This window comes from Rattus norvegicus, chromosome 1 (assembly GCF_036323735.1).
Source record: "Rattus norvegicus strain BN/NHsdMcwi chromosome 1, GRCr8, whole genome shotgun sequence".
NCBI lineage: Eukaryota > Metazoa > Chordata > Mammalia > Rodentia > Muridae > Rattus > Rattus norvegicus.
Window position 1 is genome coordinate 157,390,882 of NC_086019.1, and position 72,089 is coordinate 157,462,970.

Below are 72,089 nucleotides of genomic sequence, written 5' to 3' on the forward strand. Positions count from 1 at the left end.
GTATAGGGGTAAATTACTCCAAGGACTCTGACATATAGATGGTCCAGTTCAAAGTATTTCCTCTGGAGGTAGCTAGAAAAGGCCCTATAGATTGGTCTGATTTTTTCACTCTTGAGTTGCCATACATGATTCTCATTCTATTTCCTTATCCTCCACATGATTTTATGTATAGAATTTTATAAGCAGAGTTGCTGTAGTTACCAAATAAGAAACATATTCAATTTTGTACATGATTTATAATAACTTTCCAACTTCTGTGTAAAAAAGGGAATCAAAAACCAGCTCTATGCATGCAGAAGATAAAGCCATCCACAACACAATGTTGTACCCTGAGGGTGTGTTGAGCTGAGGATGATTAAATTGTCTGTTAGTGATGGATCTGAATCTTGATTTAATTTGATCACCAATATCAATAAAATGAACTGAGCAGTTGGCTTTAGTGAAAAAAAAATCAGGGTCATTCTTGAGTGAAAATTTGTAATAGCCTTTTTTTCATTCTGATTATTGAATTCTCAACTAGTTTACAATAAGACTATGCATTTCAGCATTTTTAAATAACTCATATCATTAAGACCATAATGTAACAATTATTAGGCAAGTAAAGTGCCATTTACATCCTACTTTTAATTAACGATGAAAATATTTATTCAATATGGCTTTAAAGTATATAGTACTCATCTAGTAATAGTGAATTGGAAAATGTTTCTACGCTTATTCATAATTGTTTTTCTTTGCTCAACTATTGACTTTGTAGATTTCCCCAGAGATCCTGCCTTTGTTTGCTTTGATTATGAACAGATATTTAATTCCATCACTTTTGTGAAAACTTTAATATTTATTTTTATTTACTTTTACCTTTTATTATTTTTCGTGGGGCACAGAGCCTTATAGGAGTTTGGCAATTTTTAAAATTATTCTTAGTTTTTCTTTTTCTTAAAGGTTTCTAAAATCTTCCCTCTAGACTATATAAAGGCATACTCTTATTTTCTATTTAATGATTTTATAAAACTATTTAATTGTTAAATGCATTGGGAATTTACTGTTTTATGTTATGAGTTCTGGATCTATGGTTTTTATTGTAGTAATGGTTAATCAATAACCATAACGTGATTTACTATGCAATCATCATTCCATTTCTCCAATGAATTTAAATTATTTTTGGTCTTTACAATCTGCTGGGTATTTCCATTGGAATCAAATAAGAGATGGTTCAGTTATATAAGTAATCATATGCTTTAATGTAACTTAAGGAACTTGGTTGAATTTTTAAAACTAATTAATAAGATGCTGTGTGGAGATGAGGGGAGGAGGTATGGGATATGGAACAGTCAGAGTGTGGACCTGGAACTAGATAAAATCTGGACTCTAAAAAAACTTTAAACAAAACATATAATATATATAAAATATAAAAATATTGGAGAATACATTCTCTTTTGTTGAATAATGAAATATATGTTTCAAATTTTGGGTTTGTCATGTCTAAGGTGTGCAAATCTTTGAGTTATAAATAAGGAAGAAAATGATGATTTACCATGCATATTCAAAGGTGATTATGCCTATGACAGTATGACATGACAAGTCAATCAGAAAGCTACGCCCATGTTCCCTATGAAGGACTTTGAGGAGAGAGTGTCATACACCTATCTTCACTTGAAAACAGCTACTGATACTGGCAGTTCTCACCGTATTCTAGGAGTTAAGAAGTGCATACATGAGCTGTGTGACAGAGAATGAATCAGAAAAAATGATCTCTTTTTTCTGAATGAGGTATTGTTCATATTGTGCTCTGAGTTGTGTCCCCATGTCAACCTTGTGCACGTTAGTGAGAGAAAATAGTGTTCAACCAATTTATAGATGGAGATCTGAAGATACATCACAATATTTCTAAGATACACCTAACCTAGGGGCTTTTCAACAACATATTGCTCATATGTTCTGAATTCTCACCAAGTGTAGTCTTTCCACTTTTTTTTTGGTTATATCAACAAAGCCATATTTCTTTACTTTGTTTTTAAAGCCTAAAGCATTTATTTTAACAATCTTGCCTTTTATAAACACTCAGCATGACTGACACAAGTTGACATATGGTGATGCTTTCAGGGTACACAAGAATAAGAGTTATAATAAATAAATAAAATAAAAAATAAATCTATTATTCTTTTTTTTATTAACTTGAGTATTTCTTATTTACATTTCGAGTGTTATTCCCTTTCCCGGTTTCCGGGCAAACATCCCCCTCCCCCTCCTCCTCCCCCTCCTCTTCTTTATGGGTGTTCCCCTCCCCATCCTCCCCCCATTGCCGCCCTCCCCCCAACAATCTAGTTCACTGGGGGTTCAGTCTTAGCAGGACCCAGGGCTTCCCCTTCCACTGGTGCTCTTACTAGGATATTCATTGCTTCCTATGAGGTCAGAGTCCAGGGTCAGTCCATGTATAGTCTTTAAGTAGTGGCTTAGTCCCTGGAAGCTCTGGTTGCTTGGCATTGTTATTCATAAGGGCTCTCAAGCCCCTTCAAGCTCTTCCAGTTCTTTCTCTGATTCCTTCAACGGGAGTCCTGTTCTCACTTCAGTGGTTTGCTGCTGGCATTCGCCTCTGTATTTTCTGTATTCTGGCTGTGTCTCTCAGGAGAGGTCTACATCCGGTTCCTGTCAGCCTGCCCTTCTTTGCTTCATCCATCTTGTCTAATTGGATGGCTGTATATGTATGGGCCACATGTGGGGCAGGCTCTGAATGGGTGTTCCTTCTGTGTCTGTTTTAATCTTTGCCTCTCTATTTCCTGCCAAGGGTATTCTTGTTCCCATTTTAAAGAAGGAGTGAAGCATTCACATTTTGATCAACCATCCTGAGTTTCATTTGTTCTAGGCATCTAGGGTAAATCTATGATTCTTAATCACAACCAAAACAACCAAATAAGAAAGTTATACATATCAAAACTTCTGAACAGGTGTGTACACACCATAATTTAAAGCAGCACATCAAGGGCCACTGAAAGCTCACGTTAAAGAATTTATACAGATAACAGTAAAGGAACAAATTGTTGCAGTGTCAGTTTCCCTTGACCAAAGAAAGGCATAGTCGAGTAGACTCCAATTTTGCTTGCACATGATGCACAGCTTAACAAAATACTATCAGCTTGTTTTAAATCGCAGCCATAGCAAGCCCCTGTTGGTTAATTTTCCTTTCTACAGTCCTCAATTACCATTGCCTGGAGTTGCCATAAGTCAATAGACATAAGAAACTATCTCATTCATAATGCACTTATCTGCACAATGAAAAAGGAAGCACCCTGTGGCTCAAAGCAAACATCAGTCCAGTAAATGTCCAGGAAAAGTTTATCTGAAACTGCTTTCCAAGGGACAAGAGGGCAAATTGGAACAGTGATATTGCCAATACTGATAGGTTTAGAAATAGATGTAGTAATTGCAGCAAGGAAGAATCAATGATAGGGTGAGGGAAAGGACAGGGACCTACAGGGCCCTCAGTTGCTCTTTGTCCTGCTTCTGCATCCTGCTGGTTGCTTGTCCAGAGGTGGCATTTGTCTCAGAGCCACTACATGATGAGAGAACTAGTTTAATGTACACAGCATAGCTATGGCATTATCTAAGGTTCATTTAGCTAAGAGGCAGGCCTATCATGGTACATTCTGTATCTATAGTAGAAGGCAGAAAATTGAGGGCCAGGCCAGCCAGATGGGGCATGTGGGCTGTGTGTGCTATTTGCTGATTTTGAAGGCTTCATTGTACATGTCTTCAGCCAGTTTTTATTCTCCCCAGAAGCCACCTCTGTCAAGTAGCAGTAGTAATCACCCTTTATATTCAGGGAGAGCACCTTGATCTCATACTGGAAATGCTTGCAGATCTTGAGGAGCTTGTGAAGCAGACATCATTGAAAACTCTTTCCAGTTCCCTCTTGATCTTCTCCTGGTAAGCATTAATTTCTCTAACTTCTTTTAACTTTCTCTAACTAATTTCCATTACCATTTGCCATGGATGTTTGCTTGATGCTACTGATGACCTTCCAAGAAGATTGCCTGGCACCAATTCCATCTTGTAGATTCCAGAAAGGAGATTTCTATCTTTATTAGAGGTTCATTCAGCTCTGTCACAGTCTGTGTGGAAGAGGCCATGTTGTCTTATTGGTCTTTGTGATGTTTGTTTGTTTGTTTTTTCAGCTCTGCCATTTCCAGTTGTTCCCACTGCAGCAACTGCTTCTGTCCTCCATGTTGCTCACAGTTAGGTCTTGCCTAGAGTTCCCGCACTGCCTGTTCACTTGCTTGCCTGTCAGTCTGCTTCCTGATCACTTCCCTTGCTTTCCATTTTTATAGCTTTAGATTTGGTTGGGGATGATTGATCTCAGTTGTCACAGGAGGAATGGATATTCCAGTGCATATTAGATAAATGAAATCTGTGCCTACTACCCATATCACCATGAGGACATTTGTCAGAACTTACATATCCAAAAATAATGGACATGAAAAGCCCTCTTCCAATAATGAATATCAGACAGGACTATGAGCCTGACACAAATATGGATATTAGATCTGGCTAAGGACCTCCATCAGCTACATACTGTCAGAATGTACAGGGAAGAAAAAAGTGAGTGAGGTAGTGAAATGTGATCTTCAGCTTATCTAGACACTAGGATTATAGTAGTGTCTATTAAAGTCCCATACCCATCTCTTTCCTCAATATCTAACCTCCTTGTGCCTTTTTATATGTAGGACATTAATACTTTATTATTTTATATGGGATTCTAGTTCCATACAGGTGGACAAACTGTGGTACTGATACAAGGATTTATAGGTTGCTCCTGTAGTATATCCTTATGTACTGTTTATATAAAATAGTATGAGTGGGTATAACTAGAAATGTGTCTGCTTCTTCAGAATTATTATTTGCTTTCTTAAAGACTATACCTTGCTTCCATTTAGTAGCAACAAAATGATAAAAATAAGAAGTTGAATGAAGTGATATGCTGATCCCAGACTGTAGTAAGTTCACGGGCAAAGCTGCTGCAGTTCTATCCCTGTGACTATCATCCTAAGACCATGGCTTCCAGAAGCACTGCTACCTTCTTCTGTCCATCTGTTCATATTATTGGACATCAAGGGCTTTTAAGAGAAATTCTTGTCTCTGTGTGTAACAGCTCCTTATTGATTTTCCTGCATGTTTTAATAAATAACTATGTTTCAAATAGTCACATTAAGAGCTACCACGAACCTTCCAAAAACACAGAAAAAAACAGAAACATAAGTGATTAGAAAGATATCAATGGGAGGAGGGGCCCTTCGTCCTGTGAAGGCTGAAGCCCCAGTGTAGAGGAATGCCAGTGCAGGAAGGTGGGAGGAAGTGGGTGAGTGGATGGGAGAGCACCCTTATAGAAGAAGGGGGAGGGGGATGGGATAGATGGTTTTTAGAGGGAAAACCTGAAAAGAGGATAACATTTGAAATGTAAATATAGAACATATCCAGTAAAAGAAAAAAGAAATGAAAGATATGAAAAATAAACTATTTAAAATAAAAGGAATAGCTAGACATGCCACTTCACATCTTTAATTCCAGTGCTTGACAGATAGAGATTGAAGATTGGTTCAGGTTCAAGGCTACTCTGAGCTACATAGTTGGTTTTAGCTCAGTCTGGGCTATAGAATATTACTTTGTATCAAAAAACCAACAAAATGAAACCTGAGTGTTATGGAATAATTTTTTTAATTTAGGTTAATAAACATCACTTATGATGAAATTAGATGGTAATTCTAAGGGACATCTTTTAATACATATTTTAGAACTATTTAGTACATGTTCATATTACAAGAATTCATGATTCCCCTGGTCTTTTTGTTTCCTTTCAAAATCCTGGGGCTTTAAATTTCCACTCAAGAGTCAGGAAGCAAGATGAGGCTATTAGATTTAGCGTCATATATTTTCCCAAGCAAATCCACAGTACTTGTTTAATATGTATGCAGCCCGTTTTAGACTGTAATCTCTTTTCAGTTATTTACACCACTGACAGGCTTTAGATTCTTATTTCTGACACCATGATTTAATGGCCTGACATAAGACTCAGATTTACAGCTTCACTCCTGGCCCTAGAGTCCTACTTGACTTCTCTCCAATGCAGTGATTTGGAGATTCTCAGAAGGGGATTTTCTCACAGGGTTTTAGATTCATTTTGGGTTTCTTTTCCCTTTGGAAAGATGTCCTTACCTTGTGTTTTATGGTGCATTTAATAGCCTTTGATTTTCCAAAATTGACTTTCCAAGTGTTTGTTGACTATTTAAGATGAGCATATGCAAAATATACACTCTCTGTGTGCATTTTTTTTGTAAAAACGGAAATAAAACACCTCCTTCATGTGATTCTTGTAAGGGGTAAGTTTTTTAATTGAACACAGTGAAATCAATATATCACCTACCAACATATAATGTAACATAGTGGTTCTAACATATAGTGTAACATAGTGGTTCCAACATATAATGTAACAGTGGTTCCAACATACAATGTAACATAGTGGTATCTTTTGTGAGACTGGAGATCATGCAATTCCAGTGCTCTCTTGCAAGAATTCATTCTTCTAAAATCATTATACGTAGTAGCCTACCTTTGATCTTGAATTTATAAGAATATATTCCAAAAACTAAAAATGGATGCTCGATGACCCAGGGTAGGGGAATGCTAGGGTTTTGATGGAGGAGAAGGTGGGTACGTGGGAAATCACCCTCATGGAAGGAGGGGAAGGGGATAGGGAGTTTGTGGAGGAAAAAGTGGGAAGGGGAATAATATTTGAAATGTATATAAATAAAAACATGTAGATATGATCAATGTCTGTATTAACAGTGCTGTGTGCTACAGTGTGAAGAAGACTTCAGCACAAACAATGTAAATATTACTAAAGATAGATATCCATCCACTAATCTATCTAGTTATTCATCCATCCAAACTGAACTTTAGTGCTGGCACAGAAACCACTGTTAATATAGCTCTAGATAAGATTGGGAAACTGATAGTCACAGACTGCATATTCTGATACAAGGTAAAACGAATTATGGTGGCTTATTGTTGTATATGCTATAGGTCTAAAAGAAAAAACATTTCATCTTATTTATTTTGCTGAAAAAGTTCACATAGGGCATGATAGTTGACCTGAGACAGGTTATATGGACACTTTAGGGGAGAGAAATAAAATGATACATGCTAAACCTTAAAAGTACAAAAGGACTTTATTGGTTTAGAAAATGGAGGCAAGCCAATGATTCTGAGTTTGCAAGTATACCAGAAGACTAGAACAGAGATGTGGAGAGATTCAATACTATGTAAGCCTTAGTAGGGTGAATAAAACAGTTGGGATTTACCAGGAATTCATCTCTTTGATAAAAGGTAATAGTCATCTAGGCCTGATAGTATACATCTTTGAACTCAAGAGGTAGGCAGATCTCTGAGTTTAAGGCAAGCCTGGTGGTCTACAATTGAGTTCTAGGACAGCCAGGGCTATGTTGAGAGACTTTGTTTCAAACAAACAAACAAACAAAAAAAAACAACAAAACAAAAATAAGAAAAGAGAAAAAGTGATGGCCTTTATTTTGTGTTTTTAGAAAGATTGATCTCAGTAATGTTGGTAGATAGTGGAGGGTTAGGGATAACCGGAACTTCAAACAGTTGGCGCATATACAATGCTAGGTTACAGTTCTGAAAGCTTTGCTGAGGAAGCTCTAGTACTTTATCTCCCTTAGTCACTAGGTTTTCTCCAGGAAAATCCACTCCCTCCCCCCCTCAAAAAAAAAAAAAAACAACATGGTAGGAAAAAGGACTCAATGAATCATGAAGTACTTCTCTATAGCACTGGCCCAATTAATTAATTGTTCTCTGATATTTAATTAAGTAGTTATGTTTATCTTTGTAAAGGATGTGGAACAACTAATTACAATTTTCATTGTGACCTTTCAAATTTAATTAAGCATTAAATGCCACATAGTTGCCTATATTTAGATCTGGGCAAATTATGGTATCTAGCCTATATTCTTATCTCATAGGTCTGATAAAAAGTTAACTGAGGCATAGTTCATAGCAAGGTTATTCAATTTTGCAATGATGGTACTGTTTTTTTATGGTGACTGTATCATACAGTTGCTGTTAGTAATATTTTTGAACCTTGAAATAAATCTAATATAACAGAGGGACTGGTTTTTGATCTTTAAATGCTCTACTTATTAAGAATTAGCCTAAATTTAAATCAGTATGTAAAACTGTCAGCAAATTCTCCAGCATCATGTCTACCTGTCTCCCTCCAGGCCCCCCATCATGATGATAATAAATTCACTTCTGAAACTGTAAGAAAGCCCCCCCCCCAATGATATGCTTTCTTTAATAAGAATTGCATTGGTCATGGTGTTTCATCATAACAATAGTAACCCTAAGACATTCTCCTTGGAGTCTTCAGCCCCAGTCCAGGATACAAAGATTGCAAGTCCACTTACCATTTACAAGAGCCTGAAAGCACTTAGCTATGCTGTTTTCAAATTATTGACTTTCTGAATCTATTAGATGAGAAATGACTGTCTGTATAAACCACAAAGATTGGAATTATTTGTTGCATAGTATTAAATAAATCATTCATAAATACTCCCATTATACTGAATCATAGGACCTCCAAATAGTCCCCAAAACTTTAAGCATCCCTAAATTATCAAGTATTTGCTTTTGTTATGTATCTTCCTTCCTATGTGAAATATCTAACACAGATTCTCTTTTATGACAGCTATGAACTGAAAAACCACTTTAATGTGAATTATTAATGGTAACTATTCCTATATAACATAAGGTACAGACACCTAACTTAAGAATCGTCATACTTTTGGGTTCATAGTTTGCCTAAACATCATATATTGATATTATTTCATTATTATTTTTGCACCATATATAAAATTTTTAAATCTATGAATTTAAAATATAAACATCCTTTTACCCATTCCTTCATAATATTCTAAAAAAGGTTTAAGGTAGTTACGTAATTACCTCTTTCATATTACTCCTTTCAAACCATGCTTGGTCTCCTTTCTTGGTCTCTTTCATAGTCATGCCCTTGTTTTGTTTTTTCATTAATTTTGTTGATATATATATATATGTATATATATATATATATATATATATATATATATTTCTAAATGCGTTAATACAACCTACTTGGTCAGAATAATATTGCTTGTATGCCTGTTTCCAGGGCTGACTATTTGGTATCAGATAAACCTATTGGTATACTCTTCCCTGGGGAAGACTATCTTTTCGCTTTCTCAGCATTTTTTAATAAGGCAGTTTTGCTGGGTTTAGTCTCAATTATAGGTTTCATGATGTTCAATATCTTTGTATTATTAGCTTATAAAAATCCTTCTGGGTTGTTTAATTAACTGTGAATTATTGATATATGTTACCCTTTCAGAAAATGGTGTTGAACTGGTCTTTGTAATTCCCAGCTCTTGTGCTAGTACCTATTTTACTGTTTCAAATTGAAAGTTTTCTAAACCCAATTCCATGCTAATAAATCTTGACCAGAGGATCCACTGCACTCAGCATTTGGTAGGAACCCTGCTCTCCCAATGGTCACCAAGTTCCGCAGCTGTGTCTGGCAGGGGTAGGTAGTAGACTCCAGGGCCTACTAAGCCCCAAAACTCCACCTGCCAAATACCAAACCCCTTTTGCCTGCCCCTTTCTTCTGGGACAGACTGCTAGCTAGTCTGCTCCCTGGAAGAGGCTGGATCTTCAGGCATACCAGAGGATCCGCTGGACTCAGCATTTGGTAAGAATCCCTCTCCCCTCACCAAGCCCCACAGCAGTTGTTGGGGGTTTGTGGACTTGAGGAACCATCACCTCCCAAAAACCCCACCTGCTGAATATCAATCCCCTCTGCCTGTCCCTTTCTGCTGGAGAGATTGCTAGCAAGTCTGTTCCTGGGAAGAAGCTGTATCCTCAGACATAGAGGATAGACATACAGGATCCCCTGCACTCAGAACATTTGACATCATATCCTAAAGCATACCAGAAAAACAACTGTACTCAAAACATTTGATACCACATCCTGAGGCATCCCAGGAGATCTGCTGCACCCAGGACACCACAGTTTGAAGGCATCCCAGGAGTTCCTCTGTACATAGGGCATTTGGGCAATTAACTCCACAATCTAAAGACCTCCCAGGGGCTCTGAATCATTCAAGGCAACTGACTCAAAAGACTGAAAGCCTTCCTGAAGTGTGGCTCCACACAAGGAAACAGCAAACACAGTCCATTGACACCCCCTACCACTGCCGTGAGAGAATAGCTTTGCACAGGACAACAGTGTGACTGCTCCTCTGAAGACCCAACAGTCTGAAGCCCTCCCAGGAGATCTGCTGCAGCCAGGGAAACAAATCAGCAGCTTCTCTGCCCCTCTGAAGACCCTCCAGTTGGAAGGTCCCACAGGAGGTTTGCTACAGCCAGGGCTGCAGGCCTACCAGGAGACCTGTTGTAAGCCAGGGACAAAAGAGGCAGACTCCAGACAGTCACCCAGACCAACGAACACCAGGGATAACCAGATGGCGAGTGTCAAGGATAAGACCATAAGCAACAGAAGCCAGTGTACATGGGCAACATCAAAACCCAGTTTTCCCACCACAGCAATCCTTGAATATACCAATGCACCTAAAAAGTAGGAAGTTGACCTAAAATCCTATTTTGTGAATATAATATAGTCTTTTAAGGAAGATATAAATAACTCAACATAAGAAATACAGGAAAACACAGGTAAATAGGTAGAAAGCCTTAAAGAGGAAATAAATAATTCCCTTAAAGAAATACAGGAAAACACAATCAAACAGGTGAAGGAGTTGCACAAAGTGGTCCAAGACCTAAAAGTGGAAGGAGAAACAAAAAAGAAAACACAAATGGAGGCAAACCATGAAATGGAAAACCTAGGAAAGAAGTCAGAAATTACATGTAAATATCACCAACAGGATTTAAGAGATAGAAGAGAATATTTCAGGTGTAGAAGATATGGTAGAAGAGACTGACAAAGAAGTCAAAGAAAACTCAAAACATAAAAACTTCTAACCCCAAATATTCAGGAAATTCAGGACACAATAAAGAGACCAAATCTAAGAATAATTGGAATAGAGGAGAAGGAAAGTTCCCAGCTCAAAGGATCTGAAAACGTCTTCAACAAAATCATAGAAGAAAACTTCCCTGACTTAAAGAAAGAGATGGCCATAATGGTACAAGAAGCCTACAGAACACCAAATAATGGTACCAGAAAGGAAAATCCTCTTGCCACATAATAATCAAAACACTAAAGGCAGAGAACAAAGAAACAATATTAAAGTTGCAAGGGAAAAGGGTCATAAAAGGCAGACCTATCAGAGTTATACCAGACTTCTTAACAGAGATTATGAAAGCCAGAAAAACCTGGTCAGAGGTCATGCAGACTATAAAAGAATACAATTGCCAGGCCAGACTACTATACTCAGCAAAACTCTCAATCAATCAACATAGATGGAGAAACCAAAATATTCCAGGTCAAATCCAAATTCAAACAGTATCTATTTACCAATCAAGCCCTACAGAGGATCTGGGAAGGAAAACTATAATACAAGGAAAATACCCGTACCAAAGAAAGACAAGATATTAAGCATCTCACAACAAAGTCAAAAGGAGGAAACCACAAGCACATAAAACTATCTAGAAAGGCAAATATAACAAGAAACAGCAGTCATCTGTCTTTAATATCCCTCAATATTAATGGACTCAACTCACCTATAAAAAGATATAAGCTAACAGAACAAGAAACAAACCTCATAAAAAAGACAGATACTTTCTCAGAGTAAAAGTATGGAAAAATGTGTACCAAGTAAATTGTCCCAAGAAACAAAATGGAGTTGCCATCCAAATATCCAATAAAATAGACTTTCAACCAAAAGTTGTCAAACATGATGAGGAAGAACACTTCATATTCATCAAAGAAAAAATCGACCTAGAGAAAGTCTCAATTCTGAACATTTATGCCCTAAATGCAAGGGCCCCCACATTCATAAAAGAAACTTTAGGAAAGCTCAAAACACACAGGAAATCCACACAATAATAGTGGGAGACGTCAACACCCACTCACATCAATTGACAGGTCATTGAAACAGGGCACCCACATTCATAAAAGAAACTTTAGGAAAGCTCAAAACACACATGAAATCCACACAATAATAGTGGGAGACGTCAACACCCACTCACATCAATTGACAGGTCATTGAAACAGAAACTAAACAGACGTTGTAACTAGTAGCGGTTATGAAACAAATGGAGTTAACAGACATCTACAGAACATTTCACCTGAAAACAAAAGAATATACCTTCTTTCAGGACTTCATTGTACCTTCTCCAAAATTGACCATATAATTGGTCACAAAACAGCCTTCAAAAAATACAAGAAGATTGAAATAATCTCATGTACCCTATCAGAACACCATGGTCTAAAGCTGATCTTCAACACCAAAAGCAATAGAAAACACACATATCGGGGCTGGAGATTTAGCTCAGTAGTAGAGCGCTTGCCTAGGAAGCGCAAGATCCTGGGTTCAGTCCCCAGCTCCGAAAAAAAGAACCAAAAAAAAAAAAAAGAAAGAAACACATATCTGTGGAAACTGAACAATTCTGTACTTGATAATAATTTGGTCAAGGATGAAATAAAAATAAATTAAAGACTTCCTGGAATTTAATGAATCATACCCAAACCCAGTGAAAGAAGCACTAAGAGGAAAATTCATAGCACTAAGTGCACTGGTAAATAAACTGGAGAGATCTTACACTAGCAACTAACAGCATATATGAGAGCTCTAGAACAAAAAGAAGCAAACTCACTTAAGAGAAATAGAAGGCAAGAAATAGTTCAACTCAGGGCTGAAATCAACCAAGTAGAAGCAAATAAAATAATACAAAGAATCAGCAAAATCAAAAACTGGTTCTTTGAGAGAATCAACAAGATAGATAAACTTCTAGTCAAACTAAGTAAAGGGCCCAGAGACAGCACATTAACAAAATTAGAAATGAAAAGGGAGAGATAACAACAGAAATGGAAGAAATTAAGAAAAATCAGAACCTACTACAAAAGACTATACTCAGTAAAACTGGAAAATTTAGATGAAATGGATAGATGTTTAGACAGATACCAGATAAATCTGATAAATCAAGAGCAGGTAAACTTTCTAAACAGTCCCATATCCCATAAGGAAGTAGAAGTCATTAAAAACCCCCAACCAAGAAAACCCCAGGGCCAGAAGGGTTTAATGCAGAATTCTAGCAGACCTTCAAAGAAGACCTGATACCAATATTCCTCAAACTATTCCATAAAGTAGAAACAGAAGGAATACTACCTAATTCATTCTATGAAGCCACAATTACTCTGATACCTAAACTACATAAGAACCCTATCATAACAGAGAACTTCAGAACAATCTCACTTATGAATATAAATACAAAAAAATTCAAAAAAATTCTTGAAAACCAAATCCAAGAATACATCATAACTGTCATTCACCATGATCAAGTAGGCTTCATCCTAGGGGTGCAAGGTTGGTTCAATATATGAAAATCCATTAAAATAATCCACCATATAAACAAACTCAAAGAAAAAAATGACACGATTATCTCCTTAGATGCAGTAAAAGCATTTGACAAAATATAACACCACTTCATGTTGAAAGTATTGGAGAGACCATTAATTCAAGCCCATACCAAACATAATAAAAGCAGTTTACTACAAACCAATAGCCAACATAAAATTAAATAGAGAGATAATTGAAGTTATCCCATTAAAATCTGGGACAAGACAAGGATACCCACTGCCCCCATATCAATTCAATATAGTAGAAGAAGTACTAACTACAACAATAAGACAACAGAAATGGATCGAGGGGATATAAATTGGCAAAGAAGAATTAAAATTGAAGATGATATAATATTATACATAAGTGACCACAAACATTCTACTAGAGAACTTCTCCATCTGATAAACCACTTCAACAACGTGGTTGGATATAAAATTAACTCAAGTAAATCAGTAGCATTCCTTTATGCAAATGAAAAACAGGCTTAGAAAGAAATTAGGGAAGCAATTCTTTTTGCAATATCCACAAATAATATAAAGTAGCTAGGGATAACTCTAACCAAACAAGTGAAAGACCTTTATGATAAAAACTTCAATTCTCTCAAGAAAGAAATCAAAGAAGATCTCAGAAAATGGCGAGATCTCCCATGCTAATGGATTGGCAGAATTAACATAGTAAAAATGGCCATCCTACTAAAGGCAATCTACAGATTCAATACGATACCCATCAAAATCCCAACACAGTTCTTCAAAGACATGGAAAAAGCAATTCTCAAATTCATCTAGAAAGGCAAAAAAATGCAGAATAGGGAAAACAACTCTTAACAACAACAACAACAAAAACAACCACAACAGCAGAACAGCTGGGGGTATCACCATCCCTGACATCAAGCTCTATCTACTACAGAACAATAGTGATAAAAACTGCATGATGTTGGTACAGAGACAGACAGGTTGAACAATGGAATAGAATTGAAGACCCACACTTATGGACACTTGATCTTTGACAAAGAAGTCAAAAGTATACAATGGAGAAAAGAAAGCATCTTCAATAAATAGTGCTGGTCTAACTGGATGTCTGTATGTAAAAAATGAAAATAGACCCATATTTGTCACCACACACAAAGCTCAAATCCAAATGGATCAAGGACCTCAACATAAAACCAGATATAGTGAATCTAATAGAAAAGAAAATGGGAAAGTGTCTTGAATTTATTACACGGGCAGAAATGTCCTAAACAGAACTACAATGAATCATGCTCTAAGACCAAGAATTGATAAATGGGACTTTATGAAACTAGAAAGCTTCTATAAGGCAAAGGACAACATAGTCAATAAGACAAATTTGTATCCTACAAGTTGGGAAAACAATCTTCACTAACCCCACATCTGATAGAGGGCTAATATCTAAAATATATAACTAACTCAAGAAGCTTATGACCAAAAAAAAAAAAAAAAACCAAACATCCTAATAAAAAATGGTGTATAGATCTAAACCAAGAATTCACAATGGAGGAATCTCGAATGGCTGAGAAGCATCTAAATAAATGTTCAAAGTCCTTACTAATCAGAGAAATGCAAATCAAAATGACCCTGAGATTCCACCTTACACTACTCAGAATGGCTAAGAACAAAACCTCAGGTGACAACACATGTTGGTTGGGATGTGGAGAAAGAAGAACACTCTTCTCTGGAAATCAATTTGGAGGTTCCTCACAAATTAGAAATAGACCTACCTAAAGATCCAGCAATACAACTCTTGGGAATGTACCCCAAAGATGTCCAATCATGCCATAGGGGTACATGTTCCATGGACTATGTTCATAGTGGTCTTATTTGTCATAGCCAGAAGCTAGAAACAACCCAGATGTCACATGACAGAAACATAGATACAGAAAATGTGGTTCATACATGTAATAGAATACTACTCAGCAATTAAGAAAGAGGACATCCTGAGTTTTGCAGGCAAATGGGTCATCTTGAGTGAGGTAACTCAGACCTAAAAGTACATGCATGGTATCTTCTCACTAATAAGTGGATATGAGTCAAAAATAAAGAACAAAATACCCAAGATACAGTCCACAGAATTCAAAAAGGTCAACAAGCTGATGGGTCCAAATGAAGACTCAGTTCTACTTGGTTGGGAGAAGAAAGCAACCACAAGGGGAGAGGGAGAGATAAAAAGAAGAGGGAAGGGTGATGGACATTGGAGGAGAGGGGAGCATGATCTGGCATTGATTGGGTGGGGGAAAAGGACCGAAACCTGGGGACCAGCAGAAAGAATGGAAACAGGTGACCATGGGAGGAAGGAGGTTTAGAAGATCCTCTAGAATATACCAGCGATCTGGGAAGTGACTCTGAGGACTCAAAGGGGAGAACTTTAGAAGAAAGGTCCTATAGTGGAGAGAAGGAATTTATTGAACCCAGCAGAAACACAGGGCATCAAGTGAAGAATGGGGTTGCTATCACACAGTCAAAGCTCTGACCCATAATTCTTCCTGTCAGAAAGAAATGCAGGGATGGAAATGAAGAAGAGCCTGAGGAAAAGAAGGTCCAGCGACAGGTCCAAAGTGGGTTCTAGCTCAAGCAAAGGCCCCAAGACCTGATCCCATTACTGAAGCTATGGGATATTCACAAAAAGAGACCTACCATGACTTCTCTCCAAAAGACCCAACAAGCAGCTGAGTCAGATGCAGATATGTACACCCAACAAACAAACAGAAGCTGTTGTCTCCTCTTGATGAATTAGGGAAAAGCTGGAGGAAGCCAAGGAGGAGGGCAACCCTGTAGGCGGACCATCAATCTCAATTGACTTGCACCCCTGAGATCTTTTAGACACTGGATCACCAATCAGGAAGCATACACTAGCTAAGCTGATTCCTCCAACACATATACAGCAGAGGACTCCGGTCTGGTTTCAGTCAGAGAAGATGTACCTAATCCTCAAAAGACTGGAGACTCCAGGAGGTCTGGTGGGGTGGGTGAGGATAGGACACCCTTGTGGAGATGAGGGGAGTGTTCGGGGTGGGGAGGAGGTATGGGATGTAGAACACTTTGGTGGTGGACCAGGTGTTGTATAAAAATCTGGAGTCTTGGGGGTTGGGGATTTAGCTCAGTGGTAGAGCGCTTGCCTAGCAAGCGCAAGGCCCTGGGTTCGGTCCCCAGCTCCGAAAAAAAGAAAAAAAAATCTGGAGTCTAAAGAAGAGTTCTTTCTTTTCTAGGAACTTCAGAAATAAATATATGCCCACTTAAATTTCAAGATTATGGAGAATATGGTAAAGGGAATATGTCAGAAATAAATACAATCAAGGACGGGCTTTACTCTAGCCGTTCTTAAATCACTGCAGCCACAAAGTGGCACAAACTTGAGAAGAGCATCACTAGCCCAACATTTTAAAGATATTGTAAACCTTTTAATATATCCTTCTTGATTTAACACAAAATTGTTTTCAAAATATTTTTTGCCAATGGTTAAATTTGGGGGCTTCATGAATACATGTACCTCTTCATCACATCATTTTATTGCTTCTGGCTGATCATTGAAACTTCCATTGAAATAAATCTCATTTCCCTTTAGTACCAAACATTACTTTTCTTCTACATCTGTGTACTTGCCACACAAGTTTTCAGTGATTAACTCCAAGATCGACTCCAAACATGGAAGCAGGTAGGGTAATTGCAGATCTTCCTCTTTTCTTCCAAGTCCAAACCCTAAGTGTAGCCTCTTCTATAAATCCATATCCAGCTGACCACTCAGATTTGTTCCTTCATTTTTTTCTTCACTCACACTGTTATCTCAACCAGTCCATCAGGCATTGTCTAGGAACTGGTTAACCAAGCCTACCAGGGAAGCAAGTAGGCCAGTGAAGCAGGTAGGCAAGTTTCAGATCTTCATTCTCCCTTCTTTCCTCCATATCTAATTTCCCATTATTAACCACAGCACTGTAGCTTAGTACCTGTTCTGTCCACTCCATTCTCTGTCCCCATTCTAACTGTACTAAGCAGACCCTTGTGGATCATCTTGCTTTCCTGCCTAATGTGGACCCTCCCACTCCTGATTCCAGCCTGATTCTTCCTTGCAACCTCCCTATACCTAAGAACACATTTTATTTGGAACCCTCTGTTGCTACATCTATCAGGGTTGCAGAAGAATATCCTAACAGGAAGAACACAGCAACCACACTATTCTAAATCCAAAGAGGGCAACAGAGAGCAAGGAACAAATCACCTGACTACATAAGACCAGACATTAGTACCAAGAATTATAATCTTCCCAAACCCAGATGCTTACATATCAGTGTGAAGGCAACTGATAACAGATAATGTGTCTCCACTAGTGCCCGACTGTACCACAGTATACTCTCAATTATGCAACATAGCTGAAGAACAAGGCAAAGATATTCAAATAGCCTCTGTGAATGTTAAAGAGAAAAGTATGAAATCCCTTAAAGAATCTACGAAAAGACAAGCTGTAGAAGTAAATGAATAAAAACATGCAAGACCAGAAAGTGGAAAAAGAAACGATAAATAAAATCAAAACCAAGAAATCTGGAAATGAAAATTTCAGCATGTCAAATAGGAAACTCAGAGGCAAGGTTTACCAACAGAATGCAAGAGATAAAAGATTTTCAGACGTTGACGATACAGTAGAAGAAATAGTTTGTATCTAAACACTCCTATAGTTCAAATCACATATTCACCTTCATAACTGATAGTGGGAAACATCAATATCTTCTCTCACCAATCACAGTTCGTCTAGACAAAAACTGAATAGGAATGCTGGAACTCAGTGACATTGTAAACCAAATGGACTCAAATGTCTACAGAACATTTCTCCCAAACACAAAAGAATATACCTTCTTCTCTATACCTCATGGGACTTTCTCCAAAATTAACCATACACATGGAGAAAAACCAAGTCTCAATGTATACAAGAAAATTGAAATAACACCCTGCATCCTATCTGACCATCATGAATTAAAGTTGAACACAACCAATAAAAGAAACAGGAGAATGTTTATAAAATCATGGAAACTGAACAACCTACTATTTAATGAAAACTGAGTAAAAGAAGAAATTAATAAACAAATTAAAGAATTTTTAGAATTGAATGAAAATGAAAATAGAATATATCCAATCTTATAGGAGGCAAGTAAAACACTTCTAAGAGGCAAGTTTAAAACACTAAAAATCTACATGAAAAAAAAAAACAAAGAAAAAAACAAAGTGTGGGGGGGGGGAGATCTCATACTAGTAACTTAATAAAAAATTTCAAAGTTCAAGAATAAGAAGAAATCACACTCAAGGGGGTAGAGGGAAAGAAATAATCAAGCTCAGGCATAAAATCAATAAAATAGGGAAAAATGAATACAAAAAAATCTATGAGTTGGTTCTTTGAGAAAATCATTAAGTGTATCTAAGCTAACTAAAATGTCTAAAGATATATCAAAATTAATTAAAACAGAGAAGAAAATTAGAACATAGCAACTGGACAGAATCATAAAGACATACTTTACTCTGACAAATTAGAAAAATATCTAATTAAATGATTACTTAAATCAAGATAAAATAATCAATTTAAACAGACCTATAAACCTCAGTAATAAACAAAAGCAGTTTCCCACAGTGGAAAAATATTTTTACTAATTACGTATCTGACAAAAGGCTAAATATACATCAAATATATAAAGAACTCCAGAAACAAAATATTCAGAAAATAACTCATTTAAGACCAGGATATGCTTCAGTAAGCAAGAAATGTACTGTTACTTTTTAAAGAGAGATTATAGTCAAAATGAAAAGATGGAAAGAAAATTCAGGGATTGGCAGCATAGCTGGGTGGTTTTGAGTACATGTTGCTCCTACAGAGGACCTGGATTTGATTTCCAGCTTACAGACAGCAGTTCATGAGCTTCCATGACTCCAGTACCAGGGGGTCAAATGCTCTCCCCTCAACTCCGGGTGTACCAGGAATACCTGCAATGTGGTGCACATAAATACATGCAAGCAAAATATTCATAAGCATCACTAACTATTTGTACCATTGACAAAATAAAGAACTGACCTCAGTTAGCATCTAAGGATAAAGCAATGCATTTGAGACAGTCCCTCACATTTCTAAGTCTGCTACTCAGAGATAAATATGCTCCCATAGGAATTATTCCTAATGACACTAATCAAAACCACTGTCACCTGGCACTTTAAATGGTATTCATCATATAAGTTCTGGATATCCAATGAAACAAAACTGTATAGTTTTCTTTTTTTTGCAATCATTTTTTCTTTTTTATTGAAATTTTTATTTACATTTCAATTATCATTGCCTTTTATGGTTTCCTGTCCATAAACATTCTATCCCATCTCCCATACCCCTTCGTGTATGAGGATGCTACCCACCCATCCACCCACCTCTTCCTACCACCTGCTCTGGTATTCCCCTACACTGGGACATCCAGCCTTGGCAAGACCAAAGGCTTCTCCTTCCGTTGGTTCCAACAAGGCCGTCCTCTGCTACACATGGAGCTGGAGTCATGGGTCTGTCCATGTATACCCTTTGGATGTCGGTTTAGCCCCTGGGAGCTCTGGTGGGTTGGTATTGTTGTTCTTATGGGGATGCAAACACCTTCAGCTCCTTCAATACTTTCTGTAACTCCTCCAATCAGGACCATGTTCTCAAGTCAATGGTTGGCTATGAGCATTTGTCTCTGTATTTGTCATGCTCTGGCAGAGCCTCTCAGGAGGCAGCCATATCTGGCCCCTGTCAACATGCACTTCTTGGCATCAGCAATATTGTCTGGGTTTGGTGGCTATATGTATATGGGCTGGATCCCCATTTGGGGTAGTCTCTGAAACTGTACATAACATCATATAAGCTATGTCTGGGCAAGGGACCACTGTCCTTTCTGGAGGATCCACACAGGGTTTTCTTCGTATTGAATATGGGTCTCATTACCTTCACTCACAGTGAGTGTGGTATATTGCGGAAATGCTTAAAGTTTTTTGAAGTGAGACAGCAACAGTGCCATGGAAGACTCTATAGCCAAAACTAACAACTTAACATTTTAACTTAGAAAAATGGGAAGTTCCTGTAAAATATCAAACATGGCAGCGGCATCCTATTTTGTTCATGTATAACAATGACTCTAGTGTAAGCAGTGCATATGCAGAAAGACCAAATAGGAAGACAGTGTGATATTGGAGATCAAAAACAAAGATTAACCTGCTGTCTGAGGAGGATCCACAGGAAGAAGTTTTAAACAATAGCAGGTTATTTACAGAGAATTCATTGCTTAGTGGATATTTTAAAGTGCCCACTAACAAAGAACAGTCTACAACCATGACCAATGTTTCTGCATGGTAGAATATTCTTTCAAGTTGGGGGTCTTCATAAGGAATTACCTTTGCTTGGATAAAAAGTGTAAGTGTAATCTAAGTTGACTTTAAAAATATAGGAAAAATTAAGTGGAGATATTTAGATGGGAATTATAGCTCAGGGAGAATGCTAGATTGAAGATGAGAATTTAGTAATTTGAACACTGACTTATTACTATGTTCAGCCTCCTAACTACATAAAAATTATTTTCTTCTGATAAGTGATATTGAATAAATGGTCTAATAGTGTCTAATACGTATTTCTTTCCTCTGTGGAAGTAAGCTTCTTCCACCTTTTTCATTTTCATACTATCATTGAAGAAGCCCATGGAAGTTATGAGATAAATTTGAGGCTGAGCCTCCAAAACCTGACACATGAACCTGTGGGATGCTGGACGTGTGAAGCCTGCAGTCTGCAAGATATTTGAGGCAGTCTTCCAAAATGTGATTTGTTTCTCATTGTCCTGGATACTCCATGATATTCTCTGCATTTTAAGATACAAAGATATTCATAATGTTCTGGCAATGACTACTTACTTGAAAGTTGGCTTTGTTTTTCATTCTTCAGTATTCATTCCTGATTTGTGTCTTAACTTGACTTGGCCTAAATTAGAGGAAGAATAAATACAATTTGTGTATTAGAGGGGAACAAAAACAGGGAGAACTTGATGAGAAAAGCTCCACAGACTACATCATATTGATTTGTCTTCTCCATTATTTCCTGATTTGAACAAAGGGAAATATGACTCCAGATGTGAAAATGGACATTATATCCACTGGGAAATCGACTTACTTCCATGCCAAGGTTTCCTGGGAAGAACATGTATTTCCTCGCTTAGAGCTGAGAAGAGTCATCAGAAGTAAAAAAAAAGAAAATATTTTTTAGAAACTGTAGAATTCTGAGCTTTTCGTGGGCTCTCAATGCAGACACTGAATAGTAGTTACTATGGATCTCGGCTGCAGATCTTCCTGTTGTGTTGGCTTTCCCTCTGTTTTCCAAGTGCAATTCACAGGAAAGGCTGAGCTACATCTGAAATAACTGATTTATCTCCAAATGAGTTCATCTTTTCATATTAAGATCTTGAGTCTCACCTCATTTTCTCCCACACAGAGCTCTGTAAGCTTAAGAGGATTGTCATTTTACATTATAGGATTTTCCTATGAAAGCAAAACCTCTGGGAGAGATTCAGATTTCTGTATGCATCTCATCTGCAGCTCAGTAGGTTCCTTCAGAATTCTCTCTGAGCTCCTGTATGAGACCCCTTTTTTTTCTGGGTATCAATCATAAGCCAACAAAAAGCTGAGAAAGCTTCAGGTCTGCTCAAGAAAATCCCCAAATCCAGCCAGCCAGCCCACAAACAATTTTCCTAGTAGAATGAATACTGCTTTTTGTATTGCAAATAAAAAGAAACAGATAAATATAGTTTATTTTTAAACTTACAACAAGACAAGTTAAACAAGAAAGTTTATGTTGAAACATGAAGACATCTGAGTGATTTCCTAGAGAATGACAGAAATAAAATAAAATAATGTGTTTCAAAATCTAAATCTAAATCTATCTATCTATCCATCCATCCATCCATCCACTCATCTATCTATCCATCTATCTAGCATCTATTTATCTGCCTATTTAATATTAGGCACTGCTTAAAGAGAATATTTATCTATTATAAATTTAAAAGAGCTTAGTTATTGATTAAATCTGCAAATCAAACCTATGTGTTGAAATGTGTAATTGGGAGCACCCTCATATAAGCAGGGGGGAGGGGTTGGGGGGTTGCAGAGGGGAAACCAGCAAGGGGGATAACACTTGAAATGTAAATAAATGAAGTAATAAAACAGAAATGTATAATTCTTAATTTGTATGAATGCAAATTTAAGTGATACATTTTAAAAGCAAATAACAATTTAGAAAAATGCTTCATTCCTGTGACTCATGAATGTGTTTCTTTTCTATTGTTTGGAATAAATTGCCACGTTTCCCTAAAATGTTTAAAAAATGTTTCAAGCCTTTGGAAGAAACAGCAGTAGCTGTACTGGAGCTTTGTACTATGATACAATCCCTGAATACCTTTGGTTCTTTTATTGACTTTCTTGGTTTGTTTAGTGTGACGCTATACCCAGTTGCCCACCATCTGATCAAATGTGTCTTATGGCTATTAAGTCACAGCACTGGTTTTTGTCAACTCAGACTGTCTGGAGCCTTGTTCCATCCAGCAGCAGCTTTGCACTTAACACCTTAATGATCGCAACTTAGAGATGAAGAGAAATGGAGACCTGAGGTGGGAATAATTAAAGACAGACACACAAATGCACTTGGTGCCAGATTTTATTACCTCAAACAAGTAAAATCAAGGCAAGCATTTTAGCATCTCTGGTTACCCAGCTGTCTCCTGAGGGTATTTAAGACAACTGGGTAGAAGACACTAATGCCAAGACTCAGCTCTCAAAGTGAATGAACAGTGCATCGCCCAAATCATATCAGATTAACTGATATGACTGCCTTGCTTAATGTAGGTCTCGTTATTATATTGGCTGGAGTTAGTATTTTATTTTCTTCTCTCTCTTCACTGAATCACAGGCATCCTTTGACTAGTTAAATAAGCCTTCCTACATAGAGATCTTTTGGGAGTAAAGCAGCATATGTGGAGACAGCTAATGCAATAGTTTATTTTGGAATTCCAAAATTCTCAAATCTGCATTTTTATGGGGCAGGTGATAGTGAAGACCGTAGCCAATACCTCAGAAGTAAATGTTCTTGCCTAAATAATAGATATCATAAATGTCCCTAGTCATGTTTGCAAGAGGGCTATGAGCAATCAATGAACAATGTGGCCACATTCAATGAGAATAATATATTTTATGAAATTTAATAACAAAATTTATTTACCTCTCACTTTTATGATTTCCAATATTCTATTATGTACAAATCAGGTAGAAACGAAGAATGATTCCTATAATGACTATCGTTGGTTTTAATATCACAGTTCACTTAGAAAACCTTTATTCAAGCTATTTTATGATGACAATCATTTGACAGTTCAAGATGTATTTTGTGCTGCAGGGTTAATTTATTCTTGTAAAACAAACATTCACTTCTAAGTCCTAGATGCATATTTAGCAGGTATTTAATAAATTATAATAAAAAGAAACATTAAATAAAATAAAAAACCTATTGGTTAATTTTAGCAATAATACAAAATCAGTAAAATATTTTTACTGTGCTAAGAAAGTAACAAAAATTCAAACAATATGCTCTAATTTACACTGATAGCTGTTAATGATAAAGTACTTGTTCTGTCAAAAAATCTAACAAATTCCTAATTATTGTTCAATTTGTTTTGTCTGCTTATGCCAAGATTCTTTAACTTAATATATCACCTATTATTGAAAAATATATATTATTCAATAAAATAAATATGTATTAATATATAATCAATATGTCTTCAATATACATGAATAACATATTATTTTATATATTATTCATAAACATATAATATATAAATATATTTATAAATAATATAAAGTATATTATTTTATATACATATATACATATGTATTCTTGTCCATAGCATTGAAAATGCATAGCTGGACAATACATGAAATATTATATATGACTGAAAAATCTCAACTATGGAGCCAATTGGCACAGACTTCAAACAATCAATTAAAGGAAATTTGTGAAGTTTACTAGTCCATGGAAAAGGATGTTTTAATATTTGTGGCATTACTTAATTTTATTTATTTAGCTAGAATGAATTAATTTGTATGTGCGTTTGAAGGTAGAACCACAAATGTGTGCTGTTCTGAACATGTAGAGACCTGAAGATAACTCATGGGAGTTGTTTCTGTTTCTTTTAAATGTAGGTCTTTAGGATAAAACTCATATCATTTGCCTTAGCAGCTGGTACTGTTATCTCTGTCACCATCACCTTAGTCATATATATTTATTTAATATATAAAAATCTCAGAAGTCTTTTTAATAGAGAATGTTTTCACAAGTAAATTAAGACTTCACTTTGCCTTTTAATTACATGCACAGACATATATATATATATACATATGTATATGTATATATATGCAAGTACATATATAAAATGCATCACTTAGGATGGCCCAGTGAGAGGTTGGCTGATAGTCACTTTGTTAACCTTTTTTTTACAACTCACTGGTGCTAGTTGCCTCTCACTAAACTAAAACATTCGCTTTTGAGTTCCTCGGTGTCACTATCATGAAGATAACCCCATTCTAGGGTTCAATACATCAGCTACTTTTAATCCTAGGACCCTATAACTTTTAGTCTTCTTTATAGCCTTTTAGACTTCATGTTCATTAAGTCCAGAAACTTAGTTGTGATTGTCAATTTGTATTCCTTTTACTCTGTTTGCTTCATATCCTTCCATGTAGATAATGAGGGATGATTTGTTTTGATTTGCATTTCCCTGATGGTTAAGGATGTTGAACTTTTGTTTCAGTATTTCTTTCCATTTGAATTTTCTAAATTAAAAATTCTCCTTTTTTATGTATCTCTGTACTCCATTTTTGAATTGTATCATTTGCTGTTCTTGTTGATGATATCTACTTTCTTGAGTCTGTTATGTATATTTAGGCATTAGTCTTCAATTAACTGTGGAGTTGGTAAGTGTTGATTTTTAATCCACATCCTTGTCACATTCTTTATCATAGTACTTAATGCATTTTATAAACTATCCATCAGAGATAGCAGAAACCATTTTGTGATTACTTGCTTCCCTTACTAGAAGTATAGGTCCAGGGACTCTATTTATTAATGTTCCCAGTCACTTGGCCAGAATATGTTTTATTATTTACTTTATTTTTTGCAGAAATTCTCCTTTAAAAAAAAGAATTTACTGGTTTTATATATGAGTACACTCTTGCTGTCTTCAGACACAGCAAAAAAGGGCATCAGATCCCCTTACAGATAATTATGAGCCACTATGTGGTTGCTGAGAATTGAACTCAAGACCTCTGGAAGAATAGTCAGAGTATCCACTATTAACCACTGAGGTATCTCTCCAGCCCGAGATTCTCCATTTGCTTTTTTATTTTTTTAATTGTTCTTTCACATATTACATACTAACTTCAGTTTTCCCACGCTCCACTTCCCCAGTCTCTCATCCTACCTTCCCTTCCCCAACATCCACTCTTCCAACTCTCCCTGGAAAATAACAGGACTCAGAGAGACATCAATCAAACACAGCATGACAAGCTACAATAAGACCAGGCGGATACCATCACATCAAGGCTAGACAATGTAACCTAGTGGGAGAAGAGTCCTACAAGTAGACAAGAGTCAGAGACAGCTCCCTGCTCTCACTGTTAGGAATCACATAAGAACACAAAGGTACTTAGGCATATCATATACACAGAGAACCTAGATAGGATCACTGCAGGCTCTGTGATCTGTGAGCCTTCATACGGATCTGTCCACTTATTCTGTAGACAGTGTTCTTGTGCTGTCCCTGACTTCTCTGTTTCACCCAATCCTACCTTCCCCTCATCTGCATGACTTCACCAGCTCCGCCTAATATTTGGCTGTACAATTCTGCATTTGCTGCAGCAGTTGCTGAATGCAGCCTCTCTGGTCTTTTTGATAACAAGTATTCCAGACTCCAGCCCCAGAATCCTCTTCAGGCAGGACAAACTCTAAGTTGATAGTTTTGTGACTTGGTTGGTATCCTAATATTTCCACTAGTTGGCTCTCCTAGTTAAGGAAAATGACTGCTTCAGACTCTGCATCTCCCATTGCTGTGGATCTTTGTCAGGCTTCCTTTCATAGATTTCTTGGAGTTTTCATTGCATTAGGATGCTACTCTTCAAGAAATGAGTTCTGATTCCAGTTGTTTCCTGCAGTATTCTTTCTACCCCATACCTGATTCCTCTTGTTCTCAACCACATCCACCCCAAGTCCACCTACAATATCTATTCCATTTCTCCTCCCCAGGGAGATTCTTTCATTTGTGGGGCAGCAGACTGTGAAATGTAGCCTTGTCCCGGTTTGAGCTAAGGCTAGAAACCCTGGAGACCCTGAAAGTATTGTAGGAGCTTTGCCTGCTCCTGAGTACCAGGCCCCTGTCACTAGCTGCAGCCCCCCATAGATATGTGGCCATCAGTCACATAAAGGCAATGCCCCAAGCCCTCCCCCCACTTGTAGAAAAGGCCATGTCCTATGGTCAGGTAGGCTCAGGACAGATCTCCATGCTAATGAGGTACATAGAAGCCCTGAGACTTTGCCAATAAGCTTTCCTTCCCAGACACTCCTCCCTGCAAAAGGTATTTAATCTCAGGCCCACCCTGAGAAGTGAGGTATGGTTTTACACATCCACTTTCTGCAGTGACAATAAATGACTTAAAACCATGGACTGTCACTTTTCATCAGGATCCTCCGTGGGGAACCATGGAGAAGGCCTTCACTAATAGCCCTCTAGTATCCCACAGAAGGCCTCTCTGTGCTCCCAACTAGGACTGCCACCAAGTTTGCTGCCACAGGTCACAGTCAAGTCAAGGATTTTCTCTATAGGACCAGCAGAGGTTACCTCTTTCTCTCCCCCATGTACGCCCTGCCCCTCGCTGGATCCAACCCAAGGACCCAGATTTTGTTCTCAGCTCTTCTGTGACTTCCAGCAGCATCCGGGTGTCCAAGAACCTGGTAACTCCATGGCCACAGACTCTTCACAGGTCTGAAGATCCGAAAGTCAGTTCCAGCTATTCTGCTTCTCAAACAGTGCTTCGTAACCCCTAGAGCCTTGTCCTGGGGCTTTACTACAGCCCACACCTGTTCCAGAGGTGGCTTAGGAAAAGGACAGTAAAGCTTCCTGCGTCTTGCCTCCCTAGGGACCTTGCCCAATATAGGAGCAGATGTAGGACCCATAACCCTAAATTCATCCTTCCTTGAGCCCTCATTATTTAGCCTCTCTGGATCTGTGGAATATAGCAGTTAATAGCCACTATTAAATGAGTACATGTTTTTCTTTTGGGGTTCAGCTTATCTCATGCAGAATCATTTTTTTTCAAGTTTCATTCATTTGTCTTCAAATTTCATGAAGCCATTGTCTTTAGCAGCTGGGTAGTAAACCATTGTGTAAATATATTGTATTTTATTTATCCATTCTTCAGTTGAGGAACATCTAGGCTGTTTCCAGTTTCGGGCTGTTATGAATAAAGTTGCTATGAACACTGTTGAATAAGTGTCCTTGGTGTAAGGTAAAATGTCTTTTGGATATATGCCCAAGAGTGATGCAGCTGGGTCTTGAGGTAGTTCAAATTCCATTTTTTTTTTGAGAAATCACCATATTGATTTCAAAGTGGCTATGCAAGTTTTCACTTTTACCAGCAATGAAGTGCTTCTCTTGCTCGATATCCTTGACAGAGTGAACTGTCACTTGTGCTTTTGATCTTTTTTTTTTTTTTCAGAGCTGGGGACTGAACCCAGGGCCTTGTGCTTGCTAGGCAAGCGCTCTACCACTGAGCTAAATCCCCAACCTCTTGTGCTTTTGATCTTAGCCCTTCTGGCAAGTTTAAAACAGAATCTCAAAATCATTTTGATTTGCATTTCCCTGATGACTAAGCATTTTGAATCTTTCTCTTAATGTTTATCAACCATTTGAGATTCCTCTATTGAGAATTATCTGTCTATATATGTACAACATTGTTTAACTGGAGTATTTATTGATGTGATATCTAAAGGGATATCTAGATTCTTGAATTCTTTATAAATTTTGGATATTAGTCCTCTATTGGATGTCGAATTGGTAAAAATATTTTCCCCATCAGTAAGCTATCATTTTGTCCTTCTGATGATGTCTTTGCCTTACAGAAGCTGTTCAGTTTTATGTGATTCCATTTACTAATCTGTTATCTTAATGAGTGCACTATTGGTGTTCTGTCCAGAAAGTTGTCTCCTGTGCCAATACATTCAAAACAATTCCCATTCTCTCATGTACCATGTTCTGTGAATCTGGTTTTATATTGAGGTCTTTGATCCAATTGGACTTGGGTTCTGTGCAGGTGATAGATATGGATCTACTTGCATTGTTCTCCATTGCAGACATCCATAATGAACACTGTTTGTTGAAGATCCTTTCTTTCTGTCCATTATATTCTTTATTAAAAACCAAGTGGTCGTACATTTGACTTTCTGCCTGGGTCTTCAACTTCATTCCATTGACCAATATGTCTGTTTTCATGCCAGTACCATGGGCTTTTTTGTTGTTGTTGTTTCTTTGTTTGTTTGTTTTATTACTTTAGTTCTGTAATGAGGGATCATGATACCTCCAGAAATTATTTTATTTTAAAGAATTGTTGTAGCTCTCCTGTTTGTTCGTTTTCCCATATAAAATTGAATATTTTTCTTTTAAACCCTCTAAAGAGTCATGCTAGAATTTGTAGTGCCTGGTGCTCTTTTGCTAATTCTGTTACCCAAAAAACCTTTCTGCAGTGTCCTGCATGCAGGCTAAAGGAAGTCTGTCCCCAGCTGGATTTGACTGGCAATAAAGAACTTCTATACAGCCAATGAATGTGCAAAGAGAGATAGGCCTCCAAGCCTCAACACAGGCAGATGTCCACTGCTTAGGTGCAGGCCACACCAGTCACAAAAACGGGTGCTGCCAAAACCACAAGAGTAAGATGCCTTCCTACAAACTCCCCCATTATGTAGACTAGCGTCCCCCAAATCATTTCACTGTTTCCACACCTATCCAACCCCACCACCTATATTTTGTATGCCTCTTAATGGAAGCTTGCACTATCAGTTGTTTCAGACCACTAGACATTTTGTGTTCCATGGACTGCCTCTTTGGGCTAAGGGAAAAAAAAATGAGACCCATTGTTTAGAATCTTGCCATTTGGGTAACGCTTCCATATTGATGTGTGGCATATGTCTCCTGCTAAGTGACAGGAGAATCACAGGCTGGCTTCTCAAGTAAAACTTACAAATTAGATTCAAAGTTGAAGTGTGGCATAATCCTTCCCCTCTCAGACTGTTATATGTTCCATGTTCATTATGCTGAGTTCTGCCGCCCTCTCTGTACATTTTGTTTTTAACACATACACATGCACATATGCATGCATGCACACACAGAGACACCACACACACACACACACACACACACACACACACACACACACACACACTTTCCTATCTTAGCTAACGGAAAAGGGAAAGTGATACAGCATTATGATACAGCATTCCAAATTTCTTTTTAAAGTGCCTCTTGAATTCAACTGATTACTGATATCATGATCATCTTTACATAGACATAGCCATATTATTATACCAAAAAATTCTAGTTAGAAGATTTAGAGCAAATAAAATTAAACCACAGCAATTTTCGAGAAAATGGAAAAGAAACCTTTGCTTGAAATCACACTTAATTATTATTTACTGAGAAATAACATTCAAAACAGGCAATAGTCTTTAGAACTCATCTTCAACATTCTTCAATATGTCACTGTTTTAAAGGAATACTTTCAAAGAGTAAGTTTAAGTATAGTACTGCTTCTTAAAAACATGTTTCATAACTTTCTTTTATATGTCTTCTCCACAGAATTCAAACCACTAAGATTTAGTTACAAGGATTATTACTACTTTTATATTCCTTCTAACATCGAAAAGGGACATATTATTATACAGAGTTGGACAGATTTCCCTAGAATGTATATACCTTCTCTTTCTCTACTTGTACCATGTATACGATGGTATTTCTTGAGAAATATCAGCACGTGCCTCTTCACTCCAGAAAAGGAACTGACAACAGACCAAAGTAAGGATAACATCAAACCCAAATTGGCAAATCAATCCGTTGTACCTGTTCTTTACAAGATTGGAGCTGGCACATAAAGACAAGCAAGTTCCACATGGTCTATAAGAGCTGAAAATCTCAAGCGTGCTATACAACTTGTAGGCAACGCAACAGATTGTTATTTACAGGCAGTTCCACTGATCACTATCTCTTCTACGCTACTTGGTTGGTTTTTGTTTGTGTTTGTTCTTTAGTATACTCTACTGGTCTTCTGTACAGTTCTACATCTCTAAGAAGTCTTTTACAAGCTCTTACTTACTGTATAAGTTTGTCAGTGCATAGGCCTAATGGTGCTACTCCATTTCATAGGGTTTCCTCAAGTTAATGAGTTGTTTGCTTTCTGAGTGGTGATAGGGTTCTCTGTCAGATGGGATGTTTCACTCAAACTTAATACAATGTGTGTCCTAAGGAGTTAAAGTTTAATATGGAAAAAAATAGCTGTAGAACATAGTTATGTCCCAGGATTGCTCCTGATGTTAGTATCTGAGCCTGGTATGGACTTTTTCTTTCCTTCTCAATTCTCATTTTTCTTCTTTAAGATTTAGTTCAAACAATTAATCCCTTATTTTTTTTAACTTATCCATAGGTATATTGCAGTGCACTGTGCTTGGTGCTCTATTATCTTCTGTGTTCTCTAGAGAAAAGTTTCATTTTGATTTCATCATTTATAGAAATGATTTTGAGCACATGGTTCTAAGTTGTATTAGACAGCAGAATAAGCAAGCCATGGTGAAAAAGCTAGTAATCAAAATTACGTTTTAGTCTTTTCTTCAATTCCTGCCTCTAGTTAGTTTCTTGCCCTGACTCCCTTACAAGATGAAACATAGCAATCAAGACCAAGTAAACCTTTTTTGCTACAAAATAACATTTGATCATGAGTATATAACTGTAGTAAAAACCTATAAGAGACAGAAATCAACAGCTAGTAAGAGTCCCTTTCCTTCATTATACAGGGAGGAGAGATGTTGAGGAGTACACCTGGCATCAACCTCTGGACTCTGTATATACTCCCATATATATATGGGCACATGCACCTATACACATATGCGCCCAAACACCTGTGAGCACAAACACATATACACGCCCCACACAGCACACACTAAAATCATATTAACATGATTATAATAAAAAGAGTTAAGAATAAAAAATTGGAGTCATTTGTGCAACACAATAAGTATCAAACTAATACGAAAACAATTTTTAATAATGAAGTGCAGAAGACCAAACTACAAAGGACAAGATTTCCAAATAATTAATTGCATAAATCTGAAAAAGAGTGGGAGTGGATCCTGCAAATATGGAGTTCAAAGGGAAGAGAAAACCAAAACAAACCAAGCAAAATGGCCTCTGAAGATTTAAGTCTCAATAAACAGTTTTATATGCAGTTTGTGCAAACACATTTTCATTTTCTATAAAAGAACAAACAGCTGAGGAGACTAAGCCAGGGAGATGCAGAGAGAAAGTAAAATAGTCTTAAATAAATACTGGCTTGAAAGGTGAGATTGCCTCCTATGCTGCAATATGGTTATCTTACGGCTCTTTAAAATGCAATGCATTTTTTCCCGACAAGCAGTAATTTTGTTGAAGATTAAAACAAATTCTCACTTTATACTAAGGAGGGATAATTTCAGACTTAGGAGATGGGTAGTGATGCTCTATTACTGATCATCAGTCGTGTGACTAGCTGACTAGGTCACCTAAGACTTTGTAGCTGTACTGAGGGAAATTTCAGTAATGAAAAACTGTTAAAGGTAAGCAAGGATGTCTGAAGAAAATTAGGAACGAAAAATTATTAGTGGAAAAGTAATGCAGTTTTCATTGTCAATGTAAAACAAGATATTTCAAGGGAAAATATAACATGACATGATACAGTTGAACAATCCTGACTTATATCCCAGTTTCACATCACAGTCAAAAAGCCCAAAGTAGCATTGTCAGTTAAAGAGTCAAATATCAATGGTGTCAAGTGAAACAGGAAATAAGTCTGTGAATTTTCTCTTCCAGAAAAGTACTTATGTATGTTACATATGTGTGTATGTATCACATAAACATTTTTAAGTATTAGATGCGATAGTCCAAGTGAATGAAGAATTTGCTTACAGAAATTATAAGGAATCATAAAGAATTATTTGCAAGTACCAATTAAACCTTATTGAATAGTCAGTATGCAAGAATTTCTACATGCTTTATTTTTTTGAGAGTTTCACAAATTAGTACAGTAGTTATTTAATTTCCAAACAATTGTTCCTCCTTCGATTCCTATCAGATGCTGGTATGTATTCTCTCTTTTCCTAAATTATTATTATTACACATATCTGCATAAATTTAATACATATATGTATATATGTATCCTACATGTATACATTCTATTTAATATTGCTTGTATGTACATGTATTTAGGTGTGACCACTTGGAATTACATAGTCTATAAAAGTTCATCTTTAGATAAAGATTTTTCCTTTCTCAGTGGCCATTTATTTTGCTGTCAACTCCTTTTGAAATTTTTCCTATTCCTCAATAGCACGTCAATCATGTAGTCATGCAGGTCATAGGAGAAAACACATGCCATTTATAAATCAAGGCAACAAGCTGTAATTGGAGAGGTCAAAGAGCCTAATGGAGAATCTATTCCTGACATTTTTCTTAACCAATATAATTTACAACTGTACAGGTCGACCCTCATCATAAAAACTTCTTTCAACCCTGAAGATTGTCACAGATATTGTAATCTAATCAAAATGCAAAGAACAAATGATCATTGGGCCAATCTCAGTTTCTACATCTACAAAAGAATCCCTGAACATAAGACTCACAGAATGCCATGGACAGGTCAGGGAGCAGAAAGACTGTAAAAACCAAAGGGCCAGGGAATATTCCTCAAGTTACTATTTTCTAGACATGAGAGAAAATCTGCATCCACAAAATCTCAACAATGCATTTCTGAACAAGATCTTCACAGTGATATCAACCTGAGATCTGATCTTCAATGTAATTCAGAAATGGAGATATTTCCCATTTCTTGACTCCATCAAAATGAGGTTTAGACAAACGAGCATACAGAAGTTAAGCATACAATGTGCTTTCTCCTGGAAAGGACATGACACAAAACAGTATATTTATGTCACACTGTTTCTGAAAATCTTCCTATAAAAATCTTATAAAATAATAGTAGTGATTAAGGTGTCATATACATGATAAAAAATATTCAGCATGATGAAAAAATACGGAACAAAGAAATTCTTGCAGCAAATTGAATGTCTCTAGAATTTCTTTAGGAAAGATAATAATAATCAGAGATGCATATATTGATGATATGTTGTAGAAAATAGAAAAATGTAATAAGTATGTTTAAATTTCAGTATTTATATTAAAGAAGATGATTGGCGAGCTAAACTAAAAATAGTATTGTGAGACTTGGATACACAACTATACTCATTTTACCTTTTGAATAAATTAAGCATAACTAGCTCTAAAAGCTGTTTGAATATATTACTATAAATCAACAAGAAACATACCATACTGAAATATTTTATATAGAAATAGAAATATTTTCACAGCGAAATTAATAAAAATAAGATGCCTAAAATGATTCAGGAAAATGGCATGTATGTAATTTCTTCAATTTTATGTGTATGTATACAATGTGTCCAATTTTATAGCTCTAACACATCCCTGAATATGTACATACATCTATAAATGCATGGAAAAAATAGCATTTGTATCTCAGTAATTATCATGTACAATTTCTTCAGAGTTTATTTACATAATTATCACTCCCATATGTAGCTGGCTTATTAAAATTTGTATGTCTTCTAGTACTTTATATTAATAAATATAAAGGAATTTAAATCTACAATCTTTATTTAGTAAGTGGCAATTATAGATTTTCATTTTGAACTTGAATGTTTAATACTTTAAACAATTTATACATGATCTCAATTTCTGACATTTTGATGAATGAAAAATTTCATTAGAAAAAAAATAAAAGAATGCTGAACCTATATCATATGGTTTCAAGTATTGAATAGCTTATTGATTATTATATCTGAAGAATCCAAATTTTATTGAAATGTGTACCTTGAAAAACTCCCTCTCTAAGTTAATTAGCAAAATAGTCAACCATCAGCTTGGGTTTAGACATTTTGGTAGATATTCTATTCATTGATTATGTAAATAATAGGACATGAACAGTTAATTTTATTATGCAAAATACATTCAGCATATAGTTTTCTGAACCATAATTTTTACTGGTGAGACCTATGGATTTTTCAGATGCCACTTATAAATTTGTCTTTCTTTTAATCATATTTTGCAACAAATATGATAGTCTTCTAATTACTTACTGTTTCAATAAACTTTGTAAAGAATAATGTGATATGCCAGTCTTTACATGTAGACATATGTCTATATGAAAACTCTGTGAATTTAAATTAATAGGTTAAAGAGTATGTACGTTATTTATTATTTATTTAGTGTGTGTTCTATGTGTATGTACATTCTCATGCCGAGGTGTACTTGTGGAGATCATAAGATTCTTAAGGGGAGTCAGCTAATTTGCTTTATCTGGGGGGCCTTAGTCGCAAACTCATTTCTTCAGACTTAGCAATCATCAAGTATATTCAATGAGTCACGTGGCAGGATTATGTGCATTTACTTTTGAAATAACCTTACTTGTTTTTATTTTTCTAGGAAGGCATGTTCTTGAACCTGGAAACCTGTTTAACCTCCCAAGTGCTATAGTATTATAGATCATACCTGACTTGTACTCCTTATACATGTCGTCAGTAGGCTAGTGATGCTCTGTCTACGTTATAATAAGTGAATGATGCCATTCCAGTCTAGCATTGTTATTCACATATGTTGAAAATAAGTTTTTATAAAGTGCTTACTCCAAAAGAACTGTATGAGACACATTTTGAAGTGCAGCATATCTTAATATAGGATTATATCACCACCCCCTTTTTTTGGCTGCTGAAGGAGTAATAGGAAAAAGGAAAGGACTCTATTACCCTAAATAATAAATCAATGAGATTTCCTTATTTTAGTGCTAGACAAGGGAAATTATGTAAAGCCCCCCTAAAGGATTATAGCTTCAAAACTTTACAATGTTCTAAAAGTTAATGTAGAATCCTCTCAGAGTATGGAAATACCTCTATAAAGATATAATTGAAAGTGACCTCAGAAAGTCAGTGTTACAAAAAGAGTATAGAACAAACACAAATTCTATTTGTATTAGGGTTTTACTGCTGTGAACCTATACCATGACCAAGGCAACTCTTAGAAGGACAACATTTAATTGGGTTTGGCTCACATGTTCAGAGGCTCAGTCCATTAACACCAAGGCAGGACCATGGCAAACATTCAAGCAGGCATGGTGCAGAAGGAGCTGAGAGTTCTGCATCTTCATCTGAAAGCTGCTAGTAGAATATCTGGCTTCCAGGCAACAAGGATGAGGGTCTTAAAACCCATGTCCATAGAGTTACACCTACTCCAATAAGGCCACACCAGCTCCAACATTCCATACCTTCTAATAGTGCCACCCCTTGGGTCAAGCATATATAAATTATAACACTATGGAAAGTATCTATAGCATAGATCTTAATAGATAGACAAAAATGAAATTCAAAGCAACTTAAAAAAATCCTAAACACATAATGAGAGTTGACTGTGAAAAAGGCAAAGGAAGGAAAAAGACAAAATACAATGTAGAATTAGGGCTATAAAAACAATATGCAATTATACATAAGTATACATAAGAGCAGAGATACAACAGATTAGTAAAATTAAAAATAAGGCATACACAAAATTTCATATATATACATATATATATGAAATATACATATATATATACATACAAATGTGTGTGTACATTTAGGCTAATATTTGCATATAGTTGATAGAAATAAGAAAATAGATGACAAGAACATTAAAATAAGATAAAGAGAAATTTAATATTTACATTTTGAAGGAATGAATAAATTTTAGAAATATGGTGGGCAGAATAAAAAACCCAAGGTATAGTTAGGAGGAGTGTCAGGACGCTATAGCAATACATAAGTATGAAACAATTCAGAACTTTCCAGAAAAGTTTAATGGCAGCAATTCCAAAACATGCTAAAAGAGGAAAAGTATTACTCAATTAATAGTGAAACATAGAAGACTGAAGCCAAATAAGAAAAAAATGGAGATTATTCACAACAAAGCTGTAGTTTTCTTTTTTTCCTTTTTTTCTTTTTTTGGAGCTGGGGACCAAACCCAGGGCCTTGCACTTCCTAGGCAAGCGCTCTACCACTGAGCTAAATCCCCAACCCCAAGCTGTAGTTTTCTTAACTAATGACTTTATAAGATTAATAGAAGAAAATTTTCGTGATAGATATTAATTTAAAAACCTTAGACCAGTAAGTAAGGTTGCTTAGTCTACAGCTATGCTATTGCACAAATTTTCTATTTGGGGAATATTAATAAATTAATATATGTTGATCAATTTGTAAACTAAAAATTTATTGTATTATTTAATATTATTTTTATTGCTTAATATTAAGCTAATCCATTTGCACAAATACAAGTTCACTTTTACACCAAATTTTACACACAATTGAAACATTGATTTTCCAGATTTATCTATTACCTTTTTCTATTGGATATTTTGTATTTGCATTTCAAACGTTATCCCCTTTCCCAGTTTTCTGGCAATAAGCCCCCTATTGCATCCCCCTCCCTTTCTTCTATAAGGGTGTTCCCCCTCCTCAACCACTCCCCCTTCCAGCCTTCCCCTGGACTTTCACCTGCACTGTGAGGTCCAGCCTTGGCAGGACCAAAGGTTTTACCTCCCATTAGTGTCCAACATGGCCATCCTCTGTTACAAATGCAGCTGAAGCCATAGGTCTGTCCATGTGTATTCTTTAGGTGGTGGTTTAGTCTCTGGGAACTCTGGTTTGTTCGTATTGTTCTTTTGGGGGTTGCAATCCCCTTCAGCTACTTCAATTCTTTCTTTAATTCCTCCAAAGGGGACTGTATTCTCTGTTCAATGGTTTTCTGCCAATATATATATATATATATATATATATATATATATATATATATATATATATATATATATCATGTGTGGCAGGGTTTGAATGGCCGTTCCTTCAGTCTCTGCTCCAAACTTGGTCTCCATATCCCTCCTATGAATATTTTTGTTCCCCCTTATAAGAAGGACTGAGGCATCCACATTTTGCTCTTCCATCTTCTTTGTGATTGGGTTACCTCACTCAGGATGATATTTTCTAGTTCCATCCATTTGCCTATGAATGTCATGAAGTCATTATTTTTGATAGCTGAGTAGTATTCCATTGTGTAGATTTACCACATTTTGTGTATCCACTCCTTTTTTGAAGGGAATCTGGTTTCTTTCCAGCTTCTGGCTATTATAAATAAGGCTGTGCTGTTATGAACATAGTGGAACATGTGATTTGTTGTATGTTGGAGAGGTATAGCTGGGTCCTCAGGTAGTGCAATGTCCAATATTCTGGGGAACCTCCAGACTGATTTCCAGAGTGGTTGTAGCAGTTTGACATCCCACTAATAATGGAGGAGTGTTCCACTTTCTCCACATCCTTGCCAGCATTTGTTGTCACCTGAGTTTTTGACTTTAGCCTTTCTGACTGGTATGAAGTGGAACTCAGTGTTGTTTGATTTGCATTTCCCCAATGACTAAGGATGTTTAACATTCCTTTAGTTATTTCTCATCCATTCGATATTCCTCTGCTGAGAATTCTCTGGATGTCAATGGATACAAATAGGGAAGGAGGAAGTCAAAATATCACTATTTGCAGATGATATGATAGTATATTTAAGTGACCACAGAATTCTAGCAGAGAACTACTAATCCTGATAAACAACTTCAGCAAAGTGAAAAATTAACTCAAACAAATCAGAAATCTACCTCTAGTCAAAGGATAAACAGAGTGAGTTAGAAATTAGGGAAAAAAACACGCTTCACAATAGTCACAAATAACATAAAATACCTTGGTGTGACTCTAACCAAGCAAGTGAAAGATCTTTATGTCAAGAACATCAAGCCTCTGAAGAAAGAATTCTAATATCTCAGATGTAAAGACCTCCATGCTCATGTAGTGTCAGCATTAATATAGTAAAAGTACCAATCTTGCCATAAGCAATCGACATATTTAATGTATTCCCCATTAAAATTCCAACTCAATTCCTTACAGAGTTAGAGCAATTTACAAATTCATTTGGAACAATAAAAACTTAAAACATACAAAAACAATAAGAGACCATCTAGGGGAATCACCATTTCTGACCTCAAGCTGTATTACAGAGCAATCGTGATAAAAACTTTATGGTATTGGTATAAAGATACACAGGTAGATCAATGGAGTAAAATTAAGGACCCAGACATGTACCCAAAGAACTATGGTCACTCGATACTTGACAAAGATGCTAAAACCATCCTATGGAAGAAAGACAGCATTTTCAACAAATGGTGCTGTTTCAACTGGCAGTCAGTATATAGAAAAAGGCAAATGGACCCATTTTTATCTCCTTTTACAAAGCTCAAATCCAATTGGATCAAAGATACCCTGAAACAAATGGAAGAGAAAGTGGAGAAGATTCTCAAACATATAGGCACAGGAAAAATTTCCTGAACAGAAAACCAATGGCTTATGCTCTAAGTTTAAGAATCAAGAAATGGACCTCATCAAATTGAAATGGTTCTATGGTTCAAAGGACACTGTCAATAAGACAAAATGGCAACCAACAGATTGGGAAAAGATCTTTACCAATCTTACATCGTATGGAAGGCTAATATCTAATATATACAAAGAACTCAATAAACTAGACTCCAGAGAATCAAAGAACCCTATTAAAATTGGGGTATAGATGTTAAAAATGATTTCTAAACGAGGAATATGAAATGGCCAAGAAGCACCTAAAGAAATGTTCAGTATCCTTAGGCAACTGGGAGATGCAAATAAAAGCAACTGTGAGATTCCACTTCACACAAGCCAGTATGGCTAAGATCAAACACTGAGGTGACAGCAGATGCTGGTGAGAGTGTGGAGAAGAAGAACACTCCTCCATTCTTGGTATTGCAAGTTGTTACAACCACTCTGGAAACCAGTCTGGCGGTTTCTCTGAAATTGGATATAGTACTACCTGAGGACCCAGCTATACCCACTCCTGGGCTTATACTCAAAAGATGCTCCAACATATAGCAAGGACACATGCTCTATTATGTTCATACCAGCCTTATTTACAATAGCCTGAATTCAGCTGGGAAGAACCCAGATATCCTTTGACCTAGGATTTGATACAGAAAATGCGGTACATATACACAATGGAATACTAGTCAGTTATTAAACACAATGACTTCATGAAATTCTTAGGGAAATGAAGGGATCTAAAAATAATATTCTGAATGAGGTGTTCTAGCTACAAAAGAACATACATGGCATGTTCTCACTGATAAGTGGATATTAGTCCAAAATCTAGGAATACCGAAGAAACAATTTGTAGACTGTAGAAGAATAAAGAAGACCAAAATGTGGATGCTACAGTCCATCTTTAAAAGGGGAACAAAATACCCACAGTAGGAAATACAGGGAGAATGGGGTGAAGCAAAGGTAATTCAGAGACTACCACATCTGAGGGTTCATCCCTCATGTAGCCACCAAAACCAGATATGATTGTGGATGCCAAGAAGTGCTGATATGAGCCTGATACAGCTGACTTCAGAAAGACCTTGCCAGAACCTTTCTGATACAGATGAGGATGCTTGCAACTAACCATGAGACTGAGCACAGGAACCAGTGGAGGAGTTAAAGAAAGGACTGAAGGATCTGAAGGGGTTTGCAGCCCCATAGGAACAACAACAATATTCATCAACTAGATGTCCCCGCCAGAGCTCCCAGAGACTAAATAACCAACCAAAGAATGCACATGAAAGGAGGGACCCATGGCTCCAGCCACATATATAGCAGAGGATGTCATAGTTTAGCATCAAGAGGAAGAGAATTGCTTGGTCCTGTGAAGGCTCATTTCCCCGTTGTAGGGGAATCCCAGGGTGTTGAGATGGGAGTGGGTGGGTGGGTGGTAGGAGTGGGAACATCCAGAAGCATGTGGAGGGGTGAGTCGGGATGGGAGAGGACAGAAAGAGGATAACATTTGAAATGTAAATACATAAAATATCCAACAAAAATAAATATGAGGATAACATTAATTAGCTTCATATGCTAAAATAAAACCTAAACAAATAAATTAAATAAATGTACATCAACTTTTGAAGGAATTATAATGTGGGAATAATCCTAAAAGCAGTTGGAGGAAGGAAAGTAGGGGCGAATATAATTAAGATACATTGTATAGATACATAAAGTTTTCAAGGTAAAAATCTTTAAGACAAAATACTACTGTAGGACATGTTACCTGTATCATTTAATAATGAAAATATTTCACTGTTTTTACTTACATACAAAAATTAGAAGGTTTTCAAGGAACATAGGTTAACCTTCCATTAGTTCTGTAGGACAGAAGCCTGACATGGGTAGGATTTGGATACTCCTACAGAACATGTGGTATAGTGTCATTTGTTTCTAAAGGCTTGGAAGATTTTTGCCCGTCCTCTGCAAGTCTAGGCACATTTGTCATAACTGTTTCTTGCAGTTGCTGACTAACTGTCCGTATCTGACCTGGTATTAGTGACCTCAAATCTAGTCCCATTTGTCTTCTGTGGCCATGTTTATAACTGACTGCCTATTTTCTAGCCCTGCTTGTTTCTCATGTCAGCAATTAAAAAAAACTTCATACATTCTTCATGGAAGACCTCTATACAATAAATTATTAAAACAAATATCGTAGGCAATATCCTTTTAAGAACTGATAATAGGAATTTTTTAAGAGAAACAGCAGTTGTTTGAGAGGTACTCACCCTCATTGTGTTGGTAGAGATTCCTCTCTGATATGCATGAAAGGAGATGACAGACCAAGATCCATATTTAAGTCTGTTGAACAATAGTGATACACAATGCACACATAGAGAATTAAATTCCAAAAGTTCAAAATACACCCCTCCTCTTTACATAAATGATATTGTGCCCTACATTTGTTAATCTTTCTGTCTACTTTGACAGTTATGCAATGTAGGATAACTTCTCATTTGACATTTTAATTCTAAACTTCATTTTGTATAAGTTCTATGTCTGTAGTGTAACTTATTTCCTACATTTGAAAGCATGATGGAAATTTTTATAAATTCTTATTTAAATATTTGTTTTAAAAACTTCTGACATCTCTTTTAATTCTGAGTGGATTTTGATTGATTTTTCTCTTAAAATTTGAACTCATTCATCAGTTTTTATAATGCCTATTTACTCATGATACACACTGCATTTACATTATTAGTTTTATGCAAATTGCACATTATATATTTATATGAGTGTGATTGTTTGCATATGTTTCGTTCAGGCAGTGGCACTATTAGAAGATGTGGTCTTTTGGAGTAAATGTGTCACTATGGAGGTGGGCTTGGAGACCCTTTTCCTAGCTACCTAAGGATGCTTAGGCTGTTCCTGGCTTCCTTCAGGTGAAAATGTAGAACTCAGCTCCTCCTGCCCCATGCCTGCCTGCATGCTGCCATGGTCCCCCCTTGATGATAATGCACTGATCCTCTGAACATGTAAGCCGGCCCCAATTAAATGTTGTCCTTTATAAAACTTGCCTTGATCATAGTGTCTGTTCACAGCAATAAAACCCTAAGACAATGAGTAGCCTTTCTTTTTTGAAACTCAGTTAACTTTAGTGGAAACTATCTAAATATTTGAAGAACTTGTTTTTAAGATTAAGTTTATGAATGACAGGAAAAATTAGTATAGAGATGGAGGTATTAGCTTCTGGCTCTTAGTTTCTGAGGTGTATGTCCACAATGGCTGGTGACATTGTTTTGTACCTGTGCTGAGGTAGAAAAATCACAATAGAAGGGCATGTCAAAGTAGAACTACCCTCCTTATAGTGATTTCAAGCAAAGAGACAAAAAAAAAAAAAAAACGACCAGAAAAAGACAGACCTTAGGCGGACATGCCTTCTATAACCTATTCCTTCCAAGTGTGTTCTACTGGTTAATGGTGCAGGTAGCTATCAATTTACCAATGAATCAATTCATTGATGAAATCAGCTTCCTCATTAAGTATCACACTCTCTATAGCTCCATCAACTGGCAAGCAAATCTTCATGATATTGATGTTGAAGAAACATATCATGTTAAATTTTATTTTGTTTCTGTTTTCTTTCGTTTGTTCTCTAAACAATACACTGTCAAGTTTTGTGAACAGGTTTTGAGGCTATTTTCAACTGAGTGTCTGATATTCCTCCTTATGGTAATTTACAGTGCTTGCTTACTTTATGTTGAGCATTTTTTTTCTGTTACATATTATTGACATCATTAAGCATTTTGGAATTCCTGTTTTTACCCTTTTCTGTAGGTGTGTGTCATGTATTAATATTTTTCAAAGATTTGAATATGATTCTGTTTTTGCTGTGTATTTTCATGCTATTTAGCAAATAAAGGAGGGAACTCAATATTGTGTAGGAAGTAATGATACACGTATTGGACTGATTTCACTTTCACAAGGTGCCCCCTAAGATTTTTTAAAAATCATGTAATTAAAATACTCTTGTTAGTCTTATGTCACTCATCTCTGAAATCCAAAGAGGCCATGGTGACTTTGTACTTGAGGAATTCTCTCTCTTCTGATCCAGCCATCATTCCTGATACCTTATTTCCCTGACACAGAAACATGGATATTTGGGCTCATTTTAAGGAAGAATTCTGACCCTTGCATTTGCAGAAGAGGTATAAATTTTTCTGATAGAGCTTCACAATATGGCAACAAAAAGAATGTCACATATCTCTTCACGTTGTTTCTTAGAGATAAATTCCTTCTGTTCGCTTTAGCATAACCAAAAGCTGGCAATTTTCCTTCCCTATTTTTAAGTGCGTTTAGCAGCCATTCTCATAAAATTGTCAGTTTTGAATATAGTGTTTCCAAGTTTCTGTTTTTATATAACAGATTTATTATATTAATTTATTATCGTAAAAGCTGAAGCATGTAGCCTTGCTTGGGATCCATTGTCACCACCACCTTAAAACTATTTTACAGCCTGTCATAGTGATAAACAAGGCAGAGCTGTGAGGATGACCTCAGTTTTTCAAAAGATTTCTTATTTGTTTCCATGTGTTTTCAAAAGTGGCAGGAGTACACAGTATGTAGGATTTGACTTTTATGGCCATAGGTGGCTAATACATGAAATTCTTTGTGCCTGAGAAGTAACAGTATGAAATAATTTCTCTCATTTGATAGAATAATAAAAATGACTATTTTCCCTGAGGGCTGAAGTTAACAGGGACCTTGAGTAATACCCATCCTCCCTTCAAGACCCTGCCTACCAACTTCCCCCTAGATGCAATAAAAACAGTTGTAAACTACACCCCAAACCCTGTGCTTTAATTTGTGCTCCACACCTCTGTTTGCTTTCATGCAGGCTTGCTGGATCAGAGACAACCAGGTAAGACCCTGCACCGAGCCCTTGCCTTCCCTTGAAATTCATCTTAAACTGCACACCAGCCCCTGGACTCCATTTGCCAGACAAGAATTCTTCCTGCAATCCCGCTGGATCACTGGCACCAGACACTGCAGGCCAACCTGTTTCTAGGGACCTCAGAGGCATAGCTTGCACTCCCAAATCTAAGAGGGCAGGTAGGCCACAAAAACCCAGGGGACAAACCCTCCAGACTAGAGAAGCCTTGCTAGCCACCCAAAACCCAGGATACTCAGTCAAAAATACGAAACCAAATAAGACAAACAGAAACCAAGGTGAGAACATGCACACACACACACACACACACACACACACACACACACACACCCCACAGATGCACACACACACACACACACACACACACACACACACACACAGACACACCAAAGATAAACCTAGAAATCAGCATTTAAACTGATAGTAAACAGAAAACCAAGATGGCCAAAGGCCAGCATAGGAACGCAGTACAGTTTGCACTTCTCCACCTGGATATCCTAACAGAGCTGAAGAACAAGAATTAACCTTAAGTCCAGTGTTATGAAGATAATAGAGGCCTTTAAAAAGGAATATACAGGCATAAAGATTTTTGTGCATTGTGTAAAGTTTACCTTTGTATTATTCAAATGCTGATTTCTCTACCTTTCATATCTTGTTGCTTTCTGAACACACAAAAAAGTTATGATTATGTCAAGAATTTCCTGTCTCAAGCTTTTGCAAGATATGCTTGCCGTTTATTCTCTGCCTCATCACTAAAAGCTGATCAGACAGTCTGGGCAGAAAATAAAATAGGGCTGGACGCCTACCTGCCAACTATGATGGAAAGAGGGAAGAGTTAAGCAGATCCAGCCACTAGTGGGGTAAAGGAAACATCGTGGAAAAATTGGAAGCTCAGAGAGTCAGACCAATACTAAAATGCAAGAATCTTGGAGATTTTGGCTTGTAGGTAGCCAGATTAGCTTAGAGGATTGAAAGAAATTAATAAATTACAAGATACGGTGTGGTAAACCATAATCAGTATTACTAAGTTGTGAACCTTGAGAGTTACATAATGAACAGCTTGGTGAGGTATGCATATTCTGATAACAGCGGTATGAATGGTACAAGTAATAACTGCTTTCTGATTGAACTGGAGAACTGATCCAAAAGACAGAATTTATGCCTGTCACTGTTTGCTAATGAGAGCAAGGCTTATGGGTCAGTTAGGTCATAGGTCCTATGGCAGAATCTATTGCTATTTCTCAGATTAATTGAAATAGACTTCATTATACCAATAAATGCATTTCTCGTCCCTTATCTGAGAAGCTACTTCAGGAGATGCAAATGAAGACAGTGATCCAAAATCTGTCAGCATTCAGAGAATAAGAAATTATGGAGCTATCATCATTAAATGGGGCATTTATATCACACACAACCCTTGCCAGTCTCAGGGATCATTGTGGGGGAAGGAGTATGGGATGTGGAACAGTGATAGGGCAGACCAGGAGGGAGATAAAGACTGGACTGTAAACAAAGATTAAAGAAAAAAAAAACAAAGAAAGAAAAACTTAACAAAAAAGAAAAAATGTATGTAAGAGCCAAAAGCTGTGGATGACAAAAATGAAAAGTTTCTTTTTTGCTGAACATAATAGGAAGTTGCACATGTGAATTGTTGTGACAACATTTTGAGGAACTTAACACAATCAAGTCACCTAATTCCAGTGTGAAGTTTGGATGAGGACAGCCAATATTTCCACTAACATAGGACCTATTAGCAATGGATGAATGGTTGCTTAGGAGAGAAAGTTTTGTTTCCTTTCTTCCAGCCCACGATCCAGGACAAGCCCTGCTCCCTTGCCCACAATGACAGTACTAAGTGTATTTCATTAGTTTAAAAAGTAACAAAGAAAACAAAACACTTGAATTTGGGAAGAAAGGGTATTAATGGAAATATGACAGAAAATGTAGTTGAGAGAGTGTGGTATGGACTTGATCAATACACAATATATATGTTTAAAATGTTCCACTATGTTCATAGCAGCCTTATTTATGATAGTCAGAAGCTGGAAATAACCTAGATGCCCTTCAACAGAGGAATGGATACAGAAAATGTGGTACATCTACACAATGGAGTACTACTCAGCTATCAAAAACAACGACTTTAATGAAATTCTTAGGCAAATGGATAGAATTAGAAAATATCATTCTGAATGAGGTAACCCAATCACAAGAGAACACACATGGCATGCACTCACTGGTAAATGAATATTAGCCCAAAATCTCAGAATACACAAGATACATTTCACAGATCATATGAAACTCAGAAAGAAGGAAAACCAACATGTGGATGCTTCTTAGAAGGTGGAACAAAAGACTCACAGGAGGAAATAAGGAGACAAATGTTGTAGCAGAGAACGAACGAAAGGCCATCCAGAGACTGCCCCACCTGGGGATCCGTCCCATATACAGTCACCAAACCCAGACACTACTGGTACTGACAATGCTAAAGAGTACATGCTGCCTTATGAGGTCCCATTTCTTGATTCTCTATCTTGCAGCATAAACGATTGATTGGTGTTTTGTTCAGGAAAGTTTCCCTAGTGTTTGAAACTTTTCCCCACTTTTTCTTCTATTAGTTGGAGTGTATCTGGTTTGATATGGAGGTCCTTGATCCACTTGGACTTAAGGTTTGTACAGGGCAATAAGAATGGATCAATTTGCATTCTTGTACATGCTGACCACCAGTTGAACCAGCACCATTTGTTGAAAATCCTATCTTTTTTTCCATTGGATGGTTTTAGCTCCTTTATCAAAGATCAAGTGACCATAGGTGTGTGGGCTCATTTCTGGGTCTTCAATTCTATTCCACCGATCTATCTGCCTATATCTGTACCCATACTATACAGGTTTTATCACTATTGCTCTGTAATACTGCTTGAGGGCAGGGATCATGATTCCCCCTGAAGTTGCTGAGTATAGTTTTCGATATCCCGAGTTTTTTGTTATTCCAAACGAATTTGTAAATTACTGTTTCTAACTCTATGAAGTATTGGGTTGGAATTTTGATGGGGATAGCATTGAATTTATAGATTGCTTTTGGCAAAATAGCCATTTTTCTATATTAAACCTGCCAATCCATGAGCAAGCTTCTATATGGCAAAGGACACTGTCATTAGGACAAACAGCAACCAATAGATTGGGAAAAGATCTTTACCAATCCTACATCTGATAGAGGGCTAATATCCAAAGTATACAAAGAACTCAAGAAGGTAGACTCCAGAGAGCCAAATAAACCTATTAAAAATGGTGTACAGAGTAAACAAAGAATTCTTTGCTGAGGAATATCAAATGGTTGAGAAGCACTGAAAGAAATGCTCAACATCCTTAGTCATCAGTGAAATGCAAATCTAAACAACTCTAAGATTCTACCTCACACTAGTCAGAATGGCTAAGATAGAAAAACTCGGGTGACAGCAGATGCTAGCAAGGATGTGAAGAAAGAGGAACATTCCTCCATTGTTGGTGGGATTGCAAACTGGTACAACCATTCTGGAAATCAGTCTGGAGTTTCCCCAGAAAATTGGACATTCCACTACCTGAGGACCCAGCTATACCTCTCCTGGGCATACACCCAAAAGATGCTCCAACATACAACAAAGACACATGCTCCACTATGTTCATAACGGCTTTATTTATAATGGCAAGAAGATAGAAAGAACCCAGATGCCTTTCAACAGAGGAATGGATACAGAAAATGTGGTACATCTACACAATGGAGTACTACTCAATTATCAAATCAATGACTTCATGAAATTCATAAGCAAATGGGTTGAACTAGAAAATATCATCCTGAGTGATGCAATTTAATCACAGAAAAACATACATGGTATACAGTCATTGATAAGTGGTTATTAGCCTAAAAGCTCGAGTTACCCAAGATGCATTCCACAGACCACATGAAGCTGAAGAAGAAGGGTGACCAAAATGTGGATGCTTCACTGCTTCTTAAAAGCAGAAACAAAAGTATCCTTCAGAGGGTATGTGGAGACAAAGTCTAGAGCAGAGGCTGAAGGAATGTCCATTCAGAGCCTGCCCCACATGTGGCCCATACATATACAGCCACCAAAACTAGATAAGATGGATGATGCTAAGAAGTGCATTCTGACAGGACCTGGATATAGATCTCTTCTGAGAGACATAGACAGAGCATGTCAAATACAGAGGCAAATGCTATCAGGAAACCACTGAACTGAAAACTGGATCCCCACTGGAGCAATTAGAGAAAGGATTGAAGGAACTGAAAGGGCTTGCAACCCCATAAGAGCAACAATGCCAACCAACCAGAACTTCCAGGGACTAAACCACTACCCAAAGACTATACATGGATTGACCCATGGCTCCAACAGCTTATGTAGCAGAGGATGGCCTTTTTAGACATCAGTGTGAGGAGAGGCCCTTGATCCTTGGAAGGCTTGATGCCCCAGTGTAGGGGAATGCCAGAGGGAGGAGGTGGGAGTGTGTGGGTAGGTGGGGGAGCACCCTCATAGAAACAGGGGAGGGAGGATAGGATAGGGGGTTTCTGGAGGGGAAACCAGGAAAGAGGGTAACATTTGAAATGTACTTAAATAAAATGCCCAATTAAAAAACAAAATTTTGAATTAATACAAGAAATATTGAGAATATTAGAGAGAAATTATGGAGAACCTAGTCTCACTCATTTCTTTCTTTCTTTCTTTCTTTCTTTCTTTCTTTCTTTCTTTCTTTCTTTCTTTCTTCCTTTCTTCCTTTCTTCCTTCCTTCCTTTCTTCCTTCCTTCCTTTCTTCCTTCCTTCCTTCATTTCTTTCTTCTTTCTTTCTTTCTTTCTTTTTTATTACTATTATTTTTAACAGTCTAGTCGTTGCTCACCACTCCTGGTCCACCCTTCCATAGTTCCTCTTCCATTCCTCTTCCCCCTGTCTCTAAGAGTATGCCCCCTGATCACCACTACTGCCAGGCATCCCCATTCCCTAGGGACTCAAGTTTCTGGAGGGTTAGGCAAGTCTTCTCCCACTGAGGCCAGACCAAGCAGTCCTCTGCTGTATATATGTCATGTATGCTGCATGGTTGGTGTCTTGGTGTCTGAGAGATCTCATGGGTCCAGGTTATTTGAAATAGCTCATCTTCCTATGGGTCGCCCTCCTCTTCGGCTTCTTCCTTTCTTTCCCTAATTTAACCGCAGGGGTTCTCAACTTCCATCCATTAATACCAAATGTGCTCAAACGAGGCCACACCTCCTAATAATGCCGTTCCATGTGGGCCTAAGGGACCAAGTTCATTCAATCCACCACAACATGCACTATCCATAAAGTTATCAATGAACACTGAAGACTACCTGTAATTTTACCTGGAAAGTCTTTTGATCAGCTATTAGGCACTGGTACATTAATTATATTTAATGTAAAGTATTTTTGGTACAGGGCTGTGCCAAATGATCTTCATTTCGTAACTTAGTAATAATTAGTCTGGGATATGGACAGTAGAAATAACTCATTATATGCAAATTATACATAGACACTTCTCAGAGATGATAAAAGTCAAATCCAATGCCAGTTGTAGGCTTTCCTTCCCTGTCAGTAGTCTCATGAGAAATGCTTGATGGGTCAGGCAGTCAAAGGAAACAATGTCAACATCAATTGCAATAACCACAGCGGAAATGGGAAATAAACCTGAGAAGTTACTGGTGAAATTGAGGTCTGTTTGATCTTGTGTTTGCAGGATGACAAGAAGTAGCTATGACCTGAGATAGTGTGATAATTTACTGAGTGAGAGCTTTTGGATTTGTTATTGTTCTATCACTGTCTAATGCTTATATTTACCCACTATAATTACCCACATCCTATACAGCTATGCTCTCTCTCTCCATCTCTCTCTCTCTCTCTCTCTCTCTCTCTCTCTCTCTCTCTCTCTCTCATATGCAGATACACACGTACACATGATATATATACACACAAATATATATAAATTTGAAAGAATAAATGGTATTAATTACATATGATAATTCCTACATATTTGAGATATTAATCCATCCATATGTGAGAAAGGGTAGCAAAAATTATTATAAACAACTTAACTTTTGTACAAGTCTATTGAAGTTACCTTAGGTATTGACATTAATTTATGGTTTATAAATATGGTTTTGTGTTTTATATTGTTTTTGTCTTTTTTTTAATTAAAGAAACTTTTAATTGAATTCTTTTAAAAGGATGACTATTAGAAATAACACCCAGAGGTTCATTTTCAAGGATCCTTGAGCCAGCTACAAATGAACACCAAACACCACACCCTTGTAATGCCTCCTAGTGTAGCTATCCAACACCCCTAAATCCTACCATCCTACCCCTTCACCCAAACTAGGAGTTTAGAGTAGACAATGACAACCAAGCTTGCTTGCAAGTACATGAATCTGTTTCTGTTGTGAGGCAGACAAACAAAAGTGAAGGGGAAAAGATAGGACCCAAGAGACACAAAAGATCGTGCCCTCCTGATTCCTGTAATAGCATTTATATCTGTATAAAATGAGTTACTTTTCAAATTGATTTTGTTTTTTATTCAATAAATTAATGTTAGATCACATAAATCCATGGTATTATTCATGTGTTTTGTCGGCATTGTTTTATTTCTTAGTAGTTTAGAAATGTTGATTTGTAAAATGGAGCTCTTTATTCATATTTATACTTTAAAATTTTACCAAAATTGCTACACTTAAAGTTATTTTAACACTGACATAGATAACTTAAATTTTTGCTTGTTACCCTTTTTGTTATAGTTGTTTATTTTTCTTGTTTTAAATCTATTTTAAGACTAGGGTTAATGATATCTGTACTTTTCTCCAAATTCGGGGATATTAAGATTCTTTTCTTTTACTCTTGAATGATCATCTTAAAAATTAAATTTCTTGTTAAAAATAGTAAATTATTCACAAAAAGGATAAAAAGTGGTAAGGCTTAGATGGTGATACAGATTATATAAACATTTGAAAACAAAATAAAAACCACAGGAAAATTATATGCTAACCTCAAGCGTTAATGTAACTAGAATTAGGTAAATGGGAAAGAAAAATGATAGAAAAAAGATTATGACTTAAAGATTTAAATATGATGGAAGCTGTAAATCACAAATCCCCGAGGGCCCCTGAACAAGCACAAGGTTCACCAAGGAAGCTACCAAACATAATAATAACTATATTCCTTGAAATGATGATAAAGAAAACACAAATTCAGACAGAATATAAGTACAGAAATGGTGAGGGTTTTGCCTCAAACTCAGCCTGATGAATAGTAACAGAACACATTCGGGCACATTGCCTTGTGGGAAATGTTTGGTGCATCACATTCTCAGAATAAGACTATTCTTCACAGACTTGTTTTGGGTATATCTTTAAAGTGTCGAACCCTTTCTCAAATGATCCATCCATTTTTTATTTCATCGCCCTTTTCACAGAAACACTGTGACAAGAACATAGATTTAGGAGTTAATCTTCTTTACCTTCAAATCTGGGTCCAGCCAATCATTATTTATACTGGTCTTCCTTCGTGACTTCGACTCAAGCACTCCATCCAGATACCTATTTGTTCTATAGAACTATTTAACTGTTACAGTCAACATTTCATAAATGCATTTACTGGCAAAATACTGTAGCAGAATAAATGTCTCTAAAATTGAAGCTGCTATTATCTTCGTTAACACAGACTTCTGACTTTTATGATCTTAAATTGCTTGCTAGAATAATGTGTTTCTTAACAAAAATGTTTCAACACTTTCTCTGAGACCTGTAGACCATGAATACATTAAAGGTATTGAGCTATTGTTGGAAAGTTTGTTTTAAAACTGAATATTCACAAAACAGGAGAAATTTCTGCATCCATTGGCCTTTCTGTTTTTTTTTTTTTTTTTTTTTTTTTTTTGAATAGAAACTCATGCCGCAGGCACGAGCGTTTTGTTAATTTACAGCGGTACAAGACAGATCTGCAAAATAAGTGTTATAGGTCATCATAATAAGATGTGTGCATTCAAAGTCAAGAACTCTGACTAATAACAAAGTGCCTGGAGCAAGCAGATTGTTAAAAAAAATTCAATTGTAGAACATGACAAGTTTTCCAAATTCCCAACTAAGTATTGCTAGAAGGAAGAAAGTCGACTGTTATTCGTGTTTAGTTTTTCATTGGGATGTGTACTAATGCTGATGGTACTGTGTGAATTGATAGCAGCATATAATTTTACTTAAATTCAGATTTAAACACAAAACTCTCAAGTTTTCTTCCTATCATTATTGTAATGGAGAAGATAAGAAAATAAATTCTAAGTAAAATTAGGTCTTTCTTCTCAGTTACTGAAATTTTTCAAAAGGTGTTTTGACTAAGCATAACAGGTATATCCTGTAATTTCTCTTCACTTCAGCCAAAAATCAATTTTGATGCTTAATTTCAGTGTTTTTCTGGATTAGAATGTTTGCCCCTACCATAACTGTGAATCCTCATACCCACATAAATGCCCCCTTTAACGAGTTTGTTGTTTCCATCAGTTTAGATCATTTAAATCCTAAGTCCTACAATGGTTAAAATGACTCTCGTGTAATAAGTAGAAGGAAAGGTGTGGATAATTGATAAAAGACAGGTTTTATTCTATTCTTCTATTGGAAAAACAATAGAATTTTTTACTCTTGCTCCTTGTGCGATCAGAAAAAAGAGCTTTTATGTCTTCAAGAATACTTTTACTGTGGGTCAAGCATGCAAATACATGAGTCTATGGAGGCCAGGTATTTGAATGCTTGACCCACAGGGAATGGTACTATTAAGAGGTGTGTCTTTATTGAAATATGCATGGACTTGTTAGAAGAAGTATATCCCTGCAGGGGTATGCTTTGCCAGTCCTCTCCTATCTACCTTTGGTTCAAGATGTAGAACTCTCAGCTCCTCCAGCACCATGCCTGCCTGGATCCTGCAGTGCTTCTTGCCATGATGATAAAGGACTGAACCTCAGAATCTGTTAACCAGCCCCAATTAAATGTTGGGCTTCATAAGAGGTGCCTTGGCCATTGATATTTCTTAACAACAATGGAAACCCTAAGACAACCACCAATCAGAGAGCCTGCATGGGAATGCCCTAGGCCTCTGAGAATATGTAACACTTGTGTAGCTTGGTCTTTATGTGGGACTCCTAATAGCAGGAGCAAGGGCTATCTCAGACTCTGTTGCCTAATTTTGGACCTCTTTCTCCTAGCAGGGATGCTTTGTCCAGCTCAGTAGGAGAAAACACATCTAGTCCTACTACAACTTGATTTGTCAAGGTAGGTTGGTGTCTATGGAAGGCATCCCTTTTTCTGAAGAGAGGGAGGAGGAGTGGTTGGGGGAGGGGAAATAGAGGAGAAGAAGCAGAAGGAGAGGAGGGAGGGGAGATTGAGGTCAGATGTAAAGTTAATTAATTATTTAATTATTAAAGTATAAATTATTCTCTAAACACAATTTTAAAAATGGACTTGAAGGTCTGAAGTATGTCTCTGTAGTTAAAATTATTTGCTGCCCTTCCAGAGGACCAGAGTTTGGTTTTCAGGACCCAAATTGAGTGGCTGACCCATGCTGAGTGGCTTGCAAGCATCTACACCTCTAGTTTCAGGGGCTACAATGTCCTCTTCTGATCTTCTCAGGCACACCCACACCCCACACCCTCCCACATACATCACACCTCTTTTCTTCCTCATCATTCTCCCTCTCTTGCCTCATATGCATACACACACAAAATAAAAAGTTTTGAAATAGTTTAAAATTTTATTAAAAAATAAAAAGAATACTTTTACTGTTTTTTAAAAGGAGAAAATGAGAATGATAGGTTTATGAGCTAAATAAAAGTACTGAGACCTCTCAAACCAAGATCTTTGATGATAAATATTTATAATGTGCCTGTAGGCTGTGACATATTTGCTTAAAAATTGTCATTATAAAATGAAAGTAATCTTGAGAGTGGCAGAAGTGTCTATGAAAGCATGAATGCAGACTGTTTGATAGTAAGAGATCCAGAAGAACTCCAACGGCTTAACTGTACGACCGACAGGTTAGGAATAATTTCCAAGCAGTAAGAACTGAGCTGAGGAGTACACTACATCTGTAGCCGCCTAAAATAAAATCATAATTGTGAATTCATCTAGGAACATAAAACAGTGGGTGTTGTGAATCTTGTGATTCTAGCCTGCAATGACTGAGTCCTTTCTTTCTTCCTTCCTCCCTTTCTTCCTTCCTTCCTTCCTTCCTTCCTTCCTTCCTTCCTTCCTTCCTTCCTTCCTTTCTTTCTTTCTGTCTGTCTGTCTGTCTGTCTGTCTTACACTTATTAATTCTTTCTTTCCTTTCAAATGAGTATTTTTCTACTAATTTAGGAAATATATTGCTTTTTCAGTAAACAATCAATTTTAGACTTGCACAATTTGTCAAATTTTAAACATATTCAACACTGTTGGCTTTTTCTTCATAGTACAATTGTTACTTCTAAGTTATACAGTTAGTAATTATAGTATACTTTTTCATTAAGCAATTAAACATTTATGTTATTTTGTTAATTTTTAGTATTTTAGCTCTCTCTCTCTGTCTCTTCATTCCAGTTTTTCTCTCATATCATTTCAGACTCTTGCCATCCCTTTTCCTCAAAGCTAAAGATTACTTCATAGACTCCAGTCTTATTTTGTAAAACAAAAAAACCCCAAAGATATCTTTTAAATAAGATATTTACTTGGTTATATGCTCTCAAATTATCTATTTTCATTTATCTTAGGTGTTAAAGAAATTCATATTTCTGGGAGATATATATATTTACATATACATACATACATATAAATATACATATACACATACATAATATGATATATAATATATATGAAATATATATAATATACTATATACTATATAATATATAATATACATATATGTGTTTGTGCATGCAGGTGTGTGCACCATGTGCATACAAATGCCCACATACACTGAAAGAGGCCATTGGATCCCTTAGAACTGGAGCTAAGGCAACTGTGAAATGACTGTGATGTGTGGATGCTGAGAACTAAATCCTGATGCTAGCTGCTCTTTAAGAGTATCAAGTATTCTTATCTGGTGAGCCGTTGCCTTAGCCCTGCAGATCTAGTTATTAGGAAATATATCTCAGACAATTTTCTATTAAAAAAATAAAAATGTGGGCTGGAGAGGTGGCTCAGTGGTTAAGAGCACTGACTGTGCCCGGAAACCGGGAAAGGGAATAACACTCGAAATGTATATAAGAAATACTCAAGTTAATAAAAAAAAAAGAAATAAAAAAAAAGAAATAAAAAAAAGTGAAAGGAAAAAAAAAAAAGAGCACTGACTGCTCTTCCAGAGGTCCTGAGTTCAATTCCCAGCAACCACATGGTGGCTCACAACCATCTGTAATGGGATCTGATGCCCTCTTCTGGTGTGCCTGAAGATACCTACAGTACACTCAGATAAATAAAATAAGTTAAAAAAATAAAAAAATAAAATGTATAAATGTTTGAGAATTCAGCAGTTTACTTTGAGACTGTCAAATTGTGAAGAATGTCAGAAGCTCTACTCGTGAAGTCTCACCAACCTGAAGGTTAAATGTGAACGGAAGGATGACACTAAAGACTATCTCAAACTCGGTGGAGAAAGATAAGGGGCTTCAACCATATATATATATATATATATATATATATTCCTAATGTAATGAAAGTGCAATCAATAAAAAACTTGAATTTGAAGGAGAATGAGGAAAGGTTTATGAGAGAGTGTAACATGAGAAAAACAAGAAATGTAATTTAAGGGGGCTTATGGACAGGAGACCGGGAAAGGGAATAACATTCGAAATGTAAATAAAAAATCCAATTAAAAAAAGAAATGTAATTTAATTAAAATCTTCAAAATAAAAAAACAAAAAAACAAAAACTGTTGAAAGTAAACCCTTTATTTTATATACTTATTGTTGCTGGTAAGTTTTCAATTTGGAAGTCTTAACTAGATACGTATTTCAAACTGACATTGACTTTTTCCCCCGAACACTGGTGATTTAATCACTTTACCTTCTAGGTTGCAGTGGTCCAGTCAGCTGAAAGTTTGACATTTTTCAGTTGTCACTATATTTGTTGTTGCTTGCTAGAGACTGGTCTTGATGTTCAGGCTTTTTAAAAAAATGTCCTCTGATCTCTCCATTGAATTTAGATACTGACTTTTATTTTATTTTAATTTTTATTGAGTGTTTGTTAATTTCACATCATGCACCCCACCCCATCGTCTTCGTGACCTTTCATATCTGTCCTCTGCCCTTGCAACCTCCCCCACCAGAATAAAATGAAGTAAAATAGAAATTTTCAAAATCTTGTCATAGAAGGTGTCACAATGTGTCACACAGTATATCCTTTTCTCCATACATCTTTACTTGTAAGTGTTCATTGCAATAAGCCATGGGTCTGTTTTGTGACCTATGGCTTTTATTATGCTTTCAATGCTGGATCCTCACTGGGATTCCTTTTCAGATAGATGGGGTAGATATTGGGGTGGGCCAATTCAAGGGCCTGATTCTGGGCTTGGGTGGTAGCTGAGTTGGTCAGCTTGCCAACTCTCCTACATCTGAACCATGACAGCAAGCTCTCCAGAACTGCCCTGGCTAGCACACTCAATGCCATAGACAGCAAGGGGCAGAGTCAGATCTCTTGTTCTCATGTCCTCCAGTCCAGCTCTCCTGTAAGCCACAGGCTGAGAGGGGCTAAGTCGTGTGTGGTTCTCTTTTTCACCCTTGTTATCCCACAGCAAACAAGGGGCAGGGAGATCCCCCATGCTCCTGAATTCAGGGCTGCTCTCCCAATGACCATCATTAGGATCACATTTACTGTGCTCTATCTGATGACATACCAAGTTGCAACGGTAGATGCTCTTCTCACATTCTTCACAATTCTCTTACCACATTCACAATGTCTCTGGTGTGTATATTCTGATGTTTAACCAGAACAGAATCCTGACTAAAAGCCTCACTGAGCTCATTGCAGTGGTAAGGATTCTTGCCTGTGTGGAAACTGAAGTTACAGAAAAGTCCATCATTCTGACTGGAGGCTTTGCCACAAATGCTGCACTGGTGTGTTTCCGTGCAGTGTGGCATCTGTTTCGGAAAGATGCTTGACCACCAACTGAAGGTCCTTCCTCACTCATCACATTCATTGGATTGCCCACCTGTGTATGTTCTCTGGTGCTCAAGGAGAATGAAATTTTGAATGGAGCTTTTTCCACATTAGCACAGATATAAGGTCTTATCACTTAGGAACTAAACTGATGCTTTCCAAACCTGTCCTGCTGGTCATGGTATCTCCTCATTCAGGGGCTTGAGCAGCATCACCATTCCGTATTTCAGATACTTCTGCAAGAGCTTTCATTTCCTTAGAAACCTCCTTCTTCGAGGCCAAATGTGCATTCTATGTATTCTCAACAACAGTCTCCAGCCATTCTTTCTGGTTACACTGAGGTAGTTCTTTCATGGTTTGGAAGTGGCTACGAGAAGACTTATGGGATATTCCTGGAGTTGCCGTCTCCTTTATAGACTCTTCCTTTTCAGGACTGTGGTTTGCAACCTTTCCTCCTGGTTCATCTATTTCTCTTCCAAGTTTTCTGGAGCAGTCACTGTCTCATCACTGCTCAGAGAGCGGTGGTATCTCAAACAGGCCTGGTGCTCCTAGGGCAGGATGCTAAGATAGTGAGTGATTCAGTACCTGCAGTGCCAGTATTTACTCTTTTTGTGGGCCTTAGGCTGTAGCCATTGGCACCAGAGCTCCTGGAGTCTTCCAAGAGCCTCCTTCAGTTTAGGGATTTCCTGGTAACAAACTGCCTGAAGTGTCTGTGAAAGACCTCTGTGTTCTGAATGCTATTTTTCCACCTAGTAGAATTGGTCCCATTGACAAGCTCTTTCTCTTCCTTCACTTTAACTTTCAGAAGTCCTTGTATCCCCCTAGTCTCAAGGGTCAAAAGAGTGTCCCTTTAAGGTGTTGTTGTTGTTGTTGTTTGTTGTTGTCATATTTATAAGAATCGAGTTTGAGTATTCATCTTCAATTATTTCTTCTCAAAATCTTGAGATGTTTTTGTGGCAAAACTTTCCACATAAATTCAAGCCAGGTATGCTGGTTAACTTACACCTGTAAGTCCAGTACTGGGGAAGCAACAGCAGGATTTCAGTGAGTTCAAGGCCATTAAGAGAGGTGATTAGAATGGGAAAGGTGGGGAGGTCAGAAGTCCTGTCTTATATTTCTTAATATTCCTTTATTACTTGGACTTAATAATTACATTCCAAGCAAATTAGGGAATACTTTCAATGAATGACTTTTAGATATTACCTAGGCTACAACATCAGCACCCATTTTTATTATACTTTAATTAACTATACATTAGAATTTCTCATGTTCATTTCTAAATTTCTGCACCTTATTAACCTGTTTAGTCTACCAGTTTTACAAACCTCTTTCTCGCATGCTATTCTTTTTAGGTGACAACAATTACAGACAAACAGGCCATGAGCTTGGCAGATGGTAAGAGGTAATACAAGAGAGGGTTTGTACCAAGGAGAGGGAATGGAAAAATTATGTGATTATGATCTCAAAAATAGACATATTATAAACATTTATTTATTTATGTTATTGATTATATTTTGTTTATTCTTACATTTTTCTCCCTCCCTCCCCCACTTCTGTGTGAGTGTGTGTGTGTGTGTGTGTGTGTGTGTGCGTGTGTGTGTGTGTATATGTGTGTATGTAGGCACACAATTCTCCAAATGTCAGTGTATGATTTTCAGAAAACAACTGAAAGATGAAAGATATATTTCTCATTCTATTAGTGGATCCTGGGAATTAAAACCTGGTCTTCAAATGTGGTAGGGGACACTGTGCCATCATCCTGGTCCCAGTAGCATTCTTTTAATGTATCCCTGTATTACTTTTACTTCTCAATTCAATGTCAACAAATTTATGGCAGAAACAATAGCTTTGGTAGACTTTAAATCCATGAACTTTTGTAACTAAGCCTGTTGTGTTTTATGTCGTTGATTAGCTGGTTAGTTATTGGTAGTGAAACATTAACTCATAAAATTAGGGTTTGAAAATGGCCTGTGTCCTGGTTTGAATTTGCATTATTCCAGAGAAAATTCATAATATTTCTTTCTAGGAACATGAACATATTGCCATTTTAGTATATATTTAATCTAAACTTTTGTTTTCTTACAGGCCATCTAGTATTTCAAATTTTCAGTAAAGACTTGATTGGAGGATGATTTCATGGCTAGGGTTTCCTTTTTAAATTTTATTTTAGAAAATATTTTTAATACTTCTGATGTGCTTTTAATTGTGACATTTTAGTAATTTCAAATTTATTTTTCTTAGGTTTGTATGAAGAAATTAACAATAAATCACAACTTTAAATAAAAAGAAGAAATTTGTCTTGAATATGTTAAGAGAGAGAATTGTCTAGTGGGTAGTAATACCTCTTAAAGTAGTATGAACAGTATGCGTAGACATATTATTGACTGATTTGTTCCCTTATTATAGACAAACCAGATGCATAAAGTCTTTCTATCAGCTGTAGATAGAATCATGATATGTTTTTGAGTTAAAAAATAATACTAGTTGTATTACTTGGCAATCATTTTATTTTCTAATAACCTGGTTGAGTGTGTGGGAAAACATTATTGCAAGATTAATTGTAGATGAATGGTGTTTGGATGTAGTATTTTATTGTCAGAATGTCATATAAACATATCTTACAGATACATCTAGCACTGATAGATTAGAGAAATACATGAGCAGAAATGCAGTCTATCTGACATTTCCATAATCATCATTGTCACTGTGGTTCAATTAAGGTAATATTCTTTATGCATCTTAGCACTGTTTCCCAGTGTTTTTATTACAGAGAAGCATACATTTAAATGCTCTTTGCTTAGAGTTCATTTTTTGAATTATCATGCATCTGTTATATCTTCAGCTAAAATTGGGCTAAAGGAAAGCAATCCTTTATTAGTATCTTTGACTGATTCTCTAGCCATTTGTTCCAGAATAACTTAAAAGTTTTTAGTCATTACTCACTGAATTTATGACCGAGAGACTGTTATTTTAGAAAAATGTAACTTGTTTAAAAGCTCTTTAGTTTACATGACATTATAATAACACTTAAAATTGTTTAATGTTTTTAATTTTTTCTACCCTTTGAGGGTCAGGCTCAATGTATTGCATGGATATTTTTTGTAGTCCTCAAAAGTAACTTTTCTTCTCAATGTAGTCTTTAAGGCATTTGTTGCCACAAGATCTTTTTATAAAGAAAATATAAACAAGGAACAAAGAGTTTTTTTTAAAACAAGGTTTCTCTATACAAGACACAATGATTCCTTAACAAACAAAAACAGACAACAATAACAAAAAAACAGAACAAAATAAAAACCAACAAATCTAAAGTTTCTCTGTATAGATAGCCTTGGGTGTCAAGCAACTCACTTTGTAGACCAAACTGGACTCAAACTCAGAGATCTGACTGCCTCTTCCCTCTGATTTCCTCAATTATTGGAGTTCATTCACGCATTCCACACAAGAGGCATGCCTTCTCTAGAACTGGGGGTTAGTTATGATAATTGAACTTTCTTTTCCAGAATGGTTATAGTTCAGGTAAGGCTCATTTATCTTTTATTATTTACATTCTAGTTGCTTCTATAATACACTACATAATTGAGCCCTGCATGGCAGAAACATGAAGATGGGTAGTGTTCTGGACTTGGTTGCTATGCAGTTACTGCCATCCCATACCCTTTTACCTTTATGTTAACATTGTAGTCACTGAGAGAATCCTGAGTGCACAAGGACAATACACTATCAGGGAGAGCAAAGAATGATCAAATAAAGAAAAGTACCTTCATATTCATATGATTTCTAATCACATTTTATAATTCTTATTCTGTTCTTCAGTATATTTATGACTATTAATACACAGCATGTATATCAAAGCCTGAAATTCAGTTCTAATAAATAAAACGAAGAAATACAAATTAGAAAGCTGAGGAAGCAATAGGAAGTAACAATGGTTGTTTTTCTTTTCATCTACCATTTTAAAGCCACTTTTAGAATGGGTGATGAGGTTTTATAAGAAATACCAAAAGTATTGAAATGCTACGAGTTTTATTACTAAGAAATTGAACTTTGGGCATTTGAGAGATGCTTTTCTCTCTGGAGACTTCTTAACATCGGCTGCTGAGAAATCAATTGAACAGAGACTATGACATTCACACTGTCTGTCTCCTCTATCCTGCTCTTGGAACGTAAAAGAAAGTCATTTATTCTCCTGTGACTCCTCTGCCAGCACAGGATGGAGACTTTGCAAAGCATCACTTAAGTGGGACATCCATCACTGGCAGTCCGTCTCCACTGCTTGCCAAAGACTCTCACACTTCAGTACCTGGGATGTAAACAAAGATATTGCCTTTGATTTTCATATTGATCTTGTTGATTTTAGACCAAGGATCATCTTGAGAAAATACTTTTTTTTTAGACTGGATGGCCTTTCACTGACCTTGTGTTTCACAGCCCATAATTTCTACATGCTTCCACTTTCTCCTCAGTGGATATAAATGCCCCCACTCACACTTATCTCCTCCTCTGTCTTAGATATACAACTAACAAAGACAAATCCTCAATTCGTATGACATCTGATAGTTTTTAAAGCACATTAAATGAATAAAGTAGCATTATAGAAAGAACTCAGACCTGGCATCTAATGGCCCTTAATAATATAACATAATAAAATAAATCTTATTTCTATTATTTATTTGTTCATGCATACTGAACATCATGTGTGTACATTTTTATTTTCTTGGAAAAGAACTTAGAAAAGAACTTACCTCAGTCTTTTGATGTGAACATTTGTGCTTGTTGGTTTGGATCATTCATTTACTTACTAAGTATTTGTCAACAAGTCCCCATCTGGGAACATGGTAAATAGAATACTAATGAGCCAAACTAAGTTCTTTCCTCTACTATAACTTCCACCAACTTGATAAGTTGAACAACTTGATAAATGTCTCTAATATTAGACAAGGCTCACAAGTACCAACTTGCTGCTATTAATCTTTATGTCTTCTTTCTAAAATGTCAGAGGCAGTCGGATGATATGGCAACCTTATGTCTAAACCACAAAGATCCTACAATTCCTTCTCTGGCATCTTTCAGCCAATGTTGGCAACAGTGAATCTATCAAAAGCAGGAGGTGGAGGGAAGCAGCAGTGGCATTGTGACTGACCCCCATCTTCTCCATTATTTAAACAGAAAGTTAAATACTGCTGCAATGTATTTTTCAGATATGAAGTCCACAACTGCCTCTCCCTCATAGTTTCTATTTACACTATTGCCTACTTTTTTTCACTGCTTTGACAAAATGCCTAAAAATCAAATTAAAGGAGAAAGGCTTCATCTATGCTTACAGTTCAAGGATGTATACTGCATTCTTGTTAGGAAGGCCTAGCGGCAGACATGAGTCCTGATTACACTGTACACACAGTAAGGAAACAGAGATGAGCATGAATTTTGGCTCGGCAGTAAAATTTAAGGCTTGTTCCTAAATGACATCCTCTTAGTAAGGTTCTCCTTCCTAAAAATCCTAAAATTTTTCCCAGTGATTTTAAACTCATTAGTCAAAAGAGTATGTTTCACATCTGCCAGTCTAGTAATTTGCACACATGAGATAACTATAAGTCACTTTATGAGTATTATTTTATTTACCCTTAAAAACTCAATAAATGCTATTATCAATTAATATTACACATTAACAAATGAAGTTCAAGGTGGCTGAGTGGTATAACCATGACAACATATTGCTGACATTTGGGACATTATTTACAACAACACTTTTGCTCTTTCCTTCCCCAGAGTTTTCATTTTTCTGGAACCTATTGGAGTTTGGCTTTAAATATCAATTATTTACATGTACTATCTCTCCCTCCCTCCCTCCCTCCCTCCCTCCCTCCCTCCCTCCTTCCCTCCCTCCCTCTCTCTCTCTCTCTCTCAATCTTTCTCTCTTTTTCTCCCCCTCTCTCTCCCTCTTTCTTTCCTCTCCCTCTGTCTGTATCTTTCTCTGCATTTTCTCTTTCTCCACTATCACACAAAGTCTTTGTTCTTTGTCATTTGATTTTGTGATTCGGTTTTGCAGATCAGATCACAACCCTAACACATTTTAAAAACTACAAGGAAGAAGGAAAAATGAAGCCTGAATCTCCCTTTACTGCTGTTGTTCAGCTTTTCTTTCTAGGGTACAAAGCCCTGCAACCAGCAAGCCTGCTTTATAATGTTTTGCATACTCGGATTGCCTTTCTAATGGCTCAGATGCATGAGTAGAGCAGACAAAACAAATTCCTTCCTAAGGCATTCTGTCAGGTTGAAGATGGCTACTGATATCCCATTTGACAGCTATGAAGAAGTAAAGCTACTTTCCTGATTGAATTTTATGCTAATCCATCTTGGGATCTCATAACAGTTACTTCTTTTTCCGTGATTGGGGCACATGTTAAGATTTCTGTTTTATTATCCATGGGCTATAATACAGATGTCTGAACACATAGGTCATCATCTATTCATTAAGGTCTGAAGTAAGCCTTTTGTGAGGTTTATGCTTGAATTGGACACTCTTGGCTTAAAACTCCCAAAAAAAGTTTTCAGAAAAATTCTGAAAAATTTTTGAATAAACCTGCCTGACAGAGATTTAGTAGTGGGAAAGTGAGCGTGGAGAGAAATAGGAAAAGAGTCGAGAGAAGGACAGACACACACACCAGGGAGAGAGAGAGAAAGAGAGAGAGAGAGAGAGAGAGAGAGAGAGAGAGAGAGAGAGAGAGAGGTTTACTTTCTGGCTTTTCTAGTATATGGATCCTAGGGGTCAAACTCAGGCTGTCAGATTAGATGGTATGTGCCTGTACCATTGAGCTTTTTCACAGGCTAGATGTATCATATTTGAAAATGAAACTTTCTACACTGTAACATTCTATTTCAATGTCTGAAAATATTTCAAACAATAAATGACCTTGTTTTCAACCTGGATATAAAGAAGCAATTCTGTTCCTTCTTATGAATTTATATATCATGTTTCTGTTATTGATTTTTTTAGTCTTTCAAACAGAGTTACTAAAATGTCATCATTATGGCATAATCTGGAGAAATAATAAATGAGAAGAGTCTGGCACGTGTCAGAGGCATAGTCAGTAGAATCAATGAAACTATGGGAATTATACTAAAATTACTCTAAAGCACACGTTATGTTAGTGGTCGTTATGAGTCTCAGAGAAAAGCGTCGTAAAGGTAAACTTTGCAATGAGTCTTTTAGGTTAGGGCTTGAAGCTAAAAGAGAGGAGTCATGGAAGAACAAGGTAGAAGAATTGGGGTGAGGTGGAAGAAACTTTACTCTTGAGATGGGTAGTGTTTCCTTAAAAGTATAGATTGATAGTAGACACAGGGTATGAAGGGAATGGAATGAAATTCAATATTGACCCGATAGCTGTAAATGAAAGTTTGGTGTTTAGCTATCAGAAAAGTGATAGAAAGGCAGTAAAATGTATTACTTGTCTTTACAAAAATTGTTTATGTTTTACATTGTTTTATTCTCAATATCATATTCTCTGTATATTTCTTTCCTTGAAAAATATATCAAATACTTAATCAAAATAAAATTTATATTGATTTATATACTAAACAATGGCTTGGATACAGTGGTATAGTAGAAGAATTGTTCAAAATTAACTCTAGAATGTACTAACTTTCGAGTTTCGTGAGAAGGTGGGACTTAGGACATCCCAGAAGAGAAGTGTGATTAAGCCAGTTTTTACAGAACCAGCTTCAATGTTGTTAGTGTTATTACTAAAATGCCTAAATCCTTGACATTTAAATAAGAAAGGACAAAAATGGTAGAGGAGGTTTATCAGAAAATCATAAAGTCTGATTAGCTTTGTAGGTACAAGAAAAAAAATGAGTGCAATGTGTCAACATGAATAGACTTAACAGTTCTAACAACCATAGAGACAGGATTGTTGTAATTGAATAAAATTTGTAAACATGCTATTGGTACAAAATAGCATTAAATCACTAATATTTGGTTTATAATATTATATCAACTGCAGTATGTATCAAATACAATCAAATGAAACTTCATTATTTAGAGATTTTAATTATTTAATTTATTTATATCCCAAATTTTCCTCCCTCCCAGACACCCACATCCAGAGTTCTTCACCCCATCCCACCTCCCCTTTGCCTGTGAGAAAGTGCTCTCCCTGCATCCCTCTGTGCTGGGGCATCAAGTCTCTACAGAATCGGGGGTATCCTAACCCTCTGGTACCAGAAAAGGCAGTCATTCCTCTGCTACATATGTGCTGGGGGCCTCTGACCAGCCCATGTATGCTCTTTGGTTAGTGGTTTAGTTTTTGGGAGCTGTCAGGGGTCCAGGTTAGTTGACACTGTTGGTTTATGGGGTTGCCATTGCCTTCAGTTCCTTCAATCATCCCTACCTTCCATAGATATCCCTGAACTCAGTCCAGTGCTTGGCTGTAAAAATCTGCATCTGTCTCCTAGTAGAGTTTCTCAGAGGACAACCATGCAAGAATCCTGTCTGCAAGTACATCAGTCATAGTGTCAGGGTTAGTGCCAAACCCATGGGATGGAGCCCAAGTTGGGCTGGTCACTGGTAGGCCATTCCTTCAATCTCTCCTCTATTTTTGTCCCTGCAATTCTTTTAGACAGGAATAATTCTAGATCAAAAAATTAAGGTGTGTTTGTGTCACTACCCTTTCACTGGGGACTCTGTGTAACTACTGGAGGTGGTCTCTTCAGGTTCCATTTTCTCACTGTTGGGCATTTTGACTATGGTAACCTACACTGAGTCTAGGATGCCTTTCATATCCTAGGTCTCTGAAACTATATAGAGGTGTCTGCCACCCCCTTCCATGGCAGCCACATATTTCCATTTATTTTCCTGGCACTCTTGGCTTCTCTCCTGGCTCCTTCCCCCATATCTGATCTTGTCATCCTATCCATTGTTCCCTTCTTCCACCCAAGTCCCTTCCTCCTTCAGCTTCCCATGTTTATTTTTCCCCCTTCTAAGTGGGACTGAAGCATCCTCACTTGGGCCTTTCTTCTTGTTTAACTTCTTACTGTACAGAGTGGGTTATATGGGTGGGTTTGCTTTCTTTGGATTGCAAGCTTTCAGTTGTGCTGTTAAGTTGCTAGTATAGGAGCTCTCCAATTTCTTTATGAAGGCAATTAATAGTAAGAATTTTCATCTTAGCACTGTTTCACTGTATCCCACAGGTTTAGGTATGCTGTGCCTTCATTTTCATTGAATTCTCTAAAGTCTAATTTCTTTCTCTATTTCTTCCATGACAAAGTTATCACTGAGTAGAGAGTTCTTCAGTTTCCAAGAGTATGTGAGCTTTCTGTTGTCTTTGTTGTTACTGAAGTCCAGCCTTAATAAATGGTGGTCTGATAGAGTGGAAGGGATTGTTTAAATCTTCTTGTATCTGTTGAGGCTTGTCTTGTGTCCAAGTATGTGATTAGTTTTGGAGAAATCCCATGAGTTGCTCAAAAGAGGGTATATTCTTTTGTTTTGGGATGAAAGTTCTCTATATATCTGTCAAATCCATTTGATTCATAATTTCTGTTAGTTTTACCATGTCTCTGTTTTATTTCTATTTCCATGATCTGACCATTGGTGAGAGTGGGCTGTTGAAGTCTCCCACTATTATTGTGTGAGATTCAATGTATGCTTTGAGCTTTTATAACATTTCTTCTACGATGCGCCAAATGTACCCTTACATTTGGGGCACAGATATTCAGAATTGAGACTTCATCTTGGTGGATGTTTCCTTTGATGAGTATGAAGTGTCTTTCCTCATCTCTTTAGATTATTTTAGGTGGAAAGTCTATTTTATTGGACATTAGAATGGCTACTCCAACTTGGTTTCTGGGACTATTTGCTTGAAAAACCCTTTTCCAGCCATTTACTCACAGTTACTGGCTGTCTTTGTTGCTTAGATGTGTTTCTTGTATGTAGCAGAATGATGAATCCTGTTTTTGAATCCAATCTGTTAGCTTGTGTTTTTTTAATTGAGTCCATTGATATTGAGAGACATTGATGGCCAATGATACCAAAGATAGTTCCTGTTAATTTGTTGTTAGATGTGTGTGTGTGTGTGTGTGTGTGTGTGTGTGTGTGTGTGATATTCTCTTCTTTTGAGTTTGTTGTGAGATGATTTCTTGAATGTAGTTACTTTCCTAGTATTGAAGTTTTCCTTCTAGAATCCTATCTGTGGCTTGATGAGCAGAAAATCAGAAAATTACTTATCATGCTTTCTCCATCTATAGCGATTGACAGTATTGATGGGTTTATTAGCCTGGGCCGGCATCTCTTGTCTCATTGGTTCTGGATGAAATCTGTCTAGTATCTTCTGGCTTTTAAAATCTCTGTTGAGAAGAGGGGTGTATTTCTACGGGTGTGCCTTTATATGCTACTTGGTTTTGTATTTCTTGAATCTTTTAATATTCTTTCTTTGTTCTGTACATTATGTGTTTTGATTATTATGTGACAGGAGGATTTTCTTTTCTGGTCTAATCTATTTGGGGTTGTGTAGGCTTCTTGTACATTTATGACCAACTTTTTCCTTAGGTTAGGGAAGTTTTCTTCTCAGATTTTGGTGAAGATGTTTTCTGGCTGTTTCAGCTAGGACTCTTCATCCTCTCTATTCCTACTATTATTAAGTTTGATTATTTCACTGTGTCCCAAATTTCCTGGATGATTTGGAATAGAAACTTTTTACTTGTTGACTTTCTTTGAGGCATGGATCAGTACCTTCTATAGTATCTTCTATACCTGAGATTGTCTCTTCTATCTCTTTTCTTCTGTTGGTGATGCTTATATTTCTAGTTCTTTTTTCCTAGGTTTTCCATCTCCAGGATTGCTTCCATTTGTGATTCCTTTATTTTTTAATTTCCATTTTTAGGTCTTGGATCATATTGTTCTCATCTGTTTGATTTTCCTTCGTTATATTTTCCTGTGTTTTTTAAAGGGATTTATTCATGTCATCTTTGAGGGCTTCTACCTGTTAGCATATATTTTCCTATATTTCTTTAAGGGAATTATTTATATCCTCCTTAACTTCTTCTATCATATTCATGAGGTGGGATTTTAGGTCAGAATCTTGTTCATGTGTGTAGGGTAACCAGGGCTTGCTGTGGTGGGAGAACTGGGTTCTGATGGTGCCAAATTACATTGGCTTCTGTTGCTTATGCTCTTGCATTTACTTTTGACCATCTGGCTATCTCTGGTGTTTAACTGGCCTTGTCTCAGATTAGAGCAGTCCTCCTTTTAGAGGCAGGTGGAGCTGTGTGACCTGGGTTAGAGCAGGAATCCTGGGAGGCAGGCAGTGTTGTCTCTGCTTTGAGCAGAACTCCTATGTCCCTGGTTAGAACAGGCCTACTGTGACCTGTGTTTGAGCAGTCTTCTGGGATACAGGCAGAGCTACAGAGTTGGAGAACAGGGATGTCAATTTGACACAGGTGCAGGTGGAGATTCAGACCAGAAAGGTGGTTTGGCTCAGGCAGATCAAGATATACCTACCTGTGTTTGGTTCTGTAGGGTTCCGAGCTCCTGTGGGTAATGCAGTGGAAGTCTTACCTATGTACCTGGTTAGGGAAGACCTCCTGGGAGACAGGGAGGTCTGTGGGGTCAGGAAGCAGGTGAGACTGTCTGTAGGTGTCAGACCAGAATGGCAATGGGCTCTATAGAGATTATTTTTAAGGATATTTCTTTTCTTTTCACTTATTAAATTGCAGTTCCCCCTTCCCACTCTCTTCTCAGTCTCTCACTGTTCCCTCTTCCTCCCATCATCTATCCTTCTCCTTTACCTCAGGAAATTGGAGGTCTCCCAGGTATATCAAACAACCTTGGCATGTCAAGTTGCAGTAAGAGTGGGCCCATCTTCTTCTGTTGAGGCTAGACAAGGCAAGTCAGTTAGGGAAAATGTATACAAAGGCAGGCTATGTAGTCAAAGGCAGTCCAAATGCCTGCTTTAGGAACCCCACATGATGACTCAATCATACAACTGTTACAAAAGTCCTAGGTTCATCCGGTGCATGCTCTATGGTTCAGTTCAGTTTCTATAAGCCTCTATGGGATCAGATTAGTTGATTCTGAAGTATTAGGTTTTCTTACCCTGTTATTGAACCCTCTGACTCTTTCAATTCTTCCTCCCTATCTTCCATAGGATTTGCTAAGCTGCACTTAAGATTTGGCTCTGGGTCTTTGCATCAGTTTCCACCAATTTCTAGGTGAAGTTTCTAAACTTGTACAACCATGTTGGGGATCAATTCAGGAGATTCTCAGAAAATTAGGAACAGATCTACCTCAGACCCAGCTATACCACTACAGATATTTACCTAGAACTTTTAGATTTTATATATATATATATATATGTATGTGTGTGTATGCCCATGTCCATATATATGTATTTATTGTATACTTATATATGTGTGTTCTATTTAATATAGATAAGTTTTATTTATTTATTTGTTGTAATTTTCATATGTATATAGTGTATATTTATGTTATAGTCTAAAGAAATTAATGAATAAATAGTATTTTGTGCTTTTCCTCCAAGGTTCAGAGTTCATTGCTTATAATGATATGTATTATAAAACTTAAAGCAATAAAATCACGAAAAATATAAAATACACAAATCATTAAATAATATTAAAGGATAAAATGACAAACTGTGGAATGTCACCAAAAGGAATTTTATAAAGGAAATGACTTCTTTGTCAGCTCCAAGGAGATCAGTAAAGGTTTCAAAGGTAGATAATTAAAACAAATTCATTTTAGAAAAACAGAATTTTCTTTGATATGCTATGTAATTTGCCACATTTTATGGTCAAAAATACCCCTCCTATCTTCAGAGGTAGTAATGGGTATTTCAATCAGATATCAGCATGTTACATTACATGGATAGGCTTAAGACTTGAATCTAGTACTCACTATTTATTAGGCAGTTGCTTTGAATATCTATATTCAGTTTTGTGTGCAGAATGAACTTGATGACACATTTTTTAAATTTTTGAACATTAAGAGAAATGAAGTTTAAAAAACAGTGTAGGATGTATGTGGTCAGTCCTTTCAAGGTCCTAAACATTTGCTGTTTGGTTCAGTTTCAAAGCAACTATCAACTTGAAATGTATTTCTCCCATTATGTGGTTTACCATAACTGTAACCCTTACATGTAAGATAAACATAATATTTGAAGTGGAAATTTCTGGTTGTGTCACATGATGCAGACTTATGTGATGTTTTGCTGAGGCAAGACCCAAGAAAGTACACATGATCTTTGGTAAGAGTATATGTAGGACTCAAGGGACAATGCTAGGGCGTTTGCATAGCTGGCCGTACAACAATTTGTTGGTCTTGCATCTTCATTGATCATCACTTTGTTAAGAAAGGCAGGGCAGAGGACTCCTAGAATTCCTTCTGGTCCTGGTTACTGCCCTGACTTGTGCCTTTTCTCAGGATGCCTGGTGATTTCTGCTGGATTGTGCTGTTATTGCTGATTTGTGTTGGGTGACACTGCTGAACAGGACTGCTGGTGAGAGGACTGAGTTAGTCAGAGTCAGGATGAATCCATAGAGGTTGCAAAATGGCAGTTTGGGAGACTTGGCCTAAGTTTCTGTTTCCCAGAAATGAGTAACCTGTGACCAGCCAACCACAGCTGTGGCCAGCCAATCCAAGGACACCTTGTCATCTGACCTAAAGCAAGAATAGGTAGGTAGAATGAGTAAGTAACCACCCTATAAAGTCTCCAGTGCCCTAACCAATCATAGAATCAGTCAGATCCACTAGAGATAGATGTAGAGCTAATCAATCAAGGTTAAAGGGCATATACTCCTCCCTAGAATTCTCCTAACTGACAATAAAACCTGGGCCTGTGAGTCCACCAGAGATCTCCATTCCCAAATGAGGAAACCCCTGCATTCAAGAAATTCAGCTGAATAAACACTTTTTTACTTTTGTATACTATTTTATCTGGGAATCGTCTTCCTTCAGCAATTCTTGGACCCTACCCCTGATATCCTGACAAATGAACACTGTGTTTGACACAAAGGACAACTTATATTTTTAGACCTATAGCACCATTTATTTATTTGTTTATTTCAATTTTTTAATCTTTCTTTTTTTCATTCCAGATTTAATCCCTCTCCAGTCCATACCTTCTTCTCCTGTCTCCATGAGGGTGAACCCCCATACCACCCTCCAGCAGACCTCCAAAATACAAGGGGCCTCCAGTGTCTTAAGGTTAGGTGAATCTTCTCTGACTGGATGCAGACCCAGCAGTCCTCTGCTGTATATATGTTGGGGGCCTCATATCAGCTGATGGATGCAGCCTGTCTGGTGGTCCTGTGTCTGGGAGATATTGGGGGTCCAGGTTAATTGAGACCGCTGGTCCTTCTACAGGGTTGCCCTCTACCTCAGTTTCTTCCAGCATTTCCCTAATTCAATCACAGAGATCAGCAGCTTCTTCCAGTTGTTGGATGTAAATATCTGCATCCGACTCTTTCAGATGCTTGTTTGGTCTTTCCAAGGGCAGTCATGATAGGCCCCTTTTTGTGAGC

At 36.8% G+C, this 72,089-nt stretch overlaps 1 pseudogene; it reads right to left on the minus strand.

Annotated features, from left to right (window-relative positions):
• Window positions 1-3,563: 3,563 nt before the first annotated feature.
• Window positions 3,564-35,581, minus strand: Ywhah-ps1 (tyrosine 3-monooxygenase/tryptophan 5-monooxygenase activation protein, eta, pseudogene 1; annotated as a pseudogene).
• Window positions 35,582-72,089: the final 36,508 nt, after the last annotated feature.